The sequence below is a fragment of the Panicum virgatum genome, chromosome 3K (genome assembly GCF_016808335.1).
Source record: "Panicum virgatum strain AP13 chromosome 3K, P.virgatum_v5, whole genome shotgun sequence".
In the NCBI taxonomy this organism is placed as follows: Eukaryota; Viridiplantae; Streptophyta; class Magnoliopsida; order Poales; family Poaceae; genus Panicum; species Panicum virgatum.
The window spans coordinates 61,876,703-61,944,417 of record NC_053138.1 but is presented as its reverse complement, the minus strand read 5'-3'; the positions used below and the strand labels follow the sequence as shown (position 1 = coordinate 61,944,417).

The following is a 67,715-nucleotide window of genomic DNA, read 5'->3' as shown; positions in this document are numbered from 1 at the left end:
AGTTTTAGTAGGAATAAGATATAATACAACAGGAGGCAGTGTAGGTTTTATCTGGACCGTCCATCTGGTCCTAGACAGGGGTGTACCTAGAGACAAATAGAGGGCGGGTGCGGTAGTACATGTATGAAATTGAGATAAACATAGTAAAAAATGTAGAGATTATATAAGCAATTATGAAAATTTTATGGGTGCAACCGCACCCACAGTCTTCAACGTAGCTTCGCCCCTGGTCCTAGAGATGGGATATGTTCTCTTTGATGGTTTGAATTATGTTCTATTGAGGTGCCCGCACCAACTCAAGTGGTTGAGTCTATTAGTTATATTTCAAATGTTTTATTAGTCAGAATGGTAGCACGATTATTTTTTAAAGTTATGTCATATAGTGCGTAAAGCCAATAAAAAAACGGGTGGCATTGATTCTCAGAAAACCAGTTGTTTCAAAGTCGCTCATAAGCACCGCAGCTAGTTTCTTTTAGATCCCGTAGTAGAGTCACAATTATACTAATCGATAGTAAATTAAAAAAAGGAGATAGTCCTTGTTTCCATTTCTATTGACATTCATTCCAGCATTTTTTTTTTTTTGCATTTTGGCAAGCAAGGAACATGCAGTGCAGGAAGTTCTCCCGTAGTTAAGCAGCTGCTCTATTAGGATGATTCTTTTTTGTAAAAAAAATGCCCTCAAGGACATAATCTTTAGAATTGCATCAAGATCTCTGTACTACTGAAGATTGCACGGATATGAATGCAGCTCCAAGGTAAGGTATGCAATGCTCTCGTAAGGGCAAAATTTACTTTTCCCTATCTCAATGCACAAGAGGGCGACAACATTGTAAGCACAACATGTCACCCAAGTCTATCTCCAAAGACAATGATATAACCACTATGGAATCCATCAAATGGGGTGCAATGCATAGCAGATTTATAGAAGTATAAACACACAAGATACCCAGATAGGGAAACAGTTTCTCATTCCATTCATGCTGAGTTGCTGACATAGTGTCCAGTGTCCACAAATAGTGGATACAGATTTGCAGCGTTACAAATGAACTTGCCCCTGTACAAGCAGCCAACGTGGATTCCACTCATTCCTGCCTCATCTATGCATCCACCATTCCACCTCAATGAAGGTGAAGCAGTTGTCCACACGCACACACCCATAAATCTCAGTGTAAAGATCAAAGAACATGTGACATCAAGATGGTTTCTAGGGTTAGTGGATCGGATGGGACTAAAGCCGAGGTTGCAATGGAGATCCTGAACTTTTTCCTCTTGTACATGATCGTTGACGAAGGATACTGGCCGGAAAGCCATCTAACTAATTCCACCTGCACCCCGGGAGCGCCTTGTTATCTGTAGTTACAGCAGCGTGCTCGGCCGGCTGACAGTTTATCCCAGAGGCATAGCATCTGCCTGGGGGACTGGTAATGTGCTGTGAAGTAGTTATCCACACAGCCGAACTGGCAGAACCTCCAGCTATGGACGTACTGCACCGCGGCAGTGGCGTTGTAGTCCTCCACCCACATGCCCATGCTCACGTCCTCCATCTTGAACAGCTGCCAGCAAGAGATCACCATTGGGAGGTGTTAGTTGTAGGCACGGGAAAAAGATGCATTGCAATTGAGAGTAAACCTCACCCTCAGGGAGTGATTTGCATGCCGGGATGCTATGTCTCTCGCAATGTCGATTGAGAGGACATAACCAGGTCCATTGGCATACGGGGGATACACAGCTTCAGGCCATTCCTGTAGATACACATGTTATGAGAAAATATGTGCAGAAAAAGGTTGCAAATCTATTATGTTTACACTGGACAAGCTAGCGCTAAAGGTACCTCATAGGTCACAGCCCACTTGCCACTTCTTAGAGGCCTGTGCAATAGATTCAAGTTGCCAAGATAAAGAGGTAAGGTTCTGTTGTAGGTAGTGATTTGTTGCAATACGATATCCAGCCACACAAAGGTGTCGTCATCACACTTCATGATGTAATCTGCAGTAACATTTTGCACCTGCATACATATGATGGCAATGAGTATTTGCTAATGCTGGAGGATACATTGGCAAGAGATATTTAACACATATGATGCATGACTAACCCCATATTGACATATCGCTACTGTTTTCAGAACCACCAGCTCATACCGGTCGATAAATGGCAGAATGACTATATCTCCAAAATATTCAGCTTCCTTCTTTAGGGCTGCATTTATCTCCTTTCTATGGCTCTACAGAAGCAAGATGGTAAAAAACTCATCATGTTACTGCTCTATCAAGATCCAAGCTAGCATAGCCCACACAATGGCAGCATAAGGGATTGAGTCACTGTGAAATCATGAGAACGTATCTTACCAGTGCGACAAAGAACCGAGCAACTACATTTCCCAATTTAATGGCTGGAAATTGCATCCAGGTTTTCCTAATAGCCATGCGCTCGGCAAAATGGTTTGTAGTAGAGAGGATGCCAACGAAAAGCTGAATTGGTTCCTCTGGCACATGGCGAGACTTCCACTTTTCAGACATTTCCAATACTTGTTGCAGAGAAAAACTAGGATGGGCCCTTGGAAGAGCTGTTGCGTACACATAGTGAACATCTATGCCCCCTGTTACGGCTAAACCTGTCGCATCTTCAAGAGCAAATTCCTGATAAACAGTGACAATAAAAAGGGTGAGCCTAGTGATTTCTTTGCCAGAACCTCATGATATCTCTGTAATGGAATAGATGTTTTGGCAAGGGAACTGAATTTACCATCCTATGAGGAAATGAGGCAACATGGCGGCCTCCCACGTTAATATGGTATCCTTCCACACCAGCTTGGATAGTGAGAACAAACATCTTTCCCTCTGAAAATGGGAATGGCCATGTCATTTCTGGTTTCTTTGCTCGGCCGATAAACCTGTTGAACCATGAGCTAGTCTTTGTTTCTTTTGATTCAACTATGTCCTGCCGCTGCCATTTCTCACATTTTCTGAATCCATCAACTGCAAACTCAACAGACTGCAGGAATAAGTACAAACCAGGTAGCCATAACATAGCAGCAGACAGAAATGGGGTGCAGATTGGTGAGACACAGAGACATGATGCAAGCAATGCGTTACAACATGACTCGTGAAAATGAAAATATTGGGATTCATAGCCACTGGCCAATACATATTGATTTAGCACCTTTGCAGCCTTCCATCAAAGTTTCCTTTTTGTTTTTTGCCGAAAACCTCCACCCTAAACAAGAATAGACGCAAACCAACTATCTAGATAGGTGAGCAATCAACAAGCTTCTGCCTCAAATTATACGAAAGATCGAAGTATGTGTCTTGACAGCATATTATTCCTTACAGGCTACACGTTTCTTGCCATTTCCCAATACCAGGGTGCTTGCATTGCACATGGTTGCTACTTGCATTGTTGTCGTTAATTCGAATTTCGAAACAAAGCATGTTGGAGCGCGTCTCTTACCCTGGTCATCGTCTCTCGAGGGGGTGCCATCACAGCGCTGCGCCCTGCCCCACTGCATCCTGAAGCAGGTGTTCATCTCGAGCACGGGCCGGCCGCTCCAGTCCCCGCGCAGCCGCGGGTTGAGGTGCAGTATCCTGGGCGGCTCCTCGCCGTCGGCGGCGCGCAGCCCGCGGAGCTCCACCGCGAACTGCGCCACCATCACGGTCCCGTTCCCCGCGCTGCTCCGCTCCAGCGCCTCGACGTACTCCGGCCGCGCCGCCCGCGCCGTGCCCACCACCGTCACCGCCGACCCGGCCGCCAGCCCGCACGGCAGGAACGCCGCCGCCGCCGCCTCGCCCCCGCCGAGCGCGAGCGACCCCGGGCACTCGGCCGGGTCCTCCCCCGCGCCGCGGGAGTCGACGTCGCCCGTGAACGCGGACGCCTCCTCCCACGCCCTGGCCCCGAGCGCCCACGCCTCGGCGGCCGTGCGCTCGAGCTCCGTGAAGTTCCCCAGCTGGCCCCACCTCCTCCGCCGCCCCTCGCCCGCCTCCCGCCGCCGGAGGATCTCCCCGGTGATGCGGCCGTACCCGGACACCGCGGCGGCGGCTCGCGCGCGGGGAGCCGGCTGCTCCACCCGCCGCCGCAGCGGCTTGCCCGCGCCGGCGGCGGGCAGGCGGCTGACGGCCGCCGCTGGGCCCGCACTGCCGAAGCCGGCGAGCTTGACGGACACGAAGAGGAGGTACGCGAACGCCGCCGCGGCGAGGAGCGGCGCCAGGCGCCGGCGCGCGCGCAGCCGGCCGGCGCCGAGGAACACCTCGGAGCTGCGCGCGCGCTTCATGGCTCCGGCGGCGGCGGTTCGCCGGCGAGGAGCCGGTGGCCGGGTGGGGGTTTCCGGACCCGCTAGCGGGCCCGGATCCGAAATGGCGGTGGCGCTTGCCGGGTCTGGGAAGTGGTGGTGGAGGTTATGCGATAACCATTGCCAGCTACGGCATTGATGCTGACATGGCGGTTACTTAAGCTCGGTGCCCGTGTCTCGCAGGTGGGTTACTCCTTAATGAATTGCTCTACATAAGTTGTTGAGTTGCTGTTAATTGAGCTTAATTTGGGTTTCACCACTGCTGCTAGAGTTACTCCAGCTCGGGTTTCTACCGTGGCAATCAACTATTTTTATCCACAAAACTGATTGGATAACTTCCAAAATGTCGTCACGTTAAAATATAGAAAAATCTATAAATTTTAGTACCTTTTTTTAAAGACCAAAAAGACATCCCACTATTCTTCTAAATTTACTATAATTTTAATAAAAAAGAATGGGATACCCACATTTTGACTTCTAATCCACCAAGCCCTAAATCTTCATTTGGGTCGCTGTCACTTGTGTTTGATTTTATTTGTGCCAAACTTATAATGGTAGAGAAGAAATTCACTTTGTTCTACTACAACCAGTCAACGTATTTTTCTCTCACACCAAACCAGCACTAGCCACCAGCACCAGACAATCAGCAGTATTTTTCTCTCACAACAAATTAGTATCAGCCACCCGCCCCAGCCAGATTAATAACTGTATAGGATGATTGTGTTTAAAAATAAGCTAAACAATAAACCGTAGTGCTTGAAAACAAGTGCTTGTTTGCGAGTGTTCAGCATAACAGCACGAGGAGCGAGGTCTTCGCTAGTCAAATGGGAGCCTAAACAGTGGTGCCAGCGGGGCCCGCGGTGGCTGCTGCTGCCACTCAGCAAGAAGCGAGGTCGTCGCTCCCGATCAGGCCCTGCCGAATAGCCGGCGGCCAGGTGTCCCCGGTCGTCAGCGACACACGCGCGCCTGCCATTCATTTTCTTCCTCGCAGACTCCCTCCCAGTGCAGTGGGTGGTCTAGCCGTACCTGGGCCGGCCCAACCTGGGGCTCCTCGCAGCTCGCAGCTCGCAGCTCGCAGCAGCCCAGTAGGCAGGGCAAGGCAGTCCACCGAACGACGCCCCGGGCCCACCAGCCCGCTCGCTCCGCGCCTCCGCCCGACACGTCACCGCGCACTCCTGTGCTCCGCGGCCCCACCGGCGGTCGGCCGGCACGCGTGCGTGCTCGCTGGGCATCTCGCTGCGCTGCTGCCCACCGCCGCACGGCTGCCGACGGACGGAGCTGCGCCGGCCACACGACCCGTCCCGTCGCGGCCCGGCCGGGCCCCTGCCGCCGCTCCAGAGCGGAGCAGCGTCAGGTCCCGTCGTGTCGGCGCCGCCGCCTACCAGCGTCCCGTCCCGTCCCGTCGCCCCGCCCCGGCTTTCCACGCCCGCGCCCCGCCCATCGCAAGCCCGACCCGCTGGGGCCGAGGAGTCAGCGACAGCGCAACGCCGCGGGGCCCGAGGCGTGGGAAGGGGGGCGGCGGCGTCGGCGTCGGCGTCGGCGTCGGAGGCAGAGTCGGCGGCAGCGGACAGGTGGGTCAGGGGAGGAAGTTGCGCGGTAAAAAAAAATTGGCCAACGGCGCGCGCGCGCCTGCGTGGATGGACGGAGGAGCTTTTTACGGCGAGTCGGTCCGTAGTTGCAGCGAGTTCCAGGCGGTGCGGAGTAGTAAAACCGTCAACGGCCCGGCCGGCGTGCACTCCTCCCTCTGGCTGCAGCTCTGCCCCGGCTTGGTCGGTCGCCGGCGTCACGGAAGCCACCAGGGCCGGAGCTCGCCCTCGCCGGCACGGCACGCGGCGACCGGGGAACCCACCGGCGGCGAGAGCTCCGCCGTACAGTTACTTAGGTTGCTGTCACGTCGGAGTACTCCCGAAACAAAAAAAAAGAGAGGGAAAAGTACAAAACTTTTTAGTTTTTACCACAGTACTAGGAAGTACTCTACTCGTAGTACAATACAAGTGCAAAAGATTTTTTTGTGACTATTACAAGTGCAAAAGCTTTGAACAGCATGCATGGCTGGCTCCTGGCTGTACTGTACTCCTGCACGACACGCTGAGGGCGAGCTCGCCCGTCCATCGCGTGCCGGACGGCCGAGATGAGCCCGCACGCGCGGCACACGGGTGGCTCGCGCCATCCGCCCGCGTGGTGGGAGCGACGAATCCTCGTACGGCGAGCGAGGACCACGGCGCGCAGGGGGAGGAAATGACGGTGCTACCCTCCCCTGCACGTGCTCCTCGTCGGCGGGTCTGGATTCTCGAGCGGGGCCGGACCCGGGAAGGGCGGAAGCTGGAAATGAGGTGGAGACGGCGAGGGTAGGACGGTAATTGCGTGCTTGTTTACTGTTGCCGCCACGAACCGAGACACCCGGGTTCCCTCCCTCCCTGCGTAGTATCTCTGACTATACTATACGTACACTTTGACTCAATAAATTATACTAGTATATAATAATACGCTTAGAAGAAACGGCATTTGTACCTACCGTAACCGTAGGTATTCAGTACGTCCTCAAAGGAACCGGCTCGTCTATGAACTAGTTAGCCTCCGCGACTTAGTAGTTGGACATCCAACTTTTAAGATAATTATTGTATGATTAATCCAAGCACGTAGTAATAGATAATGTAAGATTATTTGCAGGCATGCCTCAGGCTGTATTTAGATGGTGAAAAAGTTTGGATTTTGTTACCGTATCACATTTCGTTATTATTTGACAATTAATATCTAATCATAGATTAATTAACGACATTAGATTCATCTCGTATGAATCAGTTAGACTGTGTAATTAGTTATTTTTTCAACTGCATTTAATGCTCTATACATGTGTTCGAAGATTCGATGTGATGGATACTGTAAAAATTTATTTTTTAAACTAAACATGGCCTGACTCCATCTTGCCAACTTGCCAGGATGTCTGTGCAGAGGCAGAGTATAAAAATTTCCATCTCGTTTCACACTTGGTAAATTATTTGTGCCGGTTGCGTGCAAGAATGCTGAATTTCCAATGCCAACCCCTAGTTCTAATGGTTTAAATCCTCGAATATGCTTTTTATGTGTGTAGTTACTTTTTTTTTCTCTCCTGATGAATCGGTGGCGCATACTGTATTTTACTTGAGGTTGACAGTCGTCACGATCAAAAGAAAGCAACCCACCACTGAAAATACGAGAAAGACTACAATCGCAGTATTGTCGTACACATATATTAAGCATCCACTTGCAGCAGCAGGTTGGCTCTAAAATATTTTAACAAATAGATCTAGGTATTTTAAGGTCTAAACCCAGTCAAAATCTTCAAAGCCACATAACAAATCCAATTTTTTTAAAGTGGGGTAAAGCGCAAGATATAAAATTACCCTTTTTGAGATATTTTTTTACTGTCTCCAAGAAGCTCCTCTCTTCCTATTCTTGGCTTCCCCATAAACCGAAGGAAAAAAAAAAAGGGGAACGAAAGGAAGAAGCACCGCACCCACACCACTCCACTCCCCCGCTCCTCGATCCAGCCATGGCGGCCTAGGCCCCCTCTAGGGTTCGCCGTCAGCCCACGCCCAGGCGCATCCCGCCGCTTCGTTCAGCTCCGGCCTGGTGGTCGCGCCGCCCGATTCGGCCGCCGGTGGCGAATGGGGGCCCGCACGGTGCTCCGAGCCGGGGGTGACCGCGCGCTGCCGGCGAGGCCGGAGGTCCCCTGAGCTCGGCGGCGGGTTACCGTGCTCGCGGGGGGTGCCTTGCGGGCTTGCGGCGGCGGAGCGGCGCTGCTGGTGGCGGGGGTTTAGGGCGCGCCGGCTTGGTCTGGAGGGCCCCGCCGCGCGTGCATTGGGGATTCCAGGCGGTCCCGGCGGCGAGCTGCGGTGGTCTCCCGGTGGCGCGAGCTCGCGGAGCTAAGCTGGAGGAGGTGCGGTCTGCGACTGCTTCTTGATCTGATGAGCTCGGGGCCGGCGGCGTGCCTCGGTTTCTCCGCGTGTTTGCTCCGTCGGCTGTCCAAAAGCCAGCTTCTTGGATCAGGCCGTGCTCATTTCGGCTCTTTTCGTCGGTTCTTTGGGGAAAGGTTGGAGCTCTAAGGCGTGGTTGGCGAGGGAGCTCAGCTGTGGATTCCGGGGCGATGAGGTCAGCAGTGGCTCGTGTTTGCCGTGATAGTCCAGGGTTCGGGTAGTGGTTTCTGCAGACGGAGGTGGCTGCTGCTCCGAGGGAAGGGCAGCAACTGGGACGAGGCAGCAGCAGCCAACAGCAGAGGAAGTGATGTTCTGGGCGCGAGGGAAGCAGGTTGCCATTGCTGTTGGGATCATGGTGAGCTGCTAAGGAGGACATTCAGTCGTCCTCCGGTGCGGCGGAGCTAGGTGTTCTTGTTCTGGGCCGTATTGGTGGTGGAGATGAACCTCTCCCCGTCCAAGATGGCGGAACCATCGCCGGAGAGTGACGGTATGTCTCGAATCACAATTTCAGCACTGATTCAGTTCAGAACTTCTCATCTTGCATCACTGGCTGCATTGTTTATTGGATTGTGCAATGTTGCTATTGTGCATTGTGCATTGTGGGTTGATGTTTCCAAACAAATTAGCAAAATTGTTTGTGCATTATACATCCATTCATCTTCTTTGCTGATTTGCACAACGAAAAGGTTCTTGCATTGCTCGGCTTCACATGTTCTAGTATTACTGACATTCACTGAACCTCCACTTGTTTGTAGCCAAGTACAGATAGTAGCTTCACATGAACTCTGCTTTCTGGTTGCTTGCTGTTCCGCTCATGTTTGTTTGGCATTTTGCAGGGGAACAAAGGTGTCTGAACTCCGAGTTGTGGCATGCATGCGCTGGGCCCCTTGTGTCCTTGCCTATGGTTGGGAGCCGGGTCGTCTACTTTCCTCAGGGCCATAGTGAGCAGGTCGGCCATTTAGTTTGTGCAGCAGTATCTTGGAATAAACTAGGCATGGCCGAGTTTGTTGACTTCAGGTTTTGCAAACAAGTAATAAAAAGAATCACTTGTGTTGGTACCTTCCTAGTTCTTCTCATCGTCTACCAAATGGATTGACTAAACAAAATACCAATGAAGGTTCCACGAAAAACTATTTTGCCCAACTATATATATAAATATATCATTATTCAAATAATCAACTTTTTTAAGATTGTTTCCCTTTGAAGTTGTTTTATAAGTAAATTTAGTTCAGTGCAGGTTGATGATATCATTATTTCAATAATCAACTTTTTTTTCTTAGGATTGTCTCCCTTTGAAGTTTTTTAAGTAAATGTAGTTTTGTACGCGTTGGTGAAATCATTTGTAGAGAATCACTTATGCTTGTGCCTTTGTGCTTAAGAGGTTCTTTCGATTGTTTTTATTTTCATGCAGGTTGCTGCATCAACTAATAAAGAAGTTGATGCTCAGATCCCAAACTACCCAAATCTACCTCCGCAATTAATCTGCCAGCTTCATAATGTCACCATGCATGTGAGTTCGAACTTGGACCATCATGTAGTGTTTTAAGAAGAATTATGAGTTAATTTCTTTGTGCTAAATTGCTAATGCAGGCTGATGTGGAGACTGAGGAAGTTTATGCCCAAATGACACTGCAACCATTGAGCCCGGTATTTTACCAATGTCCACTTAGCTGTTAACTCGTAATCTGATTTCTCTTGGAAGGTTCTTTCAAAAGGTATTACAATGGCTATAAATTCATCAAGTGATTCCATGGGCAGGAGGAGCAAAAGGAACCTTTTCTTCCGATTGAATTGGGTGCTGGCAGCAAGCAGCCAACTAATTACTTCTGCAAGACATTGACTGCAAGTGACACAAGTACCCATGGTGGATTCTCTGTTCCACGCCGAGCAGCTGAGAAAGTCTTCCCCCCATTGGTTTGTTTCTTGAAGTATTTAACTGGAAATTTAGTTGCTTTAAGCTTGATAGATATGTAAGAATGATTTTGTGGTGTTCTATTGAGAAAAGAACTAATTTATTTGAGCACCTGCAGGATTTTTCACAGCAGCCTCCAGTGCAGGAGCTGATTGCAAGAGATCTGCATGACAACGAATGGAAATTTCGCCACATTTTTCGTGGTATGTACTTAAACTATGGTAGAAGATGTAGAGATGGTTATGGTTGACTTTGATTATTGAACAAATGGAATGGAACTTTACTTATCAATAAGAAAGTGTGAATATGTGTACTGTGCATGAGTAGCTTCCACAGGTTACACATCTAAATTGTCCATCTTTTTGCCATCAAGACTAGTGCTGTTTGGCTTAGGTAGTTAGGTTATATAGTTTATCTGGAAAACGCTGTGTTGATAATATTTCATTACCTCCTTTATCTGTGTAAAGTTGTTGGTACTTCGACTTCTATTTTGGGATGCCTTGGTTGTTCTTTTTATATCTTAATTGGGCAATGTTTTGGCCCTTGCATGTGTTGTGCAGGTCAGCCTAAAAGGCATCTCCTGACGACAGGTTGGAGTGTATTTGTAAGCGCAAAAAGACTAGTTGCAGGGGATTCTATCATATTTATCTGGTATTTTATAAATTTAATTTTTTAACTGTATTCCATCCTTCTGCTTCTGAAAGTCCTAGAGGTTGCACATGTTGCTGATGTGGTGAAACCTTTTTGTTTTTCAACCAGGAACGACAATAACCAACTTCTTTTGGGAATTCGTCGTGCAAATCGTCCACAGACTGTTATGCCCTCATCTGTGCTATCAAGTGATAGCATGCATATTGGTCTTCTTGCAGCAGCAGCTCATGCTGCGGCCACAAACAGTCGTTTCACTATTTTCTACAATCTTCGGTATGTATACTACAATCTCACCATATTATACTTGCTCACTTTGCTTCTGCAGTTAATTAACATGGTCATCTTTTGTCAGGGCTAGCCCTTCTGAGTTTGTCATTCCACTGGCTAAGTATGTGAAAGTTGTTTACCACACACGTGTGTCTGTTGGAATGCGATTTCGAATGCTTTTTGAGACAGAGGAATCAAGTGTCAGACGGTGAGTTGAAACTGGGTACATAGCATCAAAAGTTGAAAACAATGCACATCTTATGGTTGCCTCTTTTTTCAGATACATGGGTACGATCACAGGCATAAGCGATCTTGACTCGGAGCGATGGCCAAACTCACACTGGCGTTCTGTGAAGGTGAATTCTTTTGAAAACTGTCATTAGAAAAGCATTGTCATTATAATGTTAAGTTCAATTTCTAATTGTTCAGCTTTCTCTGCCAATCTTCTGTTGCATGCTTTATGTTTCCCTTTGTGAGAACAGTTTTGCATTTTAATGATGGTTCCTTCCCCTTTGGGTGTGATACTTTAGGTTGGTTGGGATGAATCTACAGCTGGTGATAAGCAACCAAGGGTTTCACTCTGGGAGATTGAGCCATTGACAACCTTTCCGATGTACCCTACTGCCTTTCCATTAAGACTTAAGCGTCCGTGGGCTTCAGGACTACCCATGTTCAATGGTAGACTGATTGTTGACCAGAAGACTAATACTCATTGTAACAATTCCTTTCAGTCTTTTCTCTTAACCATTTCTCTTTGTATATGCAGGCGGGAGGAGTGATGAGTTTGCTCGTTATTCTTCTCTCATGTGGCTTCGAGATGGAAGCAGAGGGTCCCAGTCTTTGAACTTCCAGGGACTTGGAGTGTCACCATGGCTTCAGCCAAGAATAGATTATCCATTGCTGGGTCTGAAGCCAGATACTTACCAGCAGATGGCTGCTGCCGCACTGGAAGAAATTAGAGGTGGGGATCATTTGAAGCAGACATCTTCTCTCCTGGCAGCCCAACAGACTCAAAATTTGAATGGTGGGTTAGATCCTCTGTATGGAAATCCTGTTCTACAGCAGATGCAATTCCAATCCCAGCAGTCAGCCCTGCAAGCTGTGCAGCAAGGCTATTGTCAGAACACAGGAAACTCTGGGTTCATTCAAAGTCAGCTGCAGCAGCTGCAGCTGCAAAAGCAGCAGGAGCCACCACCGCAGCAGCAAACACAGCAAGTTCTGCAACAACAATCTCATCAGGACATGCAACAGCGCCTCTCATCTAGTTGTCATGATATTACCAATGTAGCTTCTAGCATGTCCGAGGCTGTTTCTGCTTCTCAATCACAGTCTTCTTTGCTTCCTGGGTCCTCGTTCTACCAGCAGAACATATTTGAAGGGAACAGTGGTCCAGGTCTGCATCTTCATAACAGTTTTCATAACTTTTCAAGCCAAGAAGCCTCAAACCTTCTTAATCTGCCTCGAAGCGGCCAATCAATGGCATCAGAGGGATGGCCTTCAAAAAGGTTGGCTGTGGAACCCCTTGCTAATCTTGAAGCTCAATCTGTGCAGCACAAGCTTGAGAAAGTGAGTCACCAGAGTAATGTATCTCACATTTCTGGCACCTTGGCACCACTATCAGCAAGAGACGGTTCTAGTGCTCAGGCACTTAGTACAAATGCTCAGAGTCACCTGCTTTCTTCATCATTTGCAATCCATGATGGCATGACAACTGTCAGGGGTGATGGTGTTGGCAGTGGAACTGATGCGATAACCATAGCTTCATTGAGATATAGTGATGTGAATTTGCTACCTGAAAACTCCTTAGCAACTTCCAGTTGTTTGGGTGAATCAGGAACATTTAATTCTCTCAATGATGTTTGTGGTGTGAACCCATCACAAGGTGGAACCTTTGTGAAGGTATGTGGTTCCTACTTGCTTGATATTCCTTTAAATTGATAAGAGAGGTTCTGAAGTAGGTAGCTGCAATAGACTTACTTTGTGGAGTCAGACCATTTTTAATGGGTTGATGGTAGCCAAGCAGTCAATTACATGTTAAAGTTCTGTATTTGAGAATGAGCATTAGATGCTTGGATTAGCACTCATCCTTTTGACAACTTCTGTTGCCTTTTTATTTCCACCCTAGGTTTACAAATCAGGGTCCCTCGGGAGATCGCTCGATATTACCAGATTCAGCAGCTACTATGAGTTACGTAGCGAGCTGGAGCGATTATTTGGTCTTGAAGGCCAACTGGAGGACCCTGTAAGATCAGGCTGGCAGCTTGTATTCGTCGACCGGGAAAATGACATTCTTCTCGTCGGCGACGACCCGTGGCAGTATGTGCATCCAGAACTATGCTCCTCTTCGGGACACATGAATTCATTCTGTCTGAATTTTCATTCAAGTAACAATGATCTTTGGATGCACATTTTCCAGGGAGTTTGTGAATAGCGTGTGGTGCATAAAGATCCTCTCACCACAAGACGTTCAGCAGATGGTCCGTGGCGGGGACGGCCTTCTGTCAACACCTGGAGCGACGATGCTACAGGGCAATGCCTGCGATGACTATTCTGCAAGCCACGACATGCAGAACCTCACCGGCAGCATTGCACCTGTGGTACCCCTGGACTACTGAGATGAAGACCGGAATCCGAACCAAACCAGCAATTCAGCACTGCAGGATTGCCATCCACAAGTCATTGCATTTCTTGTGATCTTCTCTCTAGTCCCATTCGTGAGGAATAACCTAGTCGTTAATATAGCTAGATGATCCATTGTATCACTATGGTAACGAACATGTTGTACAATAGCCGGTGTAGCTATGTGATAGCCCTAGCCTAAGCTCTAGATGGCAGGCAAGAATTGCTCTATGGAAGTATGAATGCAGGCACTCACTGTCGAGGTGACCTAGTCCTGCAGCTATATATACATATATCTAAAACTGATGGTTCCATGTGGAGCCTAAACCATTCAAACTTGTCTCCTTCCTCAATTCCCCCCTCAAATTGCGGTTGTTTGAACTTTCTGCATGTCAACCAAGTCAAATTTTTTGCCTTCTTTATGAATCAGTACTAGCCGGTGACCTGTAGGGTTTGACCTGTTAATCTGCCGGGATTCATGCCAATTTGCATGGTTTATGGAGGCTGTTGGTTTTGTGCCTAGTCTAAATCACGAAACCATAGAATCAGGGTGTAGCGTAGGAGACAGGTACCCTTTTTTGGTGGGTCATTGCATCTTTATTAGATCCATGTGGTGCCATTAAGAAAGTTGGACTCATCTTAACAGTTCTACATTCTTGAGAATTTTCATTGATTGGCCCACACCGTCCTGATGATTCAAGGAGTTTACAGTTCAAATCAAATCAAATCATTAGGGGTCTTACATGGCCATTGGCTCATCTTAACAGCTGAAGAGAGAATTTTCTACTATTGCTTGGATTGAAAAACATTGAGGCCACATTTCTCACAACTTGCAGCAGCACCCTGCGATAAACCTTGTTGTTCATGTAAAGCTCACGATATCGATCTTCTAATGACTGTTCTCTGAAGCTCTCGCCCAGACTCGGGCTCGAGCTGTTAAAAACTTTGAATCGACTAGGAGTAGATTGAGAGGTTACTGTCCTTTCTGCGCTAGGACAGCGACGGGCGGTGTAGATGCGTCGTGGTGGCGGTGCCGGAGTGGTGCAGGGGCGGCGGGCTTCCCGTCGCTTCAGCGCCTCGCAAAGATCGGGTTGCGACTAGATTTTTGGTGGGGAAACTGGGCGGCGGCGAACCTCGTATGGTGTGCCGTAGTCCCCACCACTCTCTTTTGTATGGCGTTGCGCGACGGGGGCCCACCAGTCGTGTTGAGCTGGGCGTTCCCGATTAGGACGCGAGTCAAGGGTCCAGTTTGCCGTTGGGCCAACTAGCGAAGATCAATACTAACATTCTCCCCCTTGATCTCACCTTATACTTTTAAAACTTTATACCTTGACGTAAACCTTTTTACATACTCTTTGCTTGCTTTGCTCTTGGTTCTCATCTCAGTGCAGATCAGTACGTAGGGCGTGCATCGTCATGACTGTTATTAGTTACCGTCAGATTAACAACCACAATATACCTTTCTGTATTGAAACAAAGACCTTAAACTTTCTTTGGACCCTTTAGTAAGGGGCCGTTTAGTTCCCTGTGCGAAAATTTTTGGATGTCAAATCGACTGTTTGACCAGATGTCGGGAGGGCTTTTCGGACACTAATTAAAAAACTAATTTCACAACTCACTTGGAAACCGCAAGACGAATCTTTTGAGGCCTTTGACCGCATCATTAGAACATGTGGGTTACTGTAGCACTTATGGCTAATCATACAATAATTAGGCTTAAAAGATTCGTCTCGTCGTGTACATCCAAACTGTGTAATTAGTTTTGTTATTTAATTATATTTAGTGCTTCATACATGTGTTTAAAGGGGAGGTGAAAATTTTTGGGTGAAAATTTTTGGGAACTAAACGGACCCTAATTCAGAAATCATAGGCCTTCCGTAAAACCCATGTCGACTTGGGTGGTAGGCCTTTGTTAAGCGGATTCGCAAGCACTTGCTTGATACTTTGATGCTCAATGCTTTCATATGATTCTGAATTTTCTCCTTTGCAACATATAACTCACCATCAAAGTGTTTGGCAGCACACTTGACATGTTGCCATAGGAGTGAAAATATTCGAATGGTATATTGCTGTTGTCTACCATTATCAATTCCGGGTAAAGGTTTCCTCAACCATTTTGCATGTCCGTAGCCTCATATCATGCTAAACTTTGGGTACACGATCCACGATATCATAACTATTTTGCTTTTGGAGCTTTTCCACAATAAAACTCCAAGCGCGAGTGTTAGCTACTACTGTGGGCTTCACTAAACATCTCGTCAAAACTTAATTCTTTTTACTCACAATCTTTTGATAGTACATGTTCCTTTCTTACTTAGCATGAGGCTGACAATACTTTGCAAAATTGCAAAACATTCTATAACTCCATTCCAGTGATCTATTGCTGGACTGGACTTCTGCCAAAATATCCCGGATACTTGCGTTATGTCAGGGTAAATTCTTTTAAGCACTAATTTAGTTTCCAACAGCTGAAGCACACGGAACCTTATTCTTTTGATCGATCATATAACGGTTCCTGGAATCCTGAAAATTCCAAAACTATTACCCTTGACAATAGAACAAGCGTAGGCTTACTCGCATGCATACTATATATCTTTAGAACTCTTTTCTAAGTATGCTCTCTGCGATAGTCCTGATACCCCCTTTTCTTTTATCCCAGTGAATTTCCTTTCCTAGAGCGAATGACTCTTCACCGAGATTATTCTTTTCAAAACTAGAGGTCAAAATAACCTTCTTTGAACGTTGTGGGAAAAGGAATTTTCCAACTTTGAACTCTGCATATTTGCAATTTGTCATCTTGACCTTTACATAAAATCCAAAACTTTCTTTGTTCTCATAAAACTTTAGATACCAATATTCTGATGTTCTTTTCTTTCCACAACAAAAATCATTTGGTTATGTCATATATATATACTTTTTCGTACAAATCTTCATTGGAAGATATTTCTCCAACATCCATCTGATGCAATTCTAAAAGTAGTATGCACCAATGTCACTATGATTCTAAAAGAATCCTTTCTTGAGATTGTACAAAATGTCTCGTTAGAACTTATTCTTTTTCTTTGCATAATTTTTTTGGCCACAAGTCGTGCTTAGCGACTTTCCATGTTCCTTTTGAAGTCACATTTAATCTTGTAGACCCATTATAGCATACTATCTTGGCTCCGTTAGGAACTTATTCTATGTTCCAAAACAAATTTAAAACTTCTAGGTCTTATGATATCTTTTATGGCTTCTTGCCACCTCGATGAATGAGACACCTCAATTTCTGCCATTCATACAACGCCAAAACATATGTTGAAGCAATTATTGGGCTTGAGTCATAGGAGTAAACATACGGTACAACTTCTCTTCAAACCTTAATTCTTGGCATACTTTACTCCCCCAGATTATCCCATCTTTGTAAAGATGGAATATCTTCAAGCTTTTATTTGGGTTTGTTCTTTACAAGCCTCATAAGGTGCTTTAAGCACCACTTTTTCTTTCGGTTGCTTTGAGGCTCAACTTTCTTTTCTTCCTATTTGGAGCTGAAAAAACTCCAAAAATCTCGCTTGTTTTTATGGTTGGGGTATCAATGTTATGACCGTTGTACTCTCTTTTCGGTCATATTCATTTCAATAGTCCTTGCTTTAACTTTGAGGAAAATTTCTCTTTATAAATCTTAATCTTTCTTATCTTTCTAATATTTCTCCCCCTCGAAATATGGCATAAACTTTATTGCCATAATTTCGAAACTATTTCTAACACTGTGAATGAGGAGCCTTCCATTACTTGTTTATTCACATGATCAAGTCATGCAAAACAATGGGAGTACGATTTTCACGTTTCTTTTCAAGAGCTCCTCAGAATTCTTCATTTGTTGCACTTTCAAGAACTCATAAGTTCTTCATGTTGCTATACTTTTGCAAGTCATGCTTGCAATCTTGGTTCGCATACAACTTTCTTTTTGTCCTTCGATTCTTTTCAAGTCACTATCCAACATGCCACGTGCATGAGAATTGCTGGGATAACTTTAAAAGCTCCCCCAGACTTCTTTACTTTTATGTGATACTCAAGTAGCACATGAGCCATCACAACTTTTCTTGTCATGCAGGATATAAGTGACATAAGTGCCAAAAACTTTTCTGACATGCGGTATAAAACTTCAAAGGCATTTGCAACACATGTTTAATTCAACATTGGTCAAATTAGACATGTATCAAACTCATTTCAACCATTATCTTTACTGTTGAAGGACAAGGGGAAAAACATAATATAGTGATAAAACTTGGGTCACAATGACTAAAACATGCACATATACTTTCTTTTCTGATTAAATTTTCCCGTTGATTCCAATTTAATTAGAAAATTAGAAAATTACAATATCCGTAAAACTTTAGTGAGACAAACCAAAAACTTTTTGAAAACAGTTGCATCTCTTTTCCATATCAACTAAAAGTCAGAATGGAACAAGCACTTTTCTTTTTTAACCTCAACTATACAGTTGAGTAACCTCAAAACATTATCTGTAGCGTTGATCGAAATCAACTTTTGTCTGTTAATTTCTCTCTACTTGGGAAGAATTGTATGTCTTAATTTAACGTTGGTCAAAATTAAAATATACTTTCCTTTATTTTCAATTCTATATCACCGTTGGGCATAAATAGAACACATAACTAGAATAAAAATTATAATATTGTCATCATCAACTTTGGTCAGAAAATGACAACATCATAATAAACTTTAAATTTCTTTTCTTTTAAAAGCAAACTAATGCTCAACTTGACACTTACAATGGCAAAATGGTGCCAAAACATCTTTTCTTTGACATACAACAGCGGAAGCTTTTCTTAACCTTAAATTTAAAGGCTCCTTTTTCCCACATGGAAAAACTCATCCGAGTCTATCTTTCTTTATTACAGCGGAGAATTTTTCTTTCTTTCATAAGCTTTTCTTTGTCTTTCTCTCTTCTCTGAAAAATTGATCACTTTGATGCAAAAAAGTCAAAGATTTAATATTGAACTTAAAATCATAATGAAATTATAATATTGTTATCATCAATGTTGGTCAGAAAATAACAATACCATAATTAACTTCAAACCAATTTCTTTCTTCGCCTCTATTTAAATTGTTTTGTTGGTCCTAATTTAAATCAAAGATGAAACTTTTACTTTGCACTCATTTAATCCCTAAACAATTTATCCCATTGGTTCAAGACTGAATGGAGATGGAACTATACAAAACTTATCGTAAAGGTCTTTCTGAAAAGAATGAGAATAATTCTCAAACTTCACTGTACATCTGGCACCGCGCAACAGTGCAAACAGGCCCGGCTAAGGCAACCGGCCTGCGGCCTTTGTTCGCGCGCGGCCCTGTCTGCGCTCGGCCCGGTTGGCACCTACCTGGGCCGGCGGCCCATCTGCAGCGCATCGCGCGCGCGGCCCAGCAACTGAGCAGTCTCGGCGCATTGATCCTCACCGTCGATTCCGATCCAATGGTTGCCCGTCGATTTCGCGGAGACAAAAAACGGCGCCGGCCGATTCCCCAAAAAACCCTAGCATCATTCCTCTCCTCCCCTTCCTTAGCCCGACCGGCGATGCCGGCTGCTCTCTCGCCGTCGCGCCGCCAGGTCCAGCCGCCACGCCATGGCCATGCCATCGCGGCGCGCAAGCCTGGGCTTTCCTTTCCTCTTTCTTTCTCCCCCTGCTGTACTCGGAGCTCAGCACCGAGGAGAGAAGGCACCAACAGCAAGGGGTGGTGGCGCCGCCGCGTATCCCCACACTGGCGTGTGTGTCCCCTGCGAGGGAGGGCGCGCCGCCGTCGTGTGGTTTTGCGTCGGCGCTCTGTGTCCTGGCCTACGCACGCGCGCTACGCGACGGTGAGCGGTTGCTCCTGCACGGCGGCGGTTCGTGTTCTTCACACACGGCGACGGCCGGCGGTGGCGCCGGCGGCGTGACCCAGGTAAGCCGTGCCGCCCTTTTCCTTTGTTCTTTTCCCATCCGATTTGGTTAGCGTTAGGGTTGCTCTCGATCCGATTTGAAGCAGATCGAATCCATTCTTTCTTTTAGTCTTTCTCTGTCAATTCGTGACCGGATTCTTTTTCCCATTCGATCTACACACTAGATCGGCTCTGGTACCATTGTTAAAAACTTTAAATCGACTAGGAGTAGATCGAGAGGTTACTGTCTTTTCTGCGCTAGGGCAGCGACGGGCGGTGTAGATGCGTCGTGGTGGCAGTGCCGGCGTGGTGCAGGGGCGGCGGGCTTCCCGTCGCTTCAGCGCCTCGCAAAGATCGGGTCGCGACTAGGGTTTTCGGTGGGGAAACTGGGCAGCGGCGATCCTCGTATGGTGTGTCGTAGTCCCCACCACTCTCTTTTTTATGGCGCTGCGCGACGGGGACCCACCAGTCATATTGAGCTGGGCGTCCCCAATTAGGACGCGAGTCAAGGGCCCAGTTTGCCGTTGGGCCAACTGGCAGAGATCAATACTAACACGAGCCAGCTACAATCTGAAGTCTGAACTCTGAATTCTGGGGCTGATGCTGATAACAGAACGGACCCAGATGCGGCACCACTCGAGTCAGGACAGCCTCTTAGAGCAGCCACAGGGTGTGCTTCGAACAGGCAGGGAAGATTCAACTAAATCAAGAAAGAAGATTAACCTAAAAGCTGTAGTATCACTGACACTGTTCGGTGTTCACCACACCGTGCCATGCTATGCTCCCAAGCAGGAGTCTGTTGGCATCGGCCTGTTTTAATTTGCCTAGTTTCATGTCTGCTTGCATGACTTGAGGTGGGTTATACTAAATCACGATTCTACCTCTGCGCATGAATACTTAAATAGGATCCGGCCATAGGCCACGTAGCTAATAACGTTATTAGGCTCCTGCCTGCCAACATCCTTGTTGGCAACAAACTGGGCCCAGTGGTTTCTCTTGCTCTGTAATGCTGAGCGGTTAAAACAAGATCCTATTTTAACACATCAGTTCCTTTTTTTCCGAAGAAACCTGAACACATCCGTTCTAGATTGATCAGCTAGCTGCAGGCTGCAGCCCCAAGTTCAGTGAAAGCATGTCACAACCCACAAGGCAGTTGGCAATGGCATCGACACCACCACAACTGATTGCTCATTGTGCAGAAGCACAGGCTCAGATAGATTTGGCGACGGTTTCATAGATTTGGCGATGGTTTCATGTACATAGCTGATGCCATGATATTTTCCTGTCCTGAAACATGCATTTGAGACCTTCAGGCTTCAGTTGAGGTGCAGCAACGAGAGGAAGCCCCACGCCGATCACAGCATGAACCAGGTGCAGCACCGCCGGAGCCTGCACGGCTCCCGGCCGGTCTTGCGGATGCGCTCCACCTCCCGCGCCAGCCGTGTCGCCTGCCGGCTCCGGCGAGCCTCCACCCTCGCCTGCTTGCCCTCCACCTTCTGGCTCAGGGAGGACAGGCTCTTGGCCAGGTCCTGCTTCGCCCGGGCTTTCATCCGCTCAGCCCGCGCCTGAAACCGTTTCAGAAAAATGTTTGCGCAATTCAGTCAGTCAGCATCATCGATGAATGAACAATGCAACTCTTTTGTTTCCGTTTCATGTCTAACCATTTGGCTGTTGAATATGCAACACAAAATATGGCTCATTCAGACAACGAAAAAAGTTCAGAATCAGGAAGTTTGTACTGACCTCAGCCTGCCTCAATTTGGCTTCAAATTTGGATTTCTGGCAGCTCTCCCACTCCTGTATCTTCACCTCCTTCCTCTGGTATCTGCAACATCAGGCAAGTTATAAGATTCAGAGGTCAAATTTATATGCCGAACAGTTCTTGAAGAAATCCCTTTTTACGAGCAGCAATTTAAGTGTTGCCGATGAAATTCCTAATTCCTTTTTCTTTTCTTTTTTCATACCTTGAGGCGAGTTTACACTTCTTGGACTCTTCCCAGACCTTGGCGCGCGCTTCGAACTCCTTCCTCTTCATCTCCTCATCGATGGCTCCAGCGCCATGCTCCGGCGACGCGGCGGCGAGGAGGCCCTCCTCCTTGCTAGCCCAGGACGCGATGTTCATCTTGCCGAGCTGCAGCCCGAGCGCGGCGATCTCCCGCCGCGTCCGGAGCCGGAGCTCCCGCTCTGACGCGGAGGAGGAGGCCGACGCGCTGCCGCCCCTCGGGCTGGACGGCACCGAGCAGAGCGGGCTGAGCGACGGCGTCGCCGCGCCGGCGGGGGTGCCGCTCCGCGACTGCTCCTGGCTCGCGATCGGCGTCATCTCCGTCCCGACGTCCCGCATCGACACGGACACCGGCGGCGCGGGCGCCGATGAGAAACGGAGCTTCTTGTGAGGCGGCTTGCTCGCCGGCCCGCTCACCGAAGGCGGCGACGAGGACTTGGACGACAGCTCGGTCAGCGCGCTGGCGGCAGCACTGCCGCCGCCGGCGCGGGAGCTCTGGCTGTCGCAACAAGCGGCGGCGCCGCCCATCGACGCCGCGGACTCGGGCGCGACGCGGCCGGCGGCGGCGGTGGGAGTGTGCGGCGACGCGGCGGCGGGCTTCTTGGAGAAGATGGGGTTGGAGTGCACGACGTGCCGCCCGGCGATCCACTTCTCCGCGTCGTTCCACTTGGACGGCAACTGCCGGAAGAACGGCCCGGAGACGGCCGCCGCCGCCGCGGCCGGCGGCTGCAGGGCCGCCCTCTCCTCCTTGTAGAACTCGAAGCTGCCGCCGGCGCCGCCGTTCTCGGCCCCGCTGTCACTCCCGCCGCCGCTGCGCGCAGCCCTGCCGTGGCTGGCGTCGGAGCGCGACCGGGACGAATCCGACCGGTCCTTGGGGTACTCTGCAGGCGACCATGGCGAATTTCACAATGCTGTTGCTCGCGGGAGGTGGATTTTTTACACGCGCCGGAGGACCTCACCTTCGTCGAGCTCCTGCGCCAGGAGGCTGTTCTTGGGGTGGTCGGCGTCGTCGGCGTCGTCGAGCCTCGACGGCGACGCCCGCGGCGACTTGCGAGTGGCCTCGTCCTTGTTGCCGCCGCCGCCGCCGCCATGGGAGCCCAGCAGCTTCATCCTGAGCTTGGTTGGAGATATGACCCCCATCTGCACCAAGATCGATCGCGCAAGAACAAGGATTTTAATACTCAGGAGGTGACGCTAATATCCATACTAATCACTGCCAATTCTTTATGTGGTCAAACAAGCAGTTACCGAGACATTGGAAGCAATTGATCAGAGAGAATCATGGAAAGCTGTAAATGTAGGAGTATATTTAACTGCTACTGTAACTCCTGAATATCATTGTAAATGGCTGCTAAATTTGTGACTTGCTGCTGACATCTGTTTGACGACCCAACCCCAGCCACGGCCCAAAAATGATCATTGCAGAGATGGAGAAAGGTTGTACATTGGCAAGCTTAAGGAAAACCAATGAAGAAAGCTAACTGAAGCAAGAACACAAGCGATGAAAAGGCTAAGTAGAATGTTTAGGCCATGTTTAGATCTTTACACGTAAACCCTATAAACACATTAAAAAACGTCACATCGAATGTTGGGACATGCATGGAGTACTAAATGAAATTTATTTACAAAACTTTTTGCATGGATGGGCTGTAAATCGCGAGACGAATCTAATGAGCCTACTTAATCTATGATTTGCAACAGTGATGCTACAGTAACCATCCACTAATTATGAATTAATTATAAATTAATTAATCATTAGATTCGTCTCGCGATTTACAACTCATCTATCCAAAAAAAATTGTAAATAGACTGTATTTAATTTAGTACTTCAAATTAGCAAAATTTTTACATGTAAAGAACTAAACACGGCTTAGGATTGGAGCACAAGTGTCACTGACTATACAATGCGTGTACTACTAAAATCTACACTGGGCATTCATGCAGAGGCAGGCAACATGATGAAACCATGGAATGGAACCAATCAACGGTAAGCTGCAGATGGCTTGTTGGTTAATTACCTGGACTTTGTGTATCCTCTCATACCCCATGGTCAGTGGTCACCGCTCAGCACGCCTCTCCTTGTCTCCTCCCAGGGAGGTCTGAGCCTGAACTCCAGCAGCAGCAGCAACGGAGAAAAATGGAGGAGGAGCGCCGGTGAGCGAGAGGTTGCAGGCGAGGTCCTTGCTCAATGGAAGGGAAGGGGAGCTCCCAAAGGTGCTGGGCGTGGAAGAGAGTTTTTATATTCAGATTCAGAGGAGGGAGGGAGACGGAGACACACAACACGTCGCCATTGGAGCCGGCGCCGGGGCTCGGGGCGTGCGGGATCGAGTGCGGGCCACCACCACCGGGCGCGCTCCTCGGTGTGGCTATACACCCTTTGCTCGGGCCGTGCGGCGGGAGAGCACGAGCGCGCGCGCGCGCGCTTTCTTCTCCGCATCACTTTCTTCTCGTCTCCTTATCTTGGATACGACGTTTCAGTTTCTGGCTGATTTTAAAAGTTAGGGGTGTTTAGTTTGTGAAAATTTTTGGATCAAATGTCACATCGATTGTTTGACCAGATGTCGGGAGGGTTTTTCGAGTATTAATTAAAAAAACTAATTTCAGAACTCATTTGGAAACCACGAGACGAATCTTTTGAGACCTTTGACCGTGTCATTAGCACATGTGGGGTTACTGTAGCATTTATGGCTAATCATGCACTAATTAGGCTTAAAAGATTCGTCTCGTCATGTACAACCAAACTGTGTAATTAATTTTATTATTTAATTACATTTAGTGCTTCGTACATGTGTTTAAATGGGAGTTGAAAATTTTTGGGTGAAAATTTTTGGTAACTAAACGGCCCCTTAGATGTCTCTCAAAATGGAATCTTCAAAATCAGCCATAAGCTGGAACAAACAGAACCATTAGTTGATGAAGGCTCGGTAGGATTGGGACGGAGATGAAAACTCGACAAAGGTTCAGTAGGATTCAGTTGAAATTCGACAGAAACCATCACTGCGTTCGGCTGGTCTGCAGCCCTCCAGCCGCTACAATATTCCTCTCTCACATCACTCCAGCTCCAACCTCCAACCACCAGCCAAGTAACATTATTTTTCTCTCACTGCACTCCAGCTCCAACCTGCCGAACACGGTGATGTCCAAACCGCCCAATCTGTTTGACAGTTTGAGCATGTTAGATCTTTACTTGTAAACCCTGTAAACGTAAAAAAAATATCACATCGAATATTTTAACACATGAAGTAGTAAATGAAGTCTATTTACAAAAAATTTTATATAGATGGGCTGTAAATCGCGAGACGAATCTAATAAACCTATTCAATCTATGATTTATAACAGTGATGCTACAGTAATCATCAGCTAATCATGGATTAATTATCATCATTAGATTCGTCTTGCGATTTACAACTTATCTGTGAAAAAGTTTTATAAATAGACTTCATTTAATACTTCAAATTAATAAGATACCTTTACAAAAATTTTATACGTAGACAAAAAAACACGGCCATGTTTCTTTTCTTCTGCTCCTTGTTCGATGGAATGGACCCCGTTGCATCGTCGTTCCCAAGGTTGCCTCCTGCATGGCTTGGCAGCTTCAGCTCACCTCCACACGGAACGGAACAACCCATGCACGTTCGTCCGTTCAAAAAAAAACTCAAAACCGGCAAATTTCTGCGGCTTCTTTACGGCCTGTCCCTCCTCGGATTTCAAGCTCTTCCCCACTGCCGGCTGCCAGCTCCACAGTGGCCTACCCTATCGGCGGCCATCGCCGGATGTTACGTGTGGTCACACGTTGCACTGCTCCATGCCGCCATGGTGTGCTCGCAGCTCGCGCAAGTCGCGGCACAGTTTCTTCGGTCAATGAATATTGACAGATCACACTCCATAAACTCCATAAATAAAAAAACATTATCGAATATTTCGACACATGCATGGGATACTAAACGAAGTATATTTACAAAATTTTTTGTATGGATGTGCTGTAAATCGCGAGACGAATTTAATGAGACTACTTAATTCATGATTTGCAACATTGATACTACATTAGCATCATTAGATTCGTCTCGCGATTTACAACTCATCTGTGCAAAAAATTTTATAAATAGACTTTATTTAATACTTCAAATTAATAAGATTCCAACGCAAAAGCGCGTGGAACTAAACACGGCCACTGTTTCCTGTCTCCACGCAAAAGAATTCAGCCCATGACACTTCGGCCAATTTCACTCCAAATTGCAAGAATAACATGTGATTTTTTAAAAAAAACTTTCAAATATAATCTTCCCTCTCATCCCCCACCCTACCCTATCCAGCAGCAGACCCCAGGAGCGCTTGCACGCATTGCAGGCCCAAGAAAAAGCCATGAGGAAAGGGGAGGGAGAGAAGGCTCCAAAGCCCAGACCCCAACAACAGTTGAGGAGGAAGGAGCTCCCTACAAAACAATGGAACCACAACACTTATCCACCTTTGTTAATTGGTTTTGCTCCTCCTCAGGACACAAACACAAGGCAAGGCCATACCTTTTTTTTCATCCTCTTCTAGGGTTTGGTAAAGGTAAAGTTATCAGCTCATCATGTCCTCACCCCACACCCCTGCCTGCATCAGTCCGCCAGACCCATTTCTGTCTCTTGGGCACTTTGTTTTTCAACTGGAAGTCACACACACTGAGGCCCCTGTGCATGGTGTCTTGTCCTGATGTTTCTTGTTAGCCTCACCAATATGTAGTTTAGCCTCACAGTTGTTTTGATTTAGGTTTTTGAGGTCACATTGTCCAACGCTTGATGTCATCCTTATGCAGATGTCTCTGTAATTTAACACTGATTGTCTGCCTTTGCAGTCTGACTCCAAGGATGATAAGATTCCAGCAGCGTGCATGCTGTCAACTTGGAGTTGTTGATTTGCCAAGGGAATTCAAATTTGTCCATGTCTCAAGGTCATGGGTTGCTAAGTTTTGGCGCCAACTGCACATTTCAAATGGCACCGTGGCAGAACGCCACTAGAGTGTGCAAATGGTTCTTCTCCTATGATGCTAGTAGAAGCATAGAAAGACCATCAATTGTTTACAGGCCGTAGATCTAGGATGCCATCGCAATGCTTTTAAGGATGCTACATAGGAGTATGATCATTCCAAAGCTGCCATGCCCTAATGTATGAGGTGTGTCCTTTGATGCTAATGCTAGTACTAACAAATGTTGGATGTGATCATGACTTTTGGGGCAGCGGCAACGCAGGGCAGCTACCAGTTCTTGCTTTGGCTTGCTTGCAATCCAAGCGAAAGGCCTGCAAAAGGTGTACCAGCACCTCTCATTTAGTACAGTACCCATGTTGGAAACCCCACTCAATCTAGCTGCAGCGAGTGCAGCGTCTAGTGCTGCAGGGTTGCAGCAGCAAATGTGGAATCGTGATGTGAGGCGGCGGCGGCGGCGGCAGCCGCAATAGTATAATAGGATAAGGCCGTTCCCACTCCATAAACTCCGTAAACACAAAAAAACATCACATCGAATATTTCAACACATGTATAAAGTACTAAATTAAGTATATTTACAAAACTTTTTGCATGGATGGGCTGTAAATGGCGAGACGAATCTAATGAGTCTACTTAATCCATGATTTGCAACAGTGATGCTACAGTAACCATCCGCTAATTATTTATTACTCGTGAATTAATTAGCATCATTAGATTCGTCTCGCGATTTACAACCCATCTATGCAAAAAGTTTTATAAATATACTTCATTTAGTACTTTAAATTAGTAAAATTCCATCAAATTTTTTTTGCGTTCGAACTAAACACGACCTAAGTCTGGTAGATTCATTTTTTTACCCTTATGAATGTTAAAAACAGAACAGTGGTTGCCAGATTTGAATGGAGTGACACAAGGGTCGTGTTTGGGATGATGTCACATCAAATTTATAAAAAAAGACGAATGTTCGCATGTAGTACTAAATGAAGTTTATTTGTAAAATTTTTTCAGAGATGGTTGTAATTTTTCCAGACGAATCTAATGACGGTAACTAAATGTAGATTTACTACAGTAATGCTACAGTAACCATCCTCTAGTCGCACGGTCAAAGACCCCATTAGATTCGTCTCGTGATTTACACGGGGTTGTGAAAGTGGTTTTGTAATTAGACTTCATTTACTACCCCTAATTAGTGGTTAAAAAGGTAAAAAAAATTTCCACCCCAAACCAAACACAACCCAAAAAAAAAGTTTGTGTCCATGACTCTGACTCCATATGAATGCAGGCAGACCCATGAATGTTTTCACTGGTGGTAGACTAGCAGTGGCTGGCTGACAGCACGAGGAGCAGTTTACTGTAGCTCTCTCTTTTTTTTCTCTCTCTTTTATCAATGTTGATTCTCAGTTGAGACTGGCGATAATAACATGGTTACTGCATGATGTGCTTGCTGATTCAGAACCAGTTTCAAGATAAAACAGACATCGACAGCAACCATCAGTCATTGCATAGAGACCAGAGGGACAACAAACAAGTTTTCTTTTCCCTGCCAGGACGACAGGAACACCCTCACGGGCCAAGATGTGTGACCTGAAAACGTGACGCCGGCCGGTCTTCCTCCGGTCACACCCCGCATCATGAGCTCTGCACTGAAGCGTGCCTATCCTAATCCTACAGTCCTGCTTCACCGAAGGCATATGCTGATCCCTGCCTCCATCCATCCATCCATCCATGGTGACTCGTAAACATGAATCGCATCATTCAATTCTGCTAGCTGCGGCTGGTGGTTAGTGTTGATTTATTACGAAATAGGTAAAAAGAAAAAGGCCACCCAAATGCAAAGGCATGACTACAGTGGACACAGCAAGTCAAGACATCAGACATGTGGATCTCACCTTTCAAGGGTGATGTGCTGAGGTCCTCACATCACATAGCCGCGTAGGTTAGGGCCATCATAGGTTGCTGCAGTGGCACACCTCCTCCGGCCTGGGCGCCTGGCTCTCGTCTGGCAGGATCTTGACCACCATAGTTGAGATCGAGTGCTGCAGTGCAGTACTACTAGGCTAGCAGCAGTGCAGTACTACTAGGCTAGCAGCAGTGGGACCGATCACCAACAAGCTTTGACTTTTGACCGGGATCGTTTGGATGGACGGACCGGATTCATCAAAGATTCCAAGGGTAAAACCGATGATGAAGATCCATGATCATCATGACCGTTCATCATGAGGTCAGAGTAGCTCCAATCCAAGGCTGCTAGCATGCTACGGTCGTCATGGCACTATGGCAGACAGACACTGACGCTCACACTCTCTCCTCCATGACCACGGCAGGCAGGAGTCTATTGTGTGGAATGGGCTAGTCGTGTCCTGTGTCGGCCTAGTAGCCCAGTACTAGATGGGCCTACCCAGTGTAAGATGTAGTTGCAGTCCAAGGCCCAGTTAAACATGTCATGACTGACGATTGCCTCGTCTCCAGTTCAGCACCAACTTGTTCAAGGAAGAAAAAAATCACCACCAAACTGCTGTGCTTCCTCTTTCTACGCTCATAGCCTCAATTGCTGTTTTTTTAAACATATAAGGTGTAAACTAACCTATCTGTGAAAACTATACAAACTTCAATCTAAGCCACCAAATCAACATTTTAAGCAGAAAGAAAACGCATTCCGGGCTTAAAGCGGGCATGTGTGGCCAGATATGCAAGTGGAAGGCATTTCAGAAAGGATAACAAATCAAACGCGCGCGCAGTTGCTCATAAACCATATGCATGTAGTAGCAACATTATGTCGCATCAGCAGTAGCAAAATCGATAGATACATCAGTGAGCCCAACCCAAAATTTCCATGCCTCATACTCCGTATTTAGCAGGATGTCCATCCTAACAAAACCAGCAACACTGCAACAATCATGTGCCCTCCGCTTTACCACCGTAGCACCACTCCACCGCCAAACTTCTTCCAACCAGCAAGACTGATCAGGTAATGGCCATAAAAATGGTTAACTGCTAAATGCAGTAGACTTCTCCCATCTTTGGTGAATCTAAGCAATCACTCGTCATCCGAATTGTCAAACTTGATCGAGTGGGTTTGTAGGTCGATTTGCCCGCCCCTGTATGTTCCACGCTTCTTCTTGGTCTTCTCATGCCGAAAGCCCCTGCAGGAGGACAGATGAATAAACACGGAATCAGAAAGGAACGCATTATCCAATAAATGCTCTCAAAAGGAAAATCAAAGGGAACAGGAAGTACCAACCTTCCTCTGACTTGACCAAGGATCTCTTGCGCCTTCGCACCATAACCAGTTTCTGCACCACCCTAAAAGATAGATAGGCCACAAATGGTTAGCAGTTAGCTGAGGCATGTTAAAATATCTCAACACATGAATACATGATCAACAAAGCAGTAAAGCACCTTAGCCCAATAAGAGTTATCCTGAAGTTTCTCATCTGCAAATTTGACATCCTCAAGCTTCACCCGTTGAAAAGCATTCACAGTTTTAGGCTGCAATAAATGAATAAAAAAATAATCAGAATTTGACATTTGTCGGACTAATGAAGCCTACTCTATTGAGTTGCATGCACCGGCCAGTTCAACCCAAAAGCTTAAGCTGATGGAGAGACGTGGGCAATTCACTTATATTCCAACACTCCCCCTCACGTGAGGCCTAAGACGTGGAATAGGAGCGAGCAGCAATTATTTTATTTAATTGTGCTAACCAGGATTCGAACTCGAGACCTTTGGCTTTGATACCATATTAGTTGCATGCACCGGCCATTCAACCCAAAAGCTTACATACTCAACTTGCTCGGAACAAAAAAGACTGCTGTTGTTATCAAACTATAATTACAAAATAACCATATCAAATTGTCAATAGACCAAATAAGATAATTATCAGGAGCATTACAAGCTTGATCAGCGACTGCGTCATTGGTGGAATTACCTAAATAATTTATATATCCTAAACTATAAACTGACAAGTAAGAACAGTGTCTATGGATCCAGAGTCTCAGGTATGACTTCTCACATCAGCAAATGTAATGAATTTCTAAACATCCTCATGGTGAATTCATGCTGGTGGACATTACAACATCGGTAATAATCACATATTATTGACACATAGTTCAAGTATGCAAAAGCAAGTTGCCAAGGAAGCTAGTTGTAAATGATGCATCAAGCATAAACAAAATCTAAAAAATTATGGCTAACACCTCCGTAGGTCACTGCACTACAGGAAACAAAGCATAAACATAGCAAGCCATGAGCCCATGAGGTAATGACAGAGAATTAGAAAGTGCATACCTCAGATGAATGTTTCTGCCTTTTACTTGGTTTTATGTTGCTGTCCTGGTTTGTTTTATCCTCGGTAAAGCCATTGGTTAGGCTCTGGTTAGCAGTGTTATCTTCTTTAGCTGTCGAAGGGGGATTGCTTCCATCGACTTCTTCTAGTTTCCGTTTTTTGCCAGTAACAGCATTCTCATTTGACAGCTTTCCATTATCACCTTCTTCAATCTCTATTCCACTCTTGTTCTCATCCTCTGGTTTTGGGGCTGAATCTTTCCCTGCAACCTCTTTACCTTCCACTTGAACATTTTCTTCAGCGTCAGACTTCTTTCGCTTCTTTTTACCCTTTTTATCATTATCAGCCTTCACTCTTTCCACAGCATCACTCTCGGAAGCTGATTTGTCTTTCTTCTTCTTCTTTTTCTTTTCTACAGCACCATTGTTCTTGCCAGCATCATCATTCTGACTTTTCAATTCTTCCTCTTTTGATTTATCACCGCCCCCATTGAGTTTCTCAGCTTCCTCAAACTTGTTTTTTATTGCTAATTCCACCTTGTCCAGCCTAGCTTCAACATCAACGTCCTTCTCATGCTTCTTGCTTTTCTTCTTGCCATCAGGCTTCTTCTGATCATCATTCTTCACTGTTTCAGTTGCTTCAATGCTACCAGCATTCGCAGCTGAAGAATCATCTTTTTTCTTCTTCTTCTGTTTCTTCTCTTTGGCCTCACCGTCCACATTTTCAGTAGGCTTTTCCTGAGCAGAAGGCTCATTCACTTTGTTCTCGGATTCGCCAGCCTCCGCATCAGTTTTCTTCTCCTTCTTCTTTTTCTTGCCACCGTCCACATTTTCACTAGGCTTTTCCTGAGCAGAAGGCTCATTCACTTTGTTCTCGGTTTCGCCGGCCTCTGCATCAGTTTTCTTCTCCTTCTTCTTTTTCTTGCCACCATCTTCCACTACACCATTAGTTGTTTTATCTGCACCAGCAAATTCAGGTCAGCACCAACTAAAAATAAGAAAGCTGACAATCAATGTCCAATAACAACAGCGCATTATGACCAAAGATGCTACCTTGCTCATCGCTTCCCACGGAAACAGCCACTGGGGTGGGATTGCTGCACGCGACAACCAAATTTCCATCAATAATCGATCGAATCACACCAAAAATGTACCACCATTCACCAACTGAAGCAACGTGACATGAAGAATGTACACTCGGGTGATGTTTGAAGTACCTCGAGTCCAAGAATTTGGCCACCAACTCCTCCAAGTTCACCGGCGACGCCCTCCAAGCACCTGCCTGGAACCAGCAATTCCCCCCAATTCGGCGCCTTAGCAACAGCGCACCAAAACGGCAACACCAAAAGCATACGGGGAGGGATCAGTGGTTGCAGCTACCTCGAGGTCGGCCTCGGATTGGAGGGCGGCGAGCGTGCGCGTCAACCCGCCGGCCTCGAGGAACGCGGCGACGGAGGCGACCACCGCGGCCCTCCCATCCGCGGCGGCGGTTGTCTCCTTGGCCGCCGCCTTGCTCTTGCTCTTTCTCTTCTTCTCCTTCTTGCCCTCCTCCTTGGCCATGGCGGCGGCGGCGTGGGGCTGGGAGGAGGAAGAGGCGGCGGCGTGGGGCTGGGAGGAGGAAGAGGCGGCGGCGAGGGCGACTTGGCGCGGGACGAAGAGCATCGGGCGGCTAGGGTTTGGGCCGCGGGGTTTATACTCCTGCACCGAATGGTCTGGGGTGCGTGCTTGGAAGCCAGCGGGGTTTGGTGGGGTCGGCTCTGTGACGTGTGGGCCCTGAGAATGTGGGCCAGCGTGGTCAATGAGGGAGTAATGGTTCTGTTTGGTTTATGACAGGAAGTTCACGCTAGACACTTTAACCATTAATTAAGAGTATTAATTACGCAGCACCCTGAAGTTCGATATGGAGATGTCGCCGCCGTCGACCAAGAAGGCGTCTGCTGCGTAGACGTGGCCGAGGCCGAGCTGCTTTTCCGAGAGACGGCGGATCCGTTGGTACCGGCGTGCGAGCAGGTCGCAGACGATGAAGTTCGGCGGGGAGCCGCGAAGCTCGCGGAGGAGGACGATGCCACTATGGCAGTCGGCTACCTCCCAGTCCTCCTTGGCGTGGGGGAGGAAATCGAGGGAGAAGCGGCCGCCGTCGATGGGCGGCGTCGGCGGCGAGGCCAAGAACACAATCGGGCGGTAGCTGCGCGCGTGGTAGTGCCCGACGACGGCGGGTGGGCGGAGCGAGGCGGCGAGGCGGAGGAAGGCGCGGCCGCCGTCGACGTCGGCCACGGCGCGGCGCCACCGCCTGCAGGCCCACGCCGTGCGGACGAGCCAGAGCGGGGAGTCGTGGCGGAGGAGGATCAGCCGGAGCAGATCGTCGTGGATGTCATGGACGCTCCTCGGCTCCTCCTCCGCCGGCGCCGTAATCCTGCGACTTTGCCACGCGGTGCACCTGCTCCATTATTGTGGATGATCGGAAACCGAAGTCTGAATCTGTCAATCTGATCTGTGTCGAACCAGATCTTAATCTGTTTGGTCGCTGCTTTTTTTGGGCTGGGCTGCGGTCTGTGGGCCTGTGGCAGTCGATGCATGCTTCTGTGCTGTTACCTTTGCTGTTTGTGGCCCAACCCATTCTCTTCCTAGCTCGTTAGCGTAAGCATGTGACAATCTTAAGCTCCAATTCACTAGAGCAATGACATTGTATCATTATATAGTATATGTTTATTAGGTACGATTAACATGTGACCCAAATCCACGAGTCAATTAAGGCTGTGTTTAGTTCCAAAATTTCTCTCTCCAAACTTCACTATTCACCTATCACGTCAAATCTTTTGCCTTATGCATGGAGCATTAAATGTCGGTAAATAAAAAAATTAATTGCATAGTTTTGATGTACACGACCAGAAGAATCTTTTGAGCCTAGTTAGGTCATAGTAGGACAACAATTACCACAAACAAACGAAAAGTGCTACAGTATCCGATGTGACCCTTTTTACCACCATTTTACGGATCTAAACACAACATAAGCCGACTGTGATTTCCGTAGACATGCTTAAATCCTATCAAAGTTATTGCTGGCGCCGTGTTGTTGACATTGAAGTTGCGGGGTGGAAGAGTGGAAAGGCGGAGCAAAGGAGGTTGACGGTAGCGCTGAAGTTGAGAAAAATGAGTCCTAGCGCAGCCATATAAGCTTGGCTAGACTTTAGAGAAGGAAATAGGTGAGATGGCTGGATTGAAGGACAATGAGAAAAACTTTCAATACACACAAAATTTACTTATAAAGTTCCTGATTCATGGTGTCACTTTCCAAAACACAAAAGCATAATAGCGGCAACTCTTCATCCAATGGTCATATGCGGCCGCGCTAGGTCATGGATATCCCGTCATCATCGATCGGCGCTGCCAGGTGGGCCGGCCCAACATACTCGGCGTCGTAATCGGGCCGGTCTAATGTAGTGTACCGCGTAATCCTTTTTCCCGCCATTCTTAGTCGTCTTCTTTCTTGGAATCCCTAATTCTGCATGGACGCTCGCCCTCCAAACACGCTCCATTGCTGGTGTTAGGTATAAAATCCTCGACGGTGGGAGTTCTCGCCGCCGACATCAAATAGGCCAGATGACCGCCCCACCTCGTTCGATTGATCGGTCGGTCAGCCGCTGTCCCTTCGACGTCGCTCGGTTGAGTTACCTCCGAGCGCCACCTCACCGGGCCGCCGCCGTCATTGCCATTTTTTTTTGAAGAAATTGCGGGATGCGCGGGCGCGGCCGCCGCCGCCGCCGCCATTGCCATTGCCATACCCACCCTCTTCCCGGGCATCCATTAAACCTTTGGAATGACGTTGCCGAACTCCTCACCTTTCCAAACACGGTGCAAGAGTTCAAACACGCCGGATGCGCGGCGATCGAGGTGGAAGCGCGCGGTAAAAAGAGGGAAGGATCACATGGCCGCCGAGGCCGTCACCAATTCCTCGCGCGCGGTCGGGAGGCCCGGCCGCCCCACTCGCTGGACCATTTTGCCCTCGCCCTGACGTCCTCCTCCCCCCTCGCTTCATATCTCCTCTTCCAGCCTCTCCACCCCTCTCCACTCCGCAGCCCCCAACCCCAATCCACCCCCACCGCATCCAACCCTCACCCACCGTGACCCAGCGCCCGACGGCGGCGGCGGCGGCGCCCGGCCACCGCATCCAACCCTCACCCACCGTGACCCAGCGCCCGGCGGCGGCGGCGGCGGCGACGCCCCACTTGCTCGGAGACATGCCGCACCGCTCCGATCCGGTGAGTCATCTCTCCCCATCTCCTCCTCTCTCTGCTCTCCCCCACCGATGCTCCGATGCGCATGCGGTGAGTCCTCTCCCCCGTCTCCCTCCCTCTCTCCTCCGATCCGGGCATCCGGCGAGTCCTTCGTCGTATGTACGCGCACGTCGCCGCCCCAGCTCGCGCGCCCGCGGGCGCTTGGGCCGGCGCGCACCTCCGATCCACGTGAGCCAGCAGCAGATCCGACCTGCTCTAGCCTGCTGAGCACGTCTGTTCCTCGATTAGACTATTTAGAGCTGCCATCGCCGCGGTCCCCGACCTTCTCGGTGCGCTACCCCAACTCGCTCGACCCTGTTGCCTCCGATGATCTTGTACCTGTGTAGCTCAGTTCCGACGCAGTCTGGTGGCGATTTCTCCCTCCCCGGCACGTTGGTCCGTGCCCGGTGTGGGATTGAGCGGGATTGTTTAGGGTTGAGGGGTGGATTGGGAGCACGGCAATGATTTTTTTTACAGCACCTAGGGAGGGGATGAAGAGATGGTTTATATCCAGGACCATTTTTGAGATGTTGTAATGCATTGGTCAGGTGGGCTTCTTGCCTACCGTTGAGTTCTCAAATAAAAAAAGAAATGGAGGTCGATTTCCTGCGCAACAAGGTAGGGTTGTTTCATGCGATTTGTTTGGGCTTGACGTTTCGTTTAGTTTATATTCAATTTGCACCGCTTTTCTCAATGGCCTCGATTCTACCACGGCTTACCTGGTGGGTGCAGCGTGCCTGACTGGTGGCGAACGATTCGGCTGGCAAGCCTTTGTCAAAATTGCTGTGGCAAAGCTCATGGCAGACGCCTAGCTGTATCCAAAGTCTGGTCGTGTAACAAATAAGTGGTTAACCTTCTGTAGGCAGTGGCGGGCCAGTCTGAAATTTAGGTGGAGCCAACACTTGCGGCAATCTGAATGAATAGTAAAAGTAAGCCATATATGCATGGCCTATTTGTATTGAAATCACATGAAAACAAAGTATATATGGTAAATAAACAACATGTTTAAAGGTTTAAGTTTGTGCCTGTGGTTGAGCAAACAATTATTGCACCAAAAATTTAACATACATCAAAATACAAAAAGAGTACCCTGTAAATTCATAAGATAAATCAATTAGAGTTACATCTCAAATATGAAAACAATCTCTTCAAGTCTACACGGTAAGCAGAACTTTCTTTTGCATCTCTAAAAAACCGATAAATGATCTTCAATTTAAGAGCTGCTGAACCATGGCTGTGGCCGTGGCTGCTCGGCAGCAGCGCTGGGAGTCGATGCTGAGCTGCTGAGCTCTTCTCTCTCCTTCTATCCCATGGACAACATGAAATTGGGAGGCACATGGGAGCTGGATTTCAGTTTGGTACTTTGGTTTGGCGCCAACATGTTCTCTCTCCCACTAGGGTGTGATGCCACCCTGTCCTGTTGCCATGCACCTGTGCTTGGCTGCCCCCATGCGATGTGCGTGCGTGGAGCCGCAGGGTCCTTGTTGCAATTTGGGCTTGAACTTGAGCCTACAACCTTCGGGGTCGTATAGCCTTACCTAAAACAACTCGACCTGCAAGGGGCAAGCCGCCCCCAGAGCATTAATGTATGAAGAAGACCTCTCACGTTGGCCGAGAAAACCCCCGAACCACTGCCCCACCCTTACATAGGGGCGCCCTAACCCATACCGTAACCCATGTCCCATAGCCTTACTTCTTCATCAAGTTGGCTCCCATCCACTTTCTTCCTTGCGACCCCTGCTGCCTAATGCCCGAAGTGGTGGTGCAGTGGTGCTGCAGCTCCTGTGGACGCACCGATGTGCCCTGGAGAGGAGGGGGAGGGGGTTGCGCCGTCGGGTAGCTGGGGTGGCTATCCCACCCTGCTGTTTGGTGTGATCTGCCTCTGGTGGGTCAGGCAAGTTATTGCCACAACCAAACACCCCCATTTGTCTCCCAGCCTAAGAGGGTGGGGTTCCATTCCCAACCCGGCAACCTTGTGCATTAATTCACTTCCTAAGCACATGTACTTCCCGTGCTCTGCGCCATGTTCATGATACAATGGCTCAGCACCCACTTTGGCCTTGTTTGGGTATTTATGGGTTGAAGTGAAATGAGCCCCTCCAATCCACCTCTATCCAAACAAGGCCTCTGTAGGTTTTTAAACCAGGCGGCCTAACTGTTTAAACCGGTTTTTAGGTGGTTTAGTTGCAGGGGTGATCTTTCAGCCACAACAGGCCTGTGAGGGTTCTTGTTTCCCGATTTTCCGGTCGAACCGCATCTCCAGTAATAATGCTCCTCCCTTGCTTTGCTATATTTCTGGCAAGGTTGATGATGTCGACTGGTTTTCTTCTTAGGCCTAGTATGTTGGAGCTTCTGCAGGAAGCTGTGTGGTTAAAATCAAGAAGAGTAGAAACCAGCATGGTGGAACTCATTTCAAAAGCAACCTACTTTCATGAAAATAGTCGGCTTCTGAAAGAGCTCCTCATAATCAAGCTTTTAACTTTTAAGGTTGATTTTCTTTGCTTTAATAGATGTGTAGAAGTCCGCAGAAGCTCTGACAAACTGGGCCTAAGCTGAAGGATACGATTGATCTGTATGTGACACTTGTACCTGTGTCATTGTTCTTGTGATTTGGACTTGGATGTTGGACCAATGTTGTCAGGCTTCCGCTGTTCTTATCCTGTCACTGGAAGGAAGCGTCTGAAGTTGGTGGCTGAGTCATCGGATAGTGAACCCCTTGTCTGTCCCGTGTCAGCATGTGATGATTCAGGGGGAAACTTGTTTGACCGGTACAAAGCTTCACCGACCATCCCATCTCTTCAGCATTCGTCTTTCCATATATCTCTGCTAATGCTTTCCTGCATGATTTATCAGGTGCTCGGAGGGTCATCAAGTGGCTTCCGGTAGTGGTGACCAAATACAGCACTCTAGTGTGTTTCCTGCAATTCAGGAAAATGTCTGTTCCACAGCTAACAACGGTGTGGTTTATCCACAATCTGGGCTCGGCGATTCAGCTGGTCGAAATGGAACACATGGTGCATACCTCCAACATCAATATTTGGAAGGTTGCATGTATATGAACGAGCATGGGCACATGTGCGGACCTTACCCACCTGAACAGCTGTATGAGGGGCTCTCTACTGGTTTCTTGCCTCAAAACCTTGCTATCTATGCTGTTTTTGGTGGGAAGACAGCTGATCCTGTTCCCTTAAGCTTTCTGAAACAGTTTCTTTCACAATGGAATTTCGGTGCCACGGTTTCCACTCCAAATGCACCCATGGAGACAAAGAAAGTTACTCCTGATGCTAAAGCGGTTCTTCCAGATGTATGGCTTGCTTTTCTGTCTACATGTTTGTTTCATCCTTCACCTTTCCTGAATCCTTTGGTTTCCACTTTCTCCCTATTAGGATCTTTCAAGTGAAGAATCATGCTGGATGTTTGAGGATGCGGAAGGCTGCAGACAAGGGCCACATTCTCTTGCCGAACTTTCCTATTGGCATCACAATAGCTATATCCAAGATCTTTCAATGGTAGGAAATCAGCTGCTAAAACTATCACTTTCTGGATCACACTAATGCTTTAAGTATGCAAAACTGGTGTGTACACGAAAATTGTCACCTTGTTTGCTTCTGTGTAACAGAGTCATTCCATTGCGAGTGAGACACTGTGAGTGAGACACTTTTCTGTGATTTGATCATATATGTCACTGGCTTGAGACTTAGGCTGTTAGATATGCTAATGGGTTGTAGTTAGAGGAGTTTCTCTCTTCTGGTTGGAAACTCTTTTAAAATTTGGTTTATTGTTACCTTGAGTGCCCTTGGCACTTTATGCTAGATTAGCATATCACATTGGTTTTTGATATGATGGTCCTTTCACATTATTTCCATTTTTGGCATGTACAGAGAATCTGGTAGCTCAGCCATGCAAATTTCACATTAACTTTCACATTCTTTCACATTTTGAATCACTCTGATGTTTTTGTTGTAGATTTACCATGTTGATGGCAAATTTGGCCCATTCACACTTGTATCACTAATTGGTTTGTGGAGTGGGGAACACACAGAGTGTTCGGAAGCTACAGCTAATGGTTCTGCACCACTAAATGGCTTAGTGGGTGACATAGTTGGTGATGTCGGCCATCAGCTGCATGCAGGGATAATGAAATCAGCCCGCAGGGTTTTAATTGATGAAATATTCAGCTGTGTGCTTCCAGATTTAATTGCTTCCAAGAAGACCGAGAAGCAATTGGCTGCAAAACTGAAGAACCAAGCTATTAAGGTTTGTTTCATTTATCTGGGGTTTGTCTAACAAGGGAGCTGTGTTGCGCCTTACTATTCATTTTCAACATTTAATAACCTGCCGTAATTTTGCTGTTGTTTGCAGCCTGACAGTGCGAGCAACAGGAAGGTTTCCAAAGTTAACAAACCATATGCTTCTCCAGAAAAAGGCAACTCCATGAATAATACAGCCCAAGCAGATTCTTCAGTGGCCATTCAATCTACAGCAGTACATGACAAATTTGCCAATATACTGTCAGCAGTTTGGCAAACAATTTATTATGAATCCATGAAGAATATATGGGACGGAATACTGTCTGACCCTGTTATGGACTACTGTGATGTATGGTTACAGAGAAATTGTCAGTTGAATCGGCCCTCTACGATTATTTCTGTCACCACTGATAACATAAAAGCCCAAGGCAGTCATGAAATGCCATCAAAGGTGGTGTTTTCACTACGGTTAAACACATTTCTTTCTTGATAGAATGGTTTAGTGTTTCAAACATTTATTTCTTGTTTCACATCTAATATCTTGTGATGCATTCATGATTTTGCAGGACTTTGATGCTACTGAATGTGACATGGAATTTCCACCTGGATTTGAACCATGTGGGAAATCTGCTGGGCGCTTCCTCTCTGCATCCTCATTAGAAGCCAATGGAAGTGCCAATGTTGATAGGAAGTATGAATCAAGCACCACTTTATTTTCTGGCCCCTTAGCAGTAATCCAGAGGATGCTGGCGAACGAACTATATATCTCTTCAAAGCAATCTTTGTTTCACTATTTTGAGGAGGTCATCGCGGAGGAGATAACTAATTGTTTATGCTATGGACTTGAAAGCGGTATTGATCAGGTGGGTTTATAATTAGGAATTTATCTTGATTTCTTCTAATATCCCTGAATTCACACAATATTTCTGATATACGTGTATCACAGGAACAAATTGGTACACCAATTCATGCACCGGAATCACCCATTTCAGCCGAAGCGTCTATGTGTGAAACACTCAGTCCTGTTGAGATGGTTGTAGGTGGAGAATTGGATACTGTTGAAATGGGTGCGGCCAGAAAAGGTAGTCCAATTGAAACGCATGCAGATGAAGAGCGGAATACCATTGAAGTGGTTGTAGATGAAGAGCAGAATACTGTTGAAATAGCTGCGGCTACTAGGACCAATCCAATTGAAACAACTTCAGATGAACCATCGATAGCAGCTGAAATGGCAACAGATAAAACGCTCAGTTCTCATGGTAAATGAGCAGCATCCTTCTGTTACATTCTGTCTTACACTCATAACGGTATGGTGCTTGGTTTCTTAACCCTTTGATTGTGTGCAGGAGAAGAGTGCCTACCCCTTGTGTCTTATGCAAGGATATTTGAAAAGATGGATATGTGTATGACAGCAGAATTGGATGAGAGTTTTGATGAAGTGCCTCCTGGAATGGAGACTGGCTTAGTTCCTATACCACTTAAGGACAAAAACATGTATCAGCCTTCGAGGTCAATGAACTATATTCCTGTGATTTCTAGATATATGACCTTGGCTCTCTGCCGGCAAAGACTACACGAGAATGTTGTGAGAGAGTGGATGTCTCTCTTCTCAGATACAATTTGCAAGTGCTTGGACTCATGGTACACCAGGAAAAATGCTGTACCTAAAATTGCAGATGGATCATCAAAACTCAAAGAATATACATACTACAGGAAGAGGAAATCCAAGAAAACCTGTCAAGCAACATCATCAAAAGAACCTTTGGAAATTTCTATGGATGAGCAGCTTTCAAAACCTCTATGTCAGCTTGTTGACCATAAGATTTCTGTGAAAAATATCCAGGAATCAAAGAAAGCTTCAACATCAAAGAAAGTTTCATTTGTGGACAAGCCCTCTAAAAAAAGAACCAAGACTCTGGCTATGGATAATGATGCTCATGATTTGAATATCCAGCAAGATCTGAAACTCGTTTCCTGTGAGGTGCCAAAAAGTAAGTCTTCTAGATGACTTCTTCTGATACATCATACATAGATTTGTATAGTTTGTAATACGCCTTTCCTTTCAGGAACCAGGTCATCTCATCCACCTAAGAAGCAAGTGGTTGCTAACGAAACACCTATGGTGAATGATAGTGTCACAAATACTAGTATGCTCATGAAGCCTGTCAAGAAAAGAAAGGGCAAGAAAATTTCAAGTGAGCCCGGTCAGAAGATTGAACCGGTGATTCCATGGCCTGAATCAAATGGTTGTGCTAGAGCTTCGATTAATGGATGGGAGTGGCGTAATTGGGCACGGAATGCTACTCCATCAGAAAGGGCTCGTGTGAGAGGCTATTGTTCCCGTACAATTCTTTCTGCCTCAGATAATAAGGTGTGGAAATTTCAAGTCAAGAGGGATTCATCTGCAAGAACAAATCGGGTTAAGCTGCGACGGCTGTTAAAAGCCTACGAAGGTTCTGAGCTGCTGAAAATTACCCAAATGAAGGTAAACATAACTTGCATATTTTCTGAAATTTCTGTTTCTATGGGGTTTTGATCATAGTCATAACTCATTTATGCCTTTCTTGATGTGTAGGCAAGGAAAAAGCAGTTGCGTTTTCAGAGGAGCAAGATCCATGAATGGGGACTGGTTGCCCTTGAGGTGATCCAAGCAGAAGACTTTGTTATCGAATATGTTGGTGACCTGATTCGCAAGCGGGTAATTATGCATTATTCAATCAACCATTGCTTAATTGATGTGCTAATTTTGAGCAATGTGTTAAGAGATTGATTTGTACCCGACAGGTCTCGGACATACGTGAGTCTCAATATGAGAAGAGTGGGATTGGAAGCAGCTACCTGTTTCGGTTGGATGATGATTATGTGGTATACAATACAGATCATTCCTTACATGTTGCATCCTCTGAATGCAGAGTTGTTTTGGTGTATTCATTTTTTTCCTTTGCTTACAAGAATAAGAAAGTCGTATATTATTCAAAGCCGTACAAAATGAACAAACTGTGAAAATGGTTAGCTAGAGCATAAAGAAAATCATTAGTTTGTCGGGGGCATGCTATTATTTTTTTGAACAAAAAACTCTGGTGCAGTTCTCAACATAGTGCCTGCTTTGAATGGACAGTAAGGGTAATTGTACTGCTTTGTAATCTCAAGCTTTGATAGAAATAAAAATTCTGTCTTTAACTGCACCTTGTGTTTTTCTTTTTAGCATTTGAAAGCAAATATGGCACGGGAAATTGGTGATTGATTAACGAGAGTACATGGGGTACATTATATAGGCAAGGATCGGTATCTAGGGTTTATAGAACACACCCAATCAACGGAGATCCTTGCCTAATCGAGATCAATTACCATAACCCATCTAAAGCCCTAGCCGCATAGGCTAGGCGCCAAGGCCCAAAGGCCGGCCCACTATAAGCCTTGTGTAGCGAAAATGGCCTCTCGTGCCATATTTCAATATAATGTTTTGGCGATTGATGACACACACAACACTTGGACTAATATGATTGTTAAAGATGATCATTCTCAGGCTTTTAGGTTCAAGTGATGACAAAGAGAAGATAGGCGTAGCTAGGCCCAAAGGGCCGCCCCTACGGGGGTTCCGCTACCCGGTTAGCGGACGGGGGTCGAGGGGGAGCCGCCCCTCGCGGGTCTCAGGGCAGCGCCCTGAAAGCTCTTCGATTCAGGAGCACCGAAAGAATCGATGCCAGGGCATCGGAGCATCCGGTGGTAGTCGGAAGAACCGACGCCATAATACCTTGGTGCAGAAGGGAATCGAAGCCAAGTCAGCCTATAGGCACCGGTTGAACCGACGGTCCAAAATAGGGCATCGGTGCATTGGGCGTCCTATGTACCAGAGACGATGTCAAGCACCCAGGAGAAGTTTCTTCAGCACCGGTTCAACCGACGGTGCATCGGAGCATACCGTCGGTGCATTGACCGTCCTTTGTACCAGAGACGATGTCAAGTGCCCAGGAGAAGTGTCTTCAGCACCGGTTCAACCGATGGGGCATCGGTGCATACCACCGGTGTAATGACGTCAGCGTCCAGGAGAAGATTCTTTCAGCACCGGTTGAACCGGTGAGGCATCGGTGCATTGCATCGGTTCAACCGGTGGTCTCTGCGTCAGCTGTCAGGACTTCAACGGCTACTTCATGTTGTGAGTGACCGGATGAACCGACGCTACCCCACCAAGAGGCATCGGTTCTTCCGGTGATACGCAGTTTTTCAGCTAACCGTTGGAGCAACGGCTACAAGACTTGGTGGCCTATATATATGCCTCACCCCGTCCATTTGAAGTGTGCTGGAGTTGCTGAACATCCCAAACACACCCAAGAACATCTCCAACCACCATAGAGCTTCATTGTACATCATATAAGCTTAAGCACACTTGTGAGAGTGTTTAGTGCTTGTTTAGGGATTAGTTCTTGCGAGAGCTCCCTTGAGAGAAGTCTTGCTGCGGCAAGCAACTTGTGATCCGTCGTGTGACCCTCCGTCTTGGTGTGGAGTGGCAACGACACTTTGTGCGGGGGAAGAGGAGGCCCCCTCCTTGGTGGAGAAGCTCCGTAGTGGATTTCGGCCGGGTGACCGAGAGAGACGGTGGCGGTGCACTAGACTCGGTGTCTTGTGCGCACTTGCCTTTGCTTGCCGGCATCGCCTTGGTGGCGTAGTGCAAGACGGTGATCGGAAGAGCCTCGGTGTCCCGTGGACGTAGGCGTTTGTGCCGAACCACGTTACATGACCGTGTCTACTCGGGAGTTTGCATATCCTCTCCCTTACCGCTTTATTTACCGCATTACGTTTCCGCATTTACTCTTTCTTGCTTCCTTTACTTTCCTAGTTAGTTTGATTAGGATTGGCTATAGGTTGCAAGTCTTTTGGGGTAAGTAGAGGGTAGCATAGATAAACCTTAGTCATAACTAGCTTGTGTAGGACGTGTTAGGTTTATCTTATGCAATTAGATTGAGCCCTAGGATAGAAAAGCGATTAGCGACCCTATTCACCCCCTCCCCCTCTAGGGTCGGACACCCCGGTGATCCTTACACCTTGCTAACAGCCTCGCTAACACGCCCTCGCAGTCTGATCGTCAGCCACCGCGCACGTTCAGACTGGACCTGAACTCCGTGAACACAGAAGAAGGAAGTCCCTTGGTGAAGATATCGGCATACTGTGAGGAAGTCGGCACATGAAGAACTCGAAGATCACCAACGGAAACCCGCTCCCGAACGAAGTGGAGATTAATCTCAATATGCTTGGTTCGCTGATGCTGAACCGGGTTGGAGGACATGTAGACGGCGCTGATGTTGTCACAATACACCAGCGTAGCTCGGTGAAGAGGGGCATGAAGCTCCTGAAGCAGCTGGCGCAGCCAAGTAGCCTCAGCGACACCGTTGGCCACGGCGCGATACTCAGCCTCGGCACTGGATCTGGAGACAGTATTCTGACGCTTGGAGGACCACGAGATGAGATTGTCCCCGAGAAACACAGCATAGCCCGAGGTGGACTTGCGTGTATTCGGACAACCAGCCCAGTCAGCATCAGTATATACCACAAGATCAGTCGAGGAAGATGGTCGCAGCAGAAGGCCGAGGTCGAGAGTGCCACGAACATAGCGAAGGATGCGCTTCAGAGCCGCCAAGTGAGGTGCTCGAGGATCATGCATGTGGAGGCAGACCTGCTGAACAGCATAGGCAATGTCTGGCCGTGTGAATGTCAAATACTGTAAAGCGCCAGCTAGACTGCGAAAATCAGAGGCATCATCCACAGGAGCACCATCAGCTGCAGCCACCTTGGTGTTTGTATCAACTGGAGTTGAGCACGGTTTGCAATCAGCCATGCCAGCCCTGTCCAGAATGTCCAACATATACTGCCGCTGAGAGAGAAGTAAGTCCATCACCGCATCGCTGAACATGCATACCAAGGAAGTGATGCAGTTCGCCAAGATCCTTCATGGAGAACTCATGCTGAAGTGCTGCAATAATCCGCTGAAGGAGAGGCTGAGAGGAAGCAAGTGAGGACGATATCATCAACGTATAGTAACAAGTAGACAAGATCTGAACCCCTCTGGTAGACAAAGAGCGACGTGTCTGTCTTGGCTTCAACAAAACCCAGAGACAAGAGGAATGTGGCAAACCGACTGTACCAAGCACGGGGAGCCTGCTTCAATCCATACAGGGACTTGTTGAGGCGGCAAACAAAATCCGGATGAGCAGAATCCTCGAAACCAGACGGCTGAGCACAATAAACTGTCTCTGACAAGGTGCCATGCAGGAAGGCATTCTTCACATCCAACTGATGAATGGGCCAGCGCCGAGAGAGTGCCAGAGAGAGAACAGTCCGGACAGTGGCGGGCTTGACGACCGAGCTGAAAGTCTGCAAAATCCACACCAGGGCGCTGAGTGAAACCTCGAAGCACCCAACGCGCTTTGTAGCGCTCCAGAGTCCCGTCGGCATTGAACTTGTGCTTGAATATCCACTTGCCGGTGACGATATTGGCTCGCGGAGGACGAGGCACAAGATCCCAAGTGTGGTTCTTCATCAGAGCATCATGTTCTTCTACCATAGCAGCTCGCCAATTTGGGTTGGCAAGGGCACTACGGTAGGTCTTCAGGATGGCGGAGAGGGGTGCGACGTGGTACAGTGCAGGCATCCGAAAGCCACTCTTGGCTCTCGTCTGCATGGCGTGCTGATTGGACGGCGGCGGTACCACAACAGCACCAGGCGGCGCCGGACCAGCACCAGGGGGCGGCTGCGGTGATCCAGCAGGCCGTGGCCGGCGCGTGTACACATGAGTGATCACGCGCTGGGGGGGCACGAACGTCGAAGGAGGCGTTGTGGAAGCCGAGGGCGCCGAGGAAGCTGGAGTCGAGCAGGAGGGCAACGGTGCAAACCCCGGTGGAGGGCCGCGCGCTGCCGAGGAAGTCGAAGCCGCACGTGGCTGTGCGGGCGTGTCCGGCGGCGTCGAGGTGGACGAGACCCGGACTGGGAGCGCAGGGAGCGCTGCCGAACCAGCCAGGGTGTCGGCAGGCGATGCCGAGGGGGGCGCAGCCGCACGTGGCTGTGCGGGGAGGGAGTCACCAGATCCTGCAGGGAGAAGCTGCTGCACAGGTCCGATAGGAGCTGGCATAGTGTTAGTAGCATCCAAAAACTCAAGATCCTCTGGTGTGGAAGAGGAGCCGCGCTCAGCAAAGGGAAAAGCAGACTCGTCGAAGGTGACATGACGAGAGATGATCACCCGGTTAGAGGAGAGATCAAGGCAGCGGTACCCTTTATGGTGAGCGGAATATCCCAGGAAGACACATAGGGTGGATCGGGGAGAGAGTTTGTGGGTGGCAGTGGCAGACAGGTTCGGGTAACATTTGCAACCAAAGACGCGAAGGTGGTCGTAGGAGGGCACGGTGCCAAAGAGGGCAGCGTGTGGTGTGGAGAACCGGAGCGTCTTGGTGGGCAAAATGTTGAGAAGGTAGGAGGCTGTCTGCAGAGCTTCGACCCAGTAGGAGGGTGGAAGGGAGGCCTGAAACAGAAGGCAGCGCACAACATTGTTGAGAGACCGAATGAGGCGCTCAACCTTACTGTTTTGGGGCGAGGTGTAGGGACAGGACATGCGGAGGTGTATGCCGTGGGTGAGGAAGAACGTGCGAGAGCTGGAGTTGTCGAACTCCTTGCCATTGTCGCACTGAACTGCCTTCACGGTGGAGCCGAACTGAGTAGTCACGTAGGCAAAAAAGTGAGCTAGCGTCGAGTAAGTATCAGACTTCAGTTTTAAAGGAAACGTCCAGGTATAATGAGAGCAATCGTCAAGTATAACGAGATAGTATTTGTAACCAGAGACACTAAGAATAGGAGATGTCCACAAATCACACTGAATGAGTTCAAAATTACTGGACGCTCTAGACACTAAAGTACTGAAAGGGAGACGCATATGACGACCAAGCTGACATGCGTGACACAGCGAGGAGCTACTGTCATGGGAACATGTAGGAAGGCCGGAAGACGACGCTAGCTTGGAGAAGGCCTCGTGTCCAGGATGACCGAGGCGACGATGCCAGAGTGAAGACCCAGAGGTGGCGACTAGGGAGCGAGCAGCCGGAAGACGAAGGGGGTACAATGGCCCTGAGCTATTGCACCTGACGATCACGTTCCGAGACTGAAGGTCCTTCACAGAACAACCAGACGGGTCAAACTCAACAGAGCAATTATTATCGGTAGTGAACTGGCGAACAGAGATAAGATTCTTAATAAGTTGTGGAGAAACCAGAACATTATTAAGATGCAAGGAAGGATGAATAACTGTGGTGCCAGTAGCAGTGACAGGTAACAAGGAGCCATTACCGACAATGATTGATGAAGGAGTAGGGTACCGCATGGGAAAGGTATGTGAAAGAATATCAGACTGAGATGTCATGTGAGGTAGCACCTGAGTCGAAGTACCATTCGTTACTGGGCTGCGGCTGGTGCAGCGTCATGGTGCTGAAGGTGGAGGCGAGCGACTGCTGATCCCAGGAGGGCATCCCGGCCAAGGGGTTGTAGAACCCTTGCGGGGCGCCCCACTGGCTGGAGGAGTCCTGCGCGGAGCCCGGGGCCTGCTGGTACTGCGCCTGCTGGAGCTGCTGAGCGAGCATGGCCTGCTGCTGCTGGTTCGGCTGAACCAGCGTGGCCTGCTGTGGACGTGGAGGGAGTGGCGCCAGGGGAGGCCGGGGACCAGGCCACATCTGGATAGACCCGGTCCATGGGTTCCAGAAAGACGGCCAAGGGGAGGCCGCCGATTTGGCGCTAGCAGCCTGGCCACTGGAGGGCGCAGCAGCGTCGGGTGCCTGGGTGTTGGCGCTGTTGTTGCCGCCGTTGCCGCCACCGCGCTTTGAGCGTCGGTTCTTGGGCTTGGAACCGGGCGTCGAAGGTGTGCTGGAGCCAGCGCCCCCGGAGCCGGTGCCCCCGGAGGGCGCGACTTGCTTTGGCGTGGATGAGGCGACGAATGCGGCGGGCGGTGCCGAGGACGACTTGTGCGCCATGTTCATCTCCTCAAGCAGCAGCTCAGCTTGGGCCTCCTTGATGGTCGGGAACGGGCGAGCGCGACGGAGATGAACGCCGATGCTGGTGAAGCGCTCGTTGAGGCCGCGAAGCACGTTGAGGACGAGCGTGCGGTCCGAGACGGGAGACCCGAGATCATCGAGCTGATCAGCCATCTTCTTGAAGCGCCGGCAGTAGTCGGCGATGGAGAGGTCGCCCTGGGAGAAGCCGTGGAACTCGACGTCGAGGAGGATGGTGCGAGTCTCGCGGTTCCCCAGGAAGTGTGTCTCCACAGCGACCCACAGATCGCGTGCCGTGGCGCCGCGGCTGGAGATGGCCTCGGCGAGATCGTCGGAGAGGGTGCCGGTGATCCAGGACTGGACGACGCAGTCCATGCGCGCCCAGTCCGGGGAAGCAGGGGCGCGGGCGTCGACCAGCACGTGATCCTGGAGGGAGAACTTGCCGGTGGTAAGTAGAAACTGATCACGCCAGCGAGTGTAATTGCCGGAGTTGACGTCGAGGATGGTCGTGATCAGATTCCGGATGTTCTGGATGGAGACGGCCTGGGCGTGGAGGTTGAGGACGGCGGCGGCCTCGTGCAGCATCATGGCGGAGTGGAAGTCGTGGTGCTGCAGATGAGGGGATCCTCCATCATTCTGCTCCTGGGGCGGCGGCGTCGGGGTGCCGGCTTCAGCGCGAGCAGCGGCCGCGCGATCCAGAGCAGCCTGGATCTTCGCGGCGGCGGCGTCCCGCTCCTTCGTGGCGGCGGCGGCCTCGGCCTCGGCGGCGGCGGCGCGCTGAAGGGCAGCCGCGCGCGCGGCTTGGGCGTGCTCCGTCTCCTGGGAGCGCTCCTTCTCCTGGGCGGCTGCATCGGCAGCCGCTTTGGCGGCGGCGGCGGCCTGCTCGGCGCTAGGGGAGGAGGGGCCAGCCATGGCTAGGGTTTGGGGCGCAGCGCAGCGGAGCTGGCGCGCAGGGAAGGTGGGCGCGGCACGGCACGGCGGGAGGCCGGCGCGCGAGCGCTGCACGGCGAGGTGCCGGCGCGCGAGGGCAGCGGAAGACGAATCGGGAAGAAGACCCGGACTCGTGATACCATGAAAGCAAATATGGCACGGGAAATTGGTGATTAATTAACGAGAGTACATGGGGTACATTATATAGGCAAGGATCGGTATCTAGGGTTTATAGAACACACCCAATCAACGGAGATCCTTGCCTAATCGAGATCAATTACCATAACCCATCTAAAGCCCTAGCCGCCTAGGCTAGGCGCCAAGGCCCAAAGGCCGGCCCACTATAAGCCTTGCTAACAGCCTCGCTAACAGCATTCATTAAATATCTTAAATGATGCAGGTTGATGCTACTAAACGTGGTGGCTTAGCAAGGTTCATAAATCATTCCTGTGAAGTAAGTGTTCAAGAAAAAAAAATGAACTGTGATGCTTGTAACATGCTGCTAAGTGGTGGTTTCTTATTTTCCGTGTCAGCCAAATTGCTATACAAAAGTGATAACTGTTGATGGCCAGAAGAAGATTTACATTTATGCAAAGAGGCATATATATGCTGGTGAGGAACTTACGTATAATTACAAGTTTCCACTGGAGGAAAAGAAGATCCCATGCTATTGTGGTTCCCGGAGGTAAATCTGCTATCACTAGTTACAAGACATCTTCTTTTCTTAGTTGAGGTCTATTGAAGATAATATGTTTTAAGTGGTCTTATTGATATTAAGTTTGACCATCACCATCATAACTCATATACTCCTATTCATTGATGTTATAGGCTGACAAACTACTTGCATATAATACTACACAATTTAAAAAAATTAAGCCAACATAAAAAAAAAATATCTTACCAAAATACTGGTAATGTGAGATTTGAGGTTGATGCCAACTTTTGTTTACCACTGAAAGTAGCTAGTTTCATTCCTTGAAGTTGTTAATCAGTACATAACGAGCTCAGCATTCAAATGCTAATATTTCTGCATCCACGTGAAATCTTTTCTTATAAAAGTTAAATGACTTGTGTTCTTCATGGACATGATTTTGCTTAACAGTGACATATTGTGTTTCTATTTTATTAATTAACAGTTGCGTGCTAGGCTGGTAATGTTCAGATTACTTCTGTTTTATTACTCTACCTTCTTGTCCTAACTATTCAGTCCTTGCTTAGGTGCCGTGGATCAATGAATTAACAATTAAGTAAGGCCATCCTTCGAGGTAATTGTAACACTTAAAAGAGTTTTTTGGCTATGTTAAATAGATTAGTCTTCTTATGAGTTTTTTCTTCATTGTGAAACTCATATATCAGTTTTCATATCATTCTTTCTCATCTGCTGCTGAGCCATCTTTCTTGTTGTGAGTTGAAACTCAGAATGCTGGATTTCGTTCGTCGCCATGCCCTTAGTTTGTAATAGATTATTGAATTTGCAATAAGATGTGTCTACAACCATTATAATTTGTCCAAGAACAACTGGAAGCCATCTTTTACGAATTGGATATCTTCGGCTTTCTTTTTTTTTTTTTTCTTCCAAATCAGCATCATAGGAAAATTTTGTTTGGTTTGAAATCCTTTTAAACATTTCTTTAAAAACACTTCAATCCAGAGGGGCCCCATGTTTCACCAAATTTTATTAGCATATATTTGTGCATCATGTTGAACTGGAAATGGGATATTTAGCTTGTCAATCTGCCTCCACTTTATACCATTTGTTGGAGTATATTGAGCCCATGTATAGAGGCCCATCTAGAGGCCCATGTATAGGAACTATATATCCCACCCTTCTAGGGTTTGGAGGAATACAAGCCACTATTCTCTCCTATTCCCTCTCTTACATCTCGCCGTCGTCCGCCCCGCGCACCCCTATCCCCCCCCCCCGATTCCGTCGCCGTGCCACTGGGAACGAGACCCCGCCGCCCTGGCCGGGGCAGCGATCGAGGCGTGCTCGTTGCGGGCCCCGCTCGTTGTCGACTGCGCCTTCCTTGCCGTAGGAGGCGGCAGCAGCGAGGAGCCCAATGGGCAGCAGGAGATGGTGGAGCGGGCGCCTTCCTCGCTGTAGGAGGCGGTGGCGGCGAGGAGCCCAAGGCGCTATGGGGAGTCTGCGGCGGCCCCCCGGCGGCAAGAAGAGAGGGAGGCGGCAGCGTTGCGGGGAGAATGAGGTAGGGGAGGAGAGGTGGAGAGAGAAAGAGAAAAGAGAGGCTGACATGTGGGGTACACAGGCTGACATGCGGGGCCTGCCGCCACATCAGCGAAAACCAGCCAAGGGGGGTAATTTGCCTGGTTTTAAGAGTTGAGGAGGGTCCGATGCCTAGTTTTGTAGTTCGAGGGTGTATTCCAGACTCCTTGACAAGTTTAGGGGGGTAAATTGGACTTATTCCTTTATGAAATTAGTTGTTTTTCCATACTTCCAGGTTCCATTTTTTTAATGTCCGAGATATTATGTTGGAATCTAAATTGACCGTGCATGCAAAGTCGGAGGGGGAAGTTAGATCTATTATTATCATAGCTGATGAACACAAGTCCTTCCCATTGTATTAAAAAGATCACCGGTAGATACATTCATCTCTGCTTTGCTGACCTAACCTTGGCCCTGTTTTGCTTCATAAAACATGCTACAGACAACAGCTTGCAATTTGGAAGATATTCTTAGGCTGATTAGAGTCTTCTGTGTCTACTTCACAGGCTTTATAACAGTGTCAAAATGTGGGGTTGTGGAACATCTGCACTGCAAGAAGAAACTGCACATTATACTTAAGGCAGATGAGATTTATTTCAAGGTATCCCGAGGATGGTGTGAGAGGATGATACATGATCATGTCACTGCTGCCTTCTGGAGGAGGTGGACATGAGAAATTGAGTTGAGGAAGAGCTGAGCTAGTGAATGGTTGCTTTCTAACAAGGTTAATACATTGTTCTTTCACATACCTGGGTAGAGTTGCAAACTCATGTACAGGCGCAGACTTTTACTTAGTATATTGCCTGAATTGAAGATATAGTTTACATGGTGGTGGTTAAATGGTTAAAGTTAAACTGGTTTAATCTCTCTCCTTCGTCTCTCAAGTATTTAATTAGCTGTTAAAGATGACACACAAAAGCTGATACCATAGTGCTTCCGCATCTTCTTTTGAGAAGGATGGTATGAGCATCAAGCTGAACTGCTCGGATGCCCTGTTCATATGTTGATCAACTTAACTTGAATGGACGCCTCCTATTTGATGTGGGTACATGCATGGCCATGTGAAACTAGCGATTGGATGACCCTTCTCGTTTCCACATTAGAGACATCTCCAATCTTGGATCATGGGCCCTTGATTTGTTTTGCCATGTGCTCTTGAAAATACAAGGACAGCTTCACCCTTGTACTCCCGGGTCTTCCCGAGTTGCAACATTTTGGGCTTTCGGTTTTAGCCACTTCATCAATACCTATCACATGGTCTGGCCAGGTGGAAATGTGTTATTTCATGTACTTGTTGATGAGTGAAAAGAGATTTTTTACTGCACCCATAATATTTTGTTTTTGTTTTCACTTGTGTAAATCCTATTCTATGGGTAGTGCACTGGGGCGCAAGGTATCTTTTTGTAAAGCGGTGCAAGTGTTTATTCACGGACATACTCCTGTTGTTGCAGGTACAAAGCTGCATAGAGCCATAGACCTGTCGAATCATCCATGAGGTACGCATGTAGGCGTCCAAGAATTTTCCAAATGCGTGTGGTATGTGTTCCATCTCTTGATTTGTTGTCCATATGCTTTCCTTCGTGCATTTTGATCTTAACATTAGAGCCACTAACACTAACTCCGGTCACAAATCTGGGCAAAGTTATGAAACATTGACTATTATATTTATAAATATCTAGTATCTAGTTTAAAGACAAAAATCACACGTGTCGATTTGTCTTGAAAAGATTATTTATAATCTGTAATTATATTCGGCTTTATAGATATATCACCATAGAAAAGTTTGGAGACACCACGTGTAGATGTGTCTTAAAAAGATACTTTATAATCTCACAAATTTATTGGGTCTTGTGATGTACTGCAATAGAAAGAAAAAAAAACAACAGAATTAGGTTCGTCAGCTTGCTTGCTCGGACGCATGCATGCAAATGGATCCACAAGCTTAAGTGTGGCATTCGCTGATGGGGAGCGCGTGTGCGTACCATATGGTAATCAACCAATATTTTGGTTGTCCACACAACATGGCAAAAAATGCATGGGTTCTGAGCTTGTGATGGAGGCATCTCAAGTTTTTACCATCCAAATGAGTGAGAAAGTCTTAAGGTTAGCCAAATCTAAGCATGCCTGCACGGACTGAAGTCGAGAGTAAGAACAGCACAAAAGGAGGCAAGCAAAACAGGGATCGGAAAACGAGGTCGTACGTATCTATAGCAATTGGGAGCAAACGAAAGGGATATGTTGATTGGCTTCGCTATCTCTATTGAAAGATACGGGGATTAGGAAGATCTCAAATTCAAGCTCTTCAATCGTGGTGTAGCTTGCCAGACTCGTTGCTAAAGCTGAATCCACCTCGTAGAGAACCCAGGCCCATTTTCACGGTGACGTATGAAGCACACCACGCACATCGGTAGAGTAGTACTTACGTTTTCTTTTTTCGTTTTTGAGAGGAGGTAGAACATAGAAGTAATTCTTTCTACATCTTTTGGTCGATAGAGTAGTTCTCCGTTGCTTGAAATTGGAGTAAACTTTTGGGCCTGGGTCTGGACTAGGAGAGTAGGAACTATGGTTTTCTTCCTGGGCCTAGCTCTTTTGAACACTAAAAAGAACACTGAACCGGTGGTCTACAGTAACAAAAGTGTGTGCAGTTGCACGTGAGGCTTAAAAATGTTGTCATCTCCTAGATGTTACCCTCTGGGCCAAAATACTCTGTTTTTCAAATGCGAGCCATACTTTTGTCCCAAGTCAAACTTCTATAATTTTGACCAAGTTTATAAGAAAATGTATCAATAAATGCGGCATCAATTTAGTTTCACTAGTTCACCATGAAATATATGTTGGGTACCACATTTATTTAGTATTGTAGGTGTTAATATATTTCTATGTAAATTTGGTCAAAAGTATAGAAGTCGTAGGGCCATATTTTGGAACAGAGCGAGTACTTGATTTGGATATGCAATTGTCTTTGATGCGTACCGTTGACCAGTGTTTTCTAAAAATATATAGTTTATAAATTTATGCCATTATTGAAGTATTTTTCAAATATGCTCATATGATTTCATGTTCCTAAGCTAAATATCTTAAAAGTTACTGATAGTCGAAGTCTACACAAGTTTAACTAGCTCTTGTGCAAAACAGCAATCAAGTATCTGTGAGCTGAGGAGCTACTATTACTACTGCTTGGTTTCTATGGTTTGCTAGCTATGAAATTTCTCTGTTTCAAATGGGCACGAGTTAACAAAATGCCATAAAAATAACTCGCTATGGGCTGAGATGTACCTTTAGCTTTTAGCTGTTGAAGTTGGTAAGAATCGAACCCATTATGCCTAGGTGACTTGTGTCCTCGTTAGCGTTTACAGCTCGGTGACATGTTAAGTTAATTCATCACTACCGGCCACTAACCATTTGCTTGCGTATCGCTATCACCGGCCTTATTCTTATTTGGAAGAGCATAGGTGAGCATGGGGTCAATATAACGGCTAAGGTACCCTATGTTTTCCTTTGATGGTCGGTTCAAATCCGGCAGGTCGGCTCTAGGGCTTGTTAGGAAAACTTTATTTGTGAATCAAATTCTTAAAATTCACACTTGATAACTTCCAGAGCATTTTACCTGTTGCTTTTTTCTTTTTTTTCTTTGGTACTAGCTAGTATGACTTCTCTTTTAGTTAGGTTCATCATGATAATGATGCTTAGCTCAAATCTGAGTGTACTAGAACTCTAGAAGTAAAGGGTGTGAAGACACTATTTTTCTTTTAATCGTCGAAACAATAGTGTAATGTATGTGAAAGAGGGTGTACCACCGTGTGTTGCCTAGTTCTTGTAACAGTGTAATATGTCAAGACCAAGTAAATAAATTCTTATCAAGGTGCAAACAATGTGGCTGTTGGGCTTGGTTCGGATTGTATGCTGAAACCTTATCTCAGATTGGCGATCAGGTGCTACGCTGCCCTAGGCACTGGCAGGTTACAAGGAAGTTACTGACGTGTGGGACCCGTGTGACAAAACTGGGACATCCCCGCAGGCTCGGCTTGAGCGCGCATCTTAAGGCATGACGCCATGTGAATATTAACCAAGCCATATCGAAATTTTTTTATTGGCCTGCGACGTGGAAATCACCGTTAAGAGATAAATAAACTCATCCCTCTATCGCTCGTCGCTAGAAAGACTCTTACACTCCAAAAAAAAAAGAGAGAGAAAGACTCTGACACTACGGGCCGTGCTCTGACAAATGAGGCCAACGATCATGGGCCAGGCCTCAGAAGCCGAGCAGGCCGGCCGGAGTCCGGCCCAGGTTGAGATTCTCCCCCATGCACTTGGAATCGGTCTCGCCAGCAGCAGATTCTCCCGTCCGCTGATCCGCAGCAGAATGCCAGAATCTTGTTACGAGCGCGGCCTCCAACCGGCACCTCGGCCCGCCGCCGCAACGGAATCTTGTTCGCGACGGGTGGCGCAGCCGCCTCCCGCCCGGCCGGGATCACCCTCGCCTAGCTAGGGCACGCGCGCGCCTCCACTATATATGCGCTAGCTGTGCGCGCGCGTCCACCGTCCCCGCAAAGCCCCCGCGCCCGTCGATCTCCACCGATCGATCCGCCGCTCACCCGCCCCTAACCCCCTCGGCCGGGCCAGGTCACAATGGCGGCGTCGGCCGGCGGCGGCGGCGATGGCGTGCGGCGGCGCGGGTGCTGCGGCGGCGGGGGCGTCGGGCTGTTCCCGGAGGAGTCGTTCCGGAGCTGGTCGGCGTACGGGCGGGCGCTGTTGGAGACGGGGCCGCGGCTGCGGGACCGCGCGACGGCGCGGTCGCTGGACTCGGCGGAGGTGAACGAGGTGCGCGGCCGGAGCGGGGCTGAGATGAAGCGCACGCTCACGTGGTGGGACCTCATCTGGTTCGGCATCGGCGCCGTCATCGGCGCGGGCATCTTCGTGCTCACGGGGCAGGAGGCCAGGGACGCCGCCGGCCCCGCCGTCGTCGTCTCCTACGCCGTCTCCGGCATCTCCGCCATGCTCTCCGTCTTCTGCTACACCGAGTTCGCCGTCGAGATCCCCGTCGCAGGTACGATGATCGTCCTTGATCTCAGATCGAGCGAGATCAATCTTCGCAGTTAGATTATTATTGATTCATCCGATCGATCCAAATGCTGAATGCTGATATGCAGGCGGGTCTTTCGCGTACCTCCGCGTGGAGCTTGGCGACTTCATGGCGTTCATTGCGGCGGGCAACATCCTCCTCGAGTACTGCATCGGCGGCGCGGCGGTGGCGCGGTCGTGGACGTCCTACTTCGCGACGCTGCTGGACCACCACCCCAACGACTTCCGGATCCACGCGCCGTCCCTCGCGGCGGACTACTCGCGCCTCGACCCCATCGCCGTCGCCGTGGTCCTCCTCATCTGCCTCTTCGCCGTGCTCAGCACCAAGGGCTCCTCCCGCTTCAACTACGTGCTCTCCATCGTCCACCTCGCCGTCATCGCCTTCATCGTCGTGGCGGGGCTGACGCGCGCCCGGGCCGCCAACCTCACCGCCGACTTCGCGCCCTTCGGCGCGCGCGGCATCTTCGCCGCCTCCGCCGTGCTCTTCTTCGCCTACATCGGCTTCGACGCCGTCAGCACCATGGCGGAGGAGACGCGGGACCCCGCCCGCGACATCCCCGTCGGGCTCGTTGGCGCCATGGCGCTCACCACCGCCGTCTACTGCGTGCTCGCCCTCGTGCTCTGCCTGATGCAGCCCTACTCGGAGATCGACCCCGACGCGCCCTTCAGCGTCGCCTTCACCGCCGCCGGCATGGACTGGGCCAAGTACATCGTCGCCTTCGGCGCGCTCAAGGGCATGACCACCGTGCTCCTCGTCAGCGCCGTCGGCCAGGCCCGGTACCTGACCCACATCGCGCGGACGCACATGGTGCCGCCGTGCCTCGCGCGGGTGCACCCCAGGTTCGGCACCCCCGTCAACGCCACCGTCGCCATGGCCGTCGCCACCGCCGCCATCGCCCTCTTCACCGACCTCGGCATCCTCTCCAACCTGCTCTCCATCTCCACACTCTTCATCTTCATGCTCGTCGCCGTCGCCCTCCTGGTCCGCCGCTACTACGTGGCCGGCGAGACGCCCGCCGCCGACCGGAACAAGCTCGCCGCGTGCCTGGCCGTCATCGTGGCGTCGTCGGTGGCCACCGCGGCGTGCTGGGGCGCGGGCGGCGGCGCCGGGTGGGCCGCGTACGCGGTGACGGTGGCGGCGTGGCTCGCCGCGACGCTGTTCCTGCAGTGCGGCGTGCCCAAGGCGCGCGCGCCGAGGACGTGGGGGGTGCCGCTGGTGCCGTGGCTGCCGGCGGCGTCCATCTTCATCAACATCTTCCTGCTGGGGTCCATCGACGCGGCGTCGTTCGTGCGGTTCGGGGTCTGGACGGCGGCGCTGCTCGCCTACTACTTCCTCTTCGGCCTGCACGCGTCCTACGACACGGCCAAGGCGCTCGCCGCCGAGGCCGACGCCGCCCGGGTGGAGGAAGGCGCGCGCAAGGCCGGCGCCGGCGCCTGATCAGGATGGAGTAGCGAACTGAATGGGGGTGTGGTGGCACTGGATGAACTTGTCTCTTATTATTTTGGTTAGCTTATGAGTAATGGTGCCGTGTACAAAAGAAACGTACTAGCTTAATAATAAGGTCGCAGCTTGAATTCCAAGTTAGAATTTGTACATATTTTGTGTCCCTATGAAGAAGATTCGTTATGGTGATCTAGCCTTGTTTTTGTTTCACGTCGTTCTGCTAAGGAATTTCTTTTTCAATCTCTTCCTGGGCTTCAGCAACTAGTGCTTCTGGAAATCCGAAATGAATGAATGAACCTAATTAGTGCGATCTCTGTTGCTAATCCACTTTCTGAATGGGCCGAATTTGTTGCTTGAAAAATGGGCCAGGTGCTATAATAGCCCAAGCCACTCATTGGGCCGACTGGGTCGCTGTCAGCCCGCGATGACACGTTCCCCCATTAGGCCTAGTCGGTTGGCATCTCGGAGGAAGACGACGAGCCGAGACGGCGACGGACGTGGACGAGACTGGTGGCGATAGGGACGCCTCCTCTCCGCAGCCAGGGTTTAGTTGAAGTATGTATACACGTACACTCGTGCTAGGCAAGTTCGGAATCTAATTTTGCTTTTGTTTCAAAAAAAAAATCTAATTTTGCTCACGTTTTACGTACGCAAAACTACAAATCCATCAAACTTTGAATTCTCAAATCTCATCCATTCTATACTATACTAGCACGGTTCGTCTTATTATCATATGAATTATGATAGAAACATCAAACCAAAAATTCCCGCAGGATTTGGGATGTGCAACACATGTATCTATTAGATAATAATACAATGTTGGTAAGAATCGTAAGATACAACCAAGTTGGTAGATAGTAATATTCGACGTACATGTAATTTTCCTAGTGATTCTAGAAGCTTGTTTTGGTGGAGTGCTACCGAATTTAAATTTAAATATCCCTTCACGCCACCTTATGATATGGTTCTATCCCTGATGCGTGTGCACAAGTTAAATTTTAAAAAAAAGTAGAGTAAAAAAAGTCTAGCTCGTGATAATTAAAAAGTGGATATAAAGTAAAAAAGAAGTCTACCATGTGGTAATTAATTAATTAATCAAATAAAAAACGATCAAATTGTCCAGGAAATTGTGGCTGCGATGCGCCCGGGGGTGATGCAGTGCAGGTCGCGCCCCACCACCACAGCCGCCTCCGACCCTGCTCTCAAATTTGAGGCCCAAACCCTCCCGGCCCCGTCGCCTTGCCGCCGGCCGCGCGCTGCCTCCCTCCGACGAGCCCTCCGCCTCCTCCCCCGACGCCGCCTCCCCAGGCCCGCGGCGCCGCGCATCCGGTCCGGTGCGGGGTGTGAGATCCGCCCCGGCCGCGAGTCGGTTCCTCCTCGCGTCGGTGAGTAATCCGCAACCCCCCGCCTCGCTCGGTATCTGCAGGCTCCGTGCGCGGACCAATCCGGGCAATCCGCCCTCCTTGCTCGGTTTCCTGTGGATTTGCGGGCTGCGTGGTGCCCTACCTATCCAATCCGTGCGTAATTCGAGTAGGCTCTTCTAATTCGCCGCGGGGCGCCGCCGGCGCGAGGCCAATCCCGGCCGTGGTGCGGAGCGGTTTGTCTTGCGGAAATTGTAGGGGTTCGATTCAACACCCGTTCCTCAATCCCGTTTTGGAATTCTTGTGGTTTGTCACTTATTGGGCATCTGTTGGCTCCTGTTTGGAGCGCAGGAATTTCGTATGGGAGACAGCTAGTTCAAATTTGCACAGGAACCGCGGGGAATTCACTCATTTGCGAACCAGCCCTAAATTTTCTAGGCAACTGCTGGTTATTACTTATTATGCCAACCAGCCTGTCAACTCTGGTGCCAGGTGGTTGTATAGTACCGTGTTTTGCTGTTTGCAAATTAGCCACGGATACAGATACCCGGACCTTTTGTAAAGATTGCTCTGCCTTGGTACTATATAGGGCACTTGGAGTATTTCTGACATGCATGCGCTTGAATTATTCCCTGTCAATTTCCTGCTGTGATGAGGTTTAGTATCTGTTTCTATGGTTGGGTTCAATGATATATGACGCCTGTTCCATGGTCTTCTTAATAGCTCGTTTTTATCCAAAAAAAATTACCACGTGAAGTTTCTGCCTCTCTGGATATGCTTTAAACTTGCATTTAGAAATTTTCTGGCGTGCTTTATCCAAGAAGTGCTAATGAGCTTTGCGCTTGGTTTCAGGAAAGTTTTTGTGTGCTTCATCCATGACGAGCTAAGGATATCGCATGAACAGTGCCAGTTAGTCTGCCTTTGCTCTGTCTTGATCCTGGCTGAGTTGTGCTTTGCCTTGCAAAGAAAGGAATCATGACTTCTGTTGTTCACAGTGTTTCAGGTATGCTTGATCCATCCAATATTGTGTCATGTTATTTCACAGTAACACTGTAGTCTAATGCACTGCTTTGTTTTGAACTGAAACTTTAGTTATGGTGTACTATTTGTGGAACACATGCCATATTTTTGTGCGCTGTGAATTACTGTAGAGAGACATTCATTATATAAGGGGCCTTATATACGTGTTGCAAATACAGATTATGCAAGCAAAAAGTTGCATTTGTGCCACCAATTAATCGGCAACAGACCATTTTTCATTATTTCCCTTTTTGTTTGAGGAAACCTTCCACTCTAGGTGACTGAAAGAAAAGTAATTTATGACCTGACAGCTGACGTTACTGAACTAGAATCAGGATGTAATGCGTTTTCACTACGTTTGAGCTTTCTAAACAACATAAGCAGTTTTCTTTGAAGGAAGGGAATTTTTTGTAGTTTGTATCAGTTGGTGGAAATTGGGTCAGTGCCTCCTGCACCCCACATATATCAATTGCCAGCATATAAAATGTTATATTGTACTGTTGTTACTTGTTAGTACATGACAAATGATGGTACATGCAGTGTCGTCTATGTCATTTTTTCAACACATAAGGACATCTAAGTCAACTGTGCTTTTCTCATTTTCTGTATACCTTCCTGGGCAGGCGACCACAGAGCTGAGGATCAACATCAACAGCAGAAGCAAGCTGTACCAGAGGACCAGCAAGAAGCCCCAGTTACTAGTTCAGATAGTCAACCAACGGTGGGCACACCATCAGCTGATTATGTGGCTCCATATGCCCCTCATGACATGGGCCATGCCCTGGTACCACATTTTGTCCCCTTCCACTTTTCACTTGTTGATAAATAGTAGCGCTACTGGGTTCTTATCAGTACTTAGTCTTCTCCTTTGAGTTATGTCTAAGAAAAGGTTGAGGTTTTTGGCATAGTGAGATGTGTAAGAAATACAATATGCAGTATCGAATCGTCTTACCTGTTTCAAATACTACTTCAAAAGTAATATAACAGATTGTATCAAGCTCAAAACTCCAATAAACTGTCGAGGACAATATAATACACCATTTCCCTGTTGTTGAAGTGAAACAAAAAGTATTCCCTTTTTGTTCAGACCTTTTGATGCTAGGACATTGTTTCTATCATCAGATTCAACTGTTAAAATGTCAAAGCTTCTTCATTTGAAAATTTTGCGCACCTGGTTGGTACCAATTTTTCGTTAATGTATTAGTATCCTACTTAGTCTAAATTTTTACCTCACGTGTGTTTTGCTCGTACATTCTTTTCTTTCTGTGAATGTTCTGTAGTTACTTATTTTAATCTAATAGTTGTTGCTATAGTTTCAGCATTTTCTTAGACCTTCATTGGAATAAACATGTTGCAGTTACTATTTTTTGTCTGTTTGATTGCCTTGTTATTACAAATTTGCATCAAGATTCATGTGAACTGTGTTGGCTAATTTCATATTCTGTGTCTGGCAGGGTCAATATGCCTACCCAAATATTGATCCATACTATGGAAGCCTATATGCGGCTTACGGTGGACAGCCAATGGTAAGCTTTTATGAATTTACTCTCTGTGTTAGCAAACACAAGTCATTGTAATCTACTATATTCTTCACAAATGTTAGGTTCTTTCCACTTTGTGGAACATTTATGATTTACCTGTCCCAACTCATACAAGCTCTTGTATCTATGTTATTCGTGGGTAATGGAATTAGGGTCGAGACTCATCTCAATTTTTTTTATCATTTAATTTGAAAATGATTGAAGGGCACCAAGCTCATTTAATTTGACTCCTTAATTCTTATGCCCAACCCTCAAGGCACCCATGGTGGCACTCAGAGGTAGTACACAGTAACTGCTTGCTTGCCTTGAGAGGGTAGGTCAATGACCAATGCTGCTAGTATTGTATATTGAAATTCACAGTCAATTAGAGAAGGATTCCCCAGAAAAAGAAGTCAATCAGAGAAGGATCATTGCATTGTCTTGGACCTTTCTATATTCTATTAACCTCCTCCATTTAAACTGATCTTCTGGAGTTAATAAAATTGATGATTTTTCAGATGCATCCACCGTTGGTCGGAATGCATCCGACTGGCTTACCTTTGCCTACTGATGCAATTGAAGAGCCTGTGTATGTAAATGCAAAACAATACAATGCCATTTTAAGGCGACGCCAATCTCGGGCTAAAGCTGAATCAGAAAGGAAGCTTGTCAAGGGCCGTAAGGTAAATCTTTATTACCATCTTCTGCCATGCTATATGAACTGGAATTTTTAATTAGCTTTTCTGTCCATCATGCTAGAGCAAATAATCAAGCAAATTCCTCCAATCTACCTTCCCTACTTCTACTTGAAGATCGTCTGCCCCACGTTGTACTATAAACTACTGGTGAACGTTATTTCGATTTCAATCTTCTATGGTATCTGGAATTTCAACATACCATGTTTTATAATGCCCTCGTGGGTGTTGTTTATCACAAAACAGTAAAGGATTTAGGAATACCAATCGGATGCCACAAATTCACAAAGTTACAATAGAATTATGAAAGAAAGATTGTTGAATTGCTGCCTTCTGTTTTCATCTGAATCTTACCTTTTAAGCAGGAGCAACTTCAATTTGTTAGTATCATGATTGTTTTCAAAACTGAAAGGCTGAGATAATTATTTCTTTTTTGTGGGTAAAATGTTTTTTTTACCCTGAAGCTCCTTGTATCTAACTCGATGCGTCTGTGCTGTGCAGCCCTATCTCCATGAGTCACGTCATCAGCATGCCTTGAAAAGGGCCAGGGGAGCTGGAGGCAGGTTTCTCAATTCCAAGTCAGATGACAAGGAAGAGAACTCTGACTCGAGTCACAAAGAGAAACAAAATGGAGTTGCGCCCCACAAGAGTGGCCAACCGTCAACCCCTCCATCTCCAAACGGTGCATCTTCAGCTAATCAGGCAGACAGTCGCCAATGAGGCTTCGAGAACTCACAGCAAAGAGAGTTAAGCCCCTGACGCTAGATGTGGCAACAGTTATGTACAGCAAGTGCTAGTGGGCAACATCAAGGATGGTGTCGGTTGGTTGTGGTAGGACATGTTCCATAGAAAAACATAGACGAGTCAGACAGGTTTTGCAGTTTGGTTTGTTCCTCAGTTTATTCACCATTCTGTACAATTCGAGTAGCATTGTGTCCTCATGGATAGCTCAGTCAGTTCTTCAGAAAGCCTTTGTAGCATATCAGCCCATTGTTTGTTGCTTGGAGATTTGGGAGTGGAGTTCATAACCTGCTGTCCTGCATGGCACAGAATAATCGCTGGCTGTGTATGTTGATGACAATAAACCCTAATGTAGGACATGTGAGCACCTCATCTGAATCTAGCTTGCTTTGTTTCCTCTGCATACATTCATCCATTCACTGGAAATGATACCAGCACAATTGGAGACTGAAAGACCCTTTTCACGCTTCTTGCAGTTCATGCTTTGGTTTGAGAGCACGCCCACTGTTCGGCCACATGAAATGAAGCTTGCGTTCATCTGTTGTCCATCGAATTGCTTGATGATTGCCAGATGCTACTCCCTCCCGACTTTTTTATAAGCCGTTCAGGCATATCAAGATTCAAATTTTACAATCTTTGGCCAATAATTAACTATTATGGTATAAACTTGATATGGATAGATTTGTAATCAAATGTACTATCCAATAAGTCTAAATTTATAATCATAACAATTATAATATAAAATAAATGAATGGTCAAACTATAATTTGGGAGACCGTGTCATATAAAACTATGCCTTATAAAAGGATCTGGAAGGAGTATAAGCATAACGTGAAGAACATTGTTCTTGGCAGCAACAACATTCCGTCATGGCCATCACATGAACGTTGAGCATGCTTTCCTCGAGAGCATTGAAGTATTGTCAAACGATTACCAAGAAGAATGTACTTTCTCGAGTGTTGCAGATTACACTTTCTCGAGAACTCCCAAGCGTATTTTGCACCCTTTCTTGCACGAGGACATATCACCTTTTTTGGAAAGACCAGAAGGGAAACAAAAAGTATTATGCACGATGCGACAAATAAAGCGCATAAAGTCTCTGCTGATAAGAGCTGCATCTGCTAGAACTGAACTTGGGACTTTCTTCATGGGTCGTCGCTGACTCTAAACGGCCTTGCATCTCTGTACTGACTGACAGCTTTGAGCATGCAGGAACATGGTTTTGCCAAAGAAAAATTCTGCTGAATTTTGCAAAAATGTAGCTCCTTTGTAACGGATTTTTCTTCTGAAAATCACATTTAGATATCTTTTTGTTGTTTTTGGCAAATTCATGCGATCTGAAAACGGCCCCTACAACCTGAAAATGAATCCCCAGTCAAAATGTTTCTGAAGCTGAATCTAGCAAGCCAGTCCTGGAAAACCTGAAACAAAGCATGCATTCTCTTTGGCAATCTATCGCTTTGAAAGCCCATCATTAGTCAGGTTTCCTTTGAACTGAATCTCTAGGATATGATTCAATAAAACCTCTGACTAGTCGAGTAATCAATCGGGTTCGATTGCAGGAGATGAAACTGTCCATGAATGGTTCTGAAGTTCCAGTGTCACAAATCCAGAAAACCTACAATGTTTCTGAGACTCTCAATACTGTTTATTCAGACATGGATGGCCCGTGTGATTATCTTAGACAGCAAGCACTCTGCCGTGATCATACCAGGTTCTTAACAAATTAAGGTCACGTCCGACACCGTACCGTACTTGTAGCTTAAACCACAAGCTACTACTATACTAACATGGGGTTAGCACACCAATGACACCAATGATGCCTAACTGACATGCAAAATGGACCCACTTCTGAACAATTGTTCATGAAAAGTGACCACAAATCTGAACATGTTGAGCGATGCATCAATGCAAAGTTAACTAGAATGGGCATCATCTTTGCCGTATTCGTCTGATTGCAAGCTCCAAGTCATGTATGAAGGTGCTTCTCTGAATCTAAAACCTCGTTGTCCATTTCTGAACTCTGATGGAATAGTGCCAGCTGCTTCAGAGTTGAGACAGACAGGCCAAGATCGATGTGTCCATGGGCAGACAAACAGACACCCCAAAAGGAAACTAGTATTGAAAAAGAGGAGACAAGTAGAGCTCCCCGTTCGAGAAACAGTGAAAGGGCCTCTTGACATGCTTTGCTTGCACTACAAAACCAGGGCCCATGACCCCAACTCCAACAGTGCTGCTGCACCATGCTCCATGCAATCTCTCCCTCTTTTGTTTTTGTTTGATTCTTGCCATGTAATTGGTGTGGTCTATGAAGGAAGGAAGGGAGAGGCATGTGAAAAAGTGAGATGAGCTGTTATCATCATGCCACGGCAGGGGGACAAGGCAAGCAAGGCCACACAGACCAGACAGACACAAGCATGCAATGCATTTCCCTCTTGTGATAGAGTAGCCTGATCCTTTAGCCGGGCACATTGATCTCTCCCTCTCTCTAGATCCATCATGGCCCATTCATTAATTGTGCTGTTATGGTTGGTGGTAGTTCCTACCCTTGCTCTTACCTTGCTTGCAGGTTTGTGCTTCCATGTTCTTGTGTCGAGGAACCAGCCGAAGTTGATCCCGTTTAATCAAGTTATCGTCCATTGATCAACTAGATTAAAAAGGGCCAACCCCGGCAGTCCTTGGAATGTGTCATGAGCACCGCCCATAATTTAAACACACTCCACTTGCACAACATGTAGACATCGTCACACAAGCACGACCGTACATAGAGTTTAGATTACATAAAAAAACATTCAAATACAAGGACATCAAGTTTCAGAGTTTCGCAGCGGAACGTTCTACGTCGCATTCACTCCATACATAGTACAAAATAGAAAGTTAACACTATATGCCGATAGCGCCCTTCTCATAGCCACCGGCCATCTACTCCTCACCCGCACCTCCGTCCGCGGGGTAGAAGTACCCAAAGACGGCCTCCGACTGCGGATCACCTGCAACAACTTTAACGATAGCACCATGAGTACAAAAGGTACTCGCAGAGCTTATCCAATATGGGTATATACTATCCCGACCTCAAGGAGAATGCATTTGGTTAGTAGCAAGGATAGGATATGGTATTTAACTTTTGCATAAAAGCATCTAACTTTGATCAAGTTGTAATAAGCAAAAGACAAGCATCTAAAATCTCTAAGTCATACATCAATACAATTGCATAAGTAAGTGATCATATATAACTTGAGATAAATCTTCCATGAACTCCATCACGAAACTTTACAATGGTGCGAACCTCAAAGAGCGTGCTCACTGTCCGAGAGCGCGGCTATTGCAATAGATTAAAAACTCTGCAGGGGGTACAACTTTACCCACACGAGGCTAAGACCAACGCCCATATCCACGGCCAAGGATAAGGGTTGATTCTTACCTCAACCATTCACACAAACACAACCGACTATGAGCGAACGGTCAGGAAGGACAAGTGCACCGAAACCGTCGATCACACTCCATCACAACCCTCACCGAATCCGATCAAGGCAAGGTGTGACTTATGCTAATTGGCTTGCCTTCCCATTATTAACCATATGGTTTGTACTAAAAAGGTGCTCAAGAGACCGGCGACCAAGGAGACGGTCCTTAACCAACTCAAGCAAGACTAACCATTTGGACTCCTTTCCGTCATGGCCCTACCATTTTTGCCCAAGTCCGAATCACAATTCATAGTTGCTCACATTTTAATCATCATCATCATCATCTAGGAGCGTAGAATTAACCAAGCATCCTATAACTCGCGAGCGGTGGTGCCCTTGCCACCTCTCGACTTCTACCGAAACTATGCAAGATTAAGCATGTAGTTCGTGACACCTAACAAGCATACTAATCTATGGGGGATTCTCCTAAGCAAGGTTGGTAATGCATCAAATAGGTTCTAATCAAGCATTGATATATATATAGTAACTCATGCACAACCAAGACACTTAAATAGACTTCGTTGATCCCAAATAGGGGAGAGAAGTATGCTTAGGTGCCTGCCTTGAGTCTCAAAAGAAGCGTCATCACCCACGGGCTCCGGTTCACCCTTTTCTTGCTCCGGCGTCACGGTCTCTACACGAATGCACATGATGCTTGATAATGAGTATGTCATGAATGTATGAAATAATGGGTAGCTGACATGAGGATACATGTATAAATAAAGCCAAAATATGGTATAGAGGTTGGTCATAAGGTGCATGGGTGGGTTGTTCATGTGTACGAGAATGGGTGCTGAACAGGCAAGGGCGGACCGTCCGGGTTAGGGGAGCGGA

At 47.7% G+C, this 67,715-nt stretch overlaps 7 protein-coding genes across 10 annotated transcripts; 4 read left to right on the top strand and 3 right to left on the bottom strand.

The window, feature by feature from the left end:
- Positions 1–943: 943 nt before the first annotated feature.
- On the bottom strand, positions 944–4,264 carry LOC120700128 (hydroxyproline O-galactosyltransferase GALT2-like). The gene is made up of 7 exons (XM_039984319.1): positions 3,448–4,264; positions 2,743–2,975; positions 2,346–2,636; positions 2,093–2,221; positions 1,832–2,005; positions 1,635–1,742; positions 944–1,553 (listed from the first exon to the last, which is right to left on the bottom strand). The coding sequence occupies exons 1-7, from the start codon at positions 4,262–4,264 to the stop codon at positions 1,347–1,349; spliced, it is 1,959 nt and encodes a 652-aa protein (XP_039840253.1). The 3' UTR covers positions 944–1,346.
- A 3,474-nt stretch (positions 4,265–7,738) lies between these two features.
- Positions 7,739–14,053, top strand: LOC120700127 (auxin response factor 25-like). Of its 2 annotated transcripts, none has more exons than XM_039984317.1 (14): positions 7,739–8,725; positions 9,075–9,268; positions 9,650–9,748; positions 9,829–9,885; positions 9,997–10,152; positions 10,269–10,353; positions 10,711–10,801; positions 10,910–11,074; positions 11,154–11,276; positions 11,349–11,424; positions 11,599–11,746; positions 11,835–12,967; positions 13,194–13,384; positions 13,485–14,053. In XM_039984317.1, the coding sequence occupies exons 1-14, from the start codon at positions 8,677–8,679 to the stop codon at positions 13,681–13,683; spliced, it is 2,766 nt and encodes a 921-aa protein (XP_039840251.1). In that variant the 5' UTR covers positions 7,739–8,676; the 3' UTR covers positions 13,684–14,053. The 2 variants fall into 2 exon arrangements, with proteins under 2 accessions (XP_039840251.1, XP_039840252.1); XM_039984318.1 differs by having other exon boundaries at positions 8,645–8,725; positions 9,075–9,187.
- Positions 14,054–20,771: 6,718 nt separating this feature from the next.
- On the bottom strand, positions 20,772–23,983 carry LOC120700126 (putative lysozyme-like protein). 2 transcript variants are annotated; one of them, XM_039984315.1, is made up of 5 exons: positions 23,625–23,983; positions 22,566–22,746; positions 21,569–22,487; positions 21,348–21,429; positions 20,772–21,169 (listed from the first exon to the last, which is right to left on the bottom strand). In XM_039984315.1, exons 1-5 carry the CDS (start codon positions 23,652–23,654, stop codon positions 20,960–20,962), a joined length of 1,422 nt encoding a protein of 473 aa, XP_039840249.1. In that variant the 5' UTR covers positions 23,655–23,983; the 3' UTR covers positions 20,772–20,959. The 2 variants fall into 2 exon arrangements, with proteins under 2 accessions (XP_039840249.1, XP_039840250.1); XM_039984316.1 differs by lacking the exon at positions 23,625–23,983 and adding an exon at positions 22,855–23,150.
- A 5,299-nt stretch (positions 23,984–29,282) lies between these two features.
- LOC120700125 (suppressor protein SRP40-like) lies at positions 29,283–32,565 on the bottom strand. The gene is made up of 7 exons (XM_039984314.1): positions 32,237–32,565; positions 32,074–32,138; positions 31,910–31,953; positions 30,860–31,815; positions 29,972–30,061; positions 29,814–29,875; positions 29,283–29,715 (listed from the first exon to the last, which is right to left on the bottom strand). The coding sequence occupies exons 1-7, from the start codon at positions 32,516–32,518 to the stop codon at positions 29,610–29,612; spliced, it is 1,605 nt and encodes a 534-aa protein (XP_039840248.1). The 5' UTR covers positions 32,519–32,565; the 3' UTR covers positions 29,283–29,609.
- A 2,320-nt stretch (positions 32,566–34,885) lies between these two features.
- LOC120700123 (histone-lysine N-methyltransferase ATXR7-like) lies at positions 34,886–52,467 on the top strand. Of its 2 annotated transcripts, none has more exons than XM_039984312.1 (16): positions 34,886–35,115; positions 37,641–37,898; positions 37,984–38,434; positions 38,517–38,639; positions 39,097–39,387; positions 39,493–39,831; positions 39,947–40,243; positions 40,327–40,639; positions 40,727–41,371; positions 41,447–41,865; positions 41,956–42,078; positions 42,165–42,245; positions 49,734–49,787; positions 49,867–50,018; positions 50,552–50,598; positions 52,061–52,408. In XM_039984312.1, exons 2-15 carry the CDS (start codon positions 37,762–37,764, stop codon positions 50,571–50,573), a joined length of 3,447 nt encoding a protein of 1,148 aa, XP_039840246.1. In that variant the 5' UTR covers positions 34,886–35,115; positions 37,641–37,761; the 3' UTR covers positions 50,574–50,598; positions 52,061–52,408. The 2 variants fall into 2 exon arrangements, with proteins under 2 accessions (XP_039840246.1, XP_039840245.1); XM_039984311.1 differs by having other exon boundaries at positions 34,924–35,115; positions 37,744–37,898; positions 52,061–52,467.
- LOC120700124 (cationic amino acid transporter 1-like) lies at positions 52,134–58,217 on the top strand. Its single transcript, XM_039984313.1, has 3 exons — positions 52,134–52,278; positions 53,006–56,601; positions 56,705–58,217. Exons 2-3 carry the CDS (start codon positions 56,184–56,186, stop codon positions 58,072–58,074), a joined length of 1,788 nt encoding a protein of 595 aa, XP_039840247.1. The 5' UTR covers positions 52,134–52,278; positions 53,006–56,183; the 3' UTR covers positions 58,075–58,217.
- A 1,008-nt stretch (positions 58,218–59,225) lies between these two features.
- LOC120700122 (nuclear transcription factor Y subunit A-7-like) lies at positions 59,226–63,822 on the top strand. The gene is made up of 6 exons (XM_039984310.1): positions 59,226–59,465; positions 60,294–60,444; positions 61,085–61,245; positions 61,916–61,987; positions 62,500–62,664; positions 63,178–63,822. The coding sequence occupies exons 2-6, from the start codon at positions 60,417–60,419 to the stop codon at positions 63,394–63,396; spliced, it is 645 nt and encodes a 214-aa protein (XP_039840244.1). The 5' UTR covers positions 59,226–59,465; positions 60,294–60,416; the 3' UTR covers positions 63,397–63,822.
- The last annotated feature ends 3,893 nt before the right edge of the window (positions 63,823–67,715 follow it).

Excerpts from the sequence above, each read along its gene's own strand:
- LOC120700128 (XM_039984319.1), bottom strand. The coding sequence starts at position 4,264 with ATGAAGCGCGCGCGCAGCTCCGAGGTGTTCCTCGGCGCCGGCCGGCTG. Across the intron at positions 2,976-3,447 it reads CTCGAGAGACGATGACCAGG|TTGATGGATTCAGAAAATGT; the intron begins GTAAGAGACGCG and ends TTGAGTTTGCAG. Across the intron at positions 1,743-1,831 it reads AGTGGGCTGTGACCTATGAG|GAATGGCCTGAAGCTGTGTA; the intron begins GTACCTTTAGCG and ends GTGTATCTACAG.
- LOC120700127 (XM_039984317.1), top strand. The coding sequence starts at position 8,677 with ATGAACCTCTCCCCGTCCAAGATGGCGGAACCATCGCCGGAGAGTGAC. Across the intron at positions 9,886-9,996 it reads CACTGCAACCATTGAGCCCG|GAGGAGCAAAAGGAACCTTT; the intron begins GTATTTTACCAA and ends TTCCATGGGCAG. Across the intron at positions 11,277-11,348 it reads GAGGAATCAAGTGTCAGACG|ATACATGGGTACGATCACAG; the intron begins GTGAGTTGAAAC and ends CTCTTTTTTCAG.
- LOC120700126 (XM_039984315.1), bottom strand. The coding sequence starts at position 23,654 with ATGGGGTATGAGAGGATACACAAAGTCCAG. Across the intron at positions 21,430-21,568 it reads AAGTGTAAACTCGCCTCAAG|ATACCAGAGGAAGGAGGTGA; the intron begins GTATGAAAAAAG and ends CTGATGTTGCAG. Across the intron at positions 21,170-21,347 it reads CCAAATTGAGGCAGGCTGAG|GCGCGGGCTGAGCGGATGAA; the intron begins GTCAGTACAAAC and ends AAACGGTTTCAG.
- LOC120700125 (XM_039984314.1), bottom strand. The coding sequence starts at position 32,518 with ATGCTCTTCGTCCCGCGCCAAGTCGCCCTCGCCGCCGCCTCTTCCTCC. Across the intron at positions 32,139-32,236 it reads AATCCGAGGCCGACCTCGAG|GCAGGTGCTTGGAGGGCGTC; the intron begins GTAGCTGCAACC and ends TGCTGGTTCCAG. Across the intron at positions 30,062-30,859 it reads GGCAGAAACATTCATCTGAG|CCTAAAACTGTGAATGCTTT; the intron begins GTATGCACTTTC and ends CATTTATTGCAG.
- LOC120700123 (XM_039984311.1), top strand. The coding sequence starts at position 35,095 with ATGCCGCACCGCTCCGATCCG. Across the intron at positions 40,244-40,326 it reads TTGAAAGCGGTATTGATCAG|GAACAAATTGGTACACCAAT; the intron begins GTGGGTTTATAA and ends CGTGTATCACAG. Across the intron at positions 40,640-40,726 it reads TAAAACGCTCAGTTCTCATG|GAGAAGAGTGCCTACCCCTT; the intron begins GTAAATGAGCAG and ends GATTGTGTGCAG.
- LOC120700124 (XM_039984313.1), top strand. The coding sequence starts at position 56,184 with ATGGCGGCGTCGGCCGGCGGCGGCGGCGATGGCGTGCGGCGGCGCGGG. Across the intron at positions 56,602-56,704 it reads CGTCGAGATCCCCGTCGCAG|GCGGGTCTTTCGCGTACCTC; the intron begins GTACGATGATCG and ends GCTGATATGCAG.
- LOC120700122 (XM_039984310.1), top strand. The coding sequence starts at position 60,417 with ATGACTTCTGTTGTTCACAGTGTTTCAG. Across the intron at positions 60,445-61,084 it reads TGTTGTTCACAGTGTTTCAG|GCGACCACAGAGCTGAGGAT; the intron begins GTATGCTTGATC and ends CTTCCTGGGCAG. Across the intron at positions 61,246-61,915 it reads ATGACATGGGCCATGCCCTG|GGTCAATATGCCTACCCAAA; the intron begins GTACCACATTTT and ends TGTGTCTGGCAG.